Here is a 60,948-nt window from a genome sequence, read left to right as displayed (position 1 = left end):
TTCAATCCTTTCTGCTGCAAAGCTCTGCAGTCCTCTGAGGGGCTCTACAGGATAGTCAACCCCTCTTCCTGATACCTGAAACCCATTCCTCACCTCCCTCTGTGCTTCCTTCTCTGGCTCAGGAGGAGAGGGAATGTGTGGGTGGGGGCCTTGGGAAAATGGCCATGTTAAAAATAGGAGCCCCCAGCTGCACCCCGCAGTGGACCCTTATTTATCACCTTCCAAACCTCACTCTCAAAGAAGCATTAATATTCCTAATTCCTGAAGGCCACCCTGGACTCATAAATTTAACTGGGGAGGTGGGCAAGGGGAGGAGTGAGGTACATGGGATGGGGAGCTTACTGCAGCCTTGAGGAAGCAGAGTATCTCCTGGGGGAGGCGCCTGACTGTCTGTCCCCTTGCAGACGCCAATGGGTCTTCATAGGGGAGGAGGAGGAGTCTTTCTGTCAATATTTCCTTTGGGGAGTAGTCTTCTCTCACTGCACCTTTCCTCCCTCCCCTAAAAACAAACAAAAAACCAAAAACCCACCTTCCTCCTGGTCTTCCCCATTAGTTCTCTGTCGCTCTCCCTCCCTCTTTTCTTTGCTATTACTTTCCAGTTGTCCTTTCCTGCTTCTCTCTCTCTCTCACCTCCCTATTGCGCCTTTCTCTGTCTTTGCTTCTCTAATGCTTTTCCTTTTCAGAGCCATTGTGTGAAAAGGAAATTTCCGTCTCTTATTCAGCCTGGATAGTGAGGTTTGAAAAGTCCCTCTCTCGGTGCCCGGATCTCGCTGCTTCAGCCCGTGTGGCCCCTCAAATGCGTCCTTTCTCTTCATCTCTCCTTCTTTCTTCTCGGATCTTGGACAAATTACCCAACCCCTCATTTATCTCCTTAACCCTCTCTCTCTTCTCCTGCCTTCCTTCTCTCCTCAGCCTTCCTTTCTGTCATCCTTTTGCCCCCTCAGTTTCCCCTTCGGTCCTCAGCTCGGAATCCTCTCTCCCTGTTCAGTCTCCTCTGCTCTCCCTGTCGGCCCCCACCCGCACCCCTCAAACTCGACTTCTCCGCCCATGTGGTACCCTCAGACCCCATCATCCCTTCAGTTCCCATCACCACCACACCCCAGTTTCCCCTCCCAGTGGACGAAAGAGAAGGGAGGAGGGGGCCTGAGGAACAGGTAGAGGGAGCGCCATTCCTTGAGGGGAGGGAAAGAGGAGAAAAAGCAGGGGAGAGGAAGACGGACGCGGCGGGGAGGGGAGGGGAGGGGAGGGGAGGGGCATCCTCACTCCCCAGCCGCTGCACCCCCCTCCCCGCGGCTGCTGAGCCATAAATCAGGGCCAAGGCGGTTTGGCCAATGGTAGGGTGACTCGTAAATCGGCCTGTCAAGCTCAGCCAATGAGAGGCGGCGTTAAATCAAGTTCTGTCAGCGCTTGGCCAATGAAAGGCCCTGGGCTGACCATAAATCTGCCTGTAAGAGACAGCGAAAGAGAGAGAGCGTGCGAACGAGCAAGAACAGCCAGGGCGGGCGACTGGGGAGGGGGCGGGGGGAGCGCGCGAGCGGGGAATGGAGAGACGAGCTTAGGAGAAAAAAAGGGCGATAACAGAGGTACAGGAGATGAAGACAGCCTACAGGAGAGACGGACAGATGGAAAGAGACAAAGAGAGGCAGTGAGAGATAGCGTCAGAAAGTCAGCGATAGAGCTCGGACTCGGGCGGGAGACTGATAAGAGATAAAGAGACAAAGAGAGACAGACGGTGACTCACACTCGTGAGCATACAGGGCCTCCAAACACACACACTTCCCGAGACACGCATGAGCAACGCACCACGAGGGACCCAGTGCATGGGCTCACGCGCCAAGCACAACCGCAAGAGAGAGAACGCCTCAAGAAAGCCTGGCTTTTCTTCAGTTTCTTTCCCCTCATTCAGCCCTTATTGAAATTAGGGGCGGGGGTGGCTGTGTGGGCCGTGGCGGGTGGCTGCTTTCTTGCTAAGATCTGCCCTCTATGGTTCTTAGACCCCAGGATTTCTTTCTGTGTCTCCTTTTTTTTTTTTTCCCAGCGACTGATAATTGGGAAGTCCTTTCTGAGGTCTAACCTCAATCCCTATTGCTTCACCTTTCTACTTGACACTGTTGTGATTTGCCTTCTAAGAACATGTAAAGTCAATCCTTTTACAACCCTTCGGAGAGTTGTCAACTTTCAGAATCTTAGAAGGTCTGAATAGGAAGGACTCTTAGGGATCATCTGGGCACTCGATCCTAGTTTTAGAAAGGCGGATTTGAGACTCTGCCCTCAAATCACGGTCTTACAACGTATATAGTCATTCGGCCTTGGACAAATTACTTAACCTATTTGTGCTTCAGTTTTCACATTTGTAAGAAAGAAATTATAATAGATACTTCATGGTAATTTTGTGAGGATTACATGAAATAATATATGTACAGGGAACTGCATGGGGCACATGTTAAGAGTGTACCCCGCACCCCGCTTTGTACAGATGATAAAATCTGAGCCCCAGAGTGGTCCCGAGATGTGCTCAAGTTCCCAGAGCTAACTATCAGAGAACCTTGACTGAAACCTTTGTCTCTACACCCATAAACTGTTGTTCTTCATTGGTCCAACAGTTCACCTGTCTGGACCCCTGCCTTAGTAGTCCCAGCTTGATTTGGTTTAGGCTCCTGTGACTTTCGTGGAAGGAGGACACCGGAAAGTGCATGTTCCATATTAGGAGTCAGGATTCCTGGACCCTAGGAGTGTGTTTCATGTGAGGGTATCAATCTGTCCACCCCAACTGTGGTTCTTTCTGCCCTTAATATCTTCAGATTTTACTTTGTTCTCTCAAACCATGGACTTGGGGTAGGGAGGGGACAACATGCAGCCAGAGCATTAACGTCAGCATGACTCACATTCCATCCCCAGTGCCACCCCAGTGCCCACACTGCTACTCCCCCCAGCCCCACCCCAGGTAGACAGTAATATCTCATGAATAATAAATGTCTCATTCTTCACTTTTCTTCCTAATCTTTGGGGGAAAGGGAGGGTGAAGATCCCTGGGTCTCTACTCCCTGGTCAGGGGTCTCTGGATTCCCAGCCCTGCCTTCTGTCCTCAACTGGGAAGCCAGAAAGGAAACGCAGAGAACCAGCGTCACCTGGTGGCCACAGGTGCTTTAAGGATGTGTGTATGCACATTGTGACAGGATTTGGTCGTTCTGGAGGGAAGGAATGGTATGGTTTCCTAGCCTGGCCCCTGAGCCCTTTTAACTAGAGTCTTTGTTTTCCTGCTTTCTTTCTTTTTTTTTTTTTCTTTTTTTTTTTTTGTTTGAGACAGAGTCTCGCTCAGCCACCCAGGCCGGAGTGCAGTGGCGTGATCTCGGCTCACTGCAACCACCGTCTCCTGGGTTCAAGTGATTCTCCCGTCTCAGCCTCCCAAGTAGCTGGGATTACAGGCACCCGTTATCATGCCCGGTAAATTTTTGTATTTTATTTTATTTATTTATTATTATTATTTTGAGGCAGAGTTTCACTCTTGTTGCCCAGGCTGGAGTGCAATGGTGTGATCTCGGCTCACTGCACCCTCCACCTCCTGGGTTCAAGCAATTCTCCTGCCTCAGCCTTCTGAGTAGCTGGGATTACAGGCATGCGCCACCATGCCGGGCTAATTTTTGTATTTTTAGTAGAGATGGGGTTTCTCCGTGCTGATCAGGCTGGTCTCGAACTCCTGACCTTAGGTGATCCACCCACCTCTGCCTCCCAAAGTGCTGGGATTACAGGCGTGAGCCACCGTGCCCAGCCCATAATTTTTGTATTTTAGTAGAGACGGGGTTTCACCATGTTGGCCAGGCTGGTCTTGAACTCCTGACCTTAGGTGATCTGCCCGCCTCAACCTCCCAAAGTGCTAGGATTACAGGTGTGAGCCACCCCACCAGGCCTGTTCTCTTGCTTTCGTAAGTCCGGATGACAAATGCAAGGCAACTGAGGGCCTGGGACTCAGGTGAATTAGCCCCATGGGCAAGACCCTGCCAGGGCAGCTGGAACCTTTTTCTGCCTTTGCCTCAGCTAAGCTCAGTTCCATTTCTGCAAACCAAGGAGTCCTCCTCCATGACCGTTCCCTTCGCACAGAGCAAGGGCTGGGGGGCTGGATCCACTGGAGTAGATATCAAAGCTGGATTATAAAATTTTTTTAAGCTGAATAAACTTGTTTATAAGGATGGCAGGTCCTGGCAGCAGTGGTTAGGGGCAGAGGCCATTTCCGGGAAGTTAAACAAAAAGGCGGGCTAATCCTCTTAAATCACCTCACATGTTTTATTACCTAGAAACCCCTCTTCTAAAGACTATGTCCCAGGCCAGCTGCTTCCTGCTCCTGCTTTGACCTAGGTACCCCTGAATCCTTAGGTATTAGGTTCCAGCTCCTGGTGGCCACAGGTGCTTTAGGGATATGTGTGAGCATGCACGTGGTGACAGGATTTGGTCATGCAGGAGGGATGGAATAGTATGGTCTCCTCCTAGCCTGGCCCCTGAGCCTAACCGTGACCTGTTTCCTTCTTCCCCAGAGACCGCACCTGAGCATTAAAAGCACAGAATTCATTTATTAATAATTAATAATACTCCTTGGGCAGTCTAGGGCTGAAACATTGATCAAGTGATGGAGAGACTTGATTTGGGAGGCTGGGGAAAGGTTGTTGTGAAAATGCCCACACGTGTTATTTCACCTATTCTCCTATCACCTGGCCACTTTGGTCCTGGAGGAGACAGTCCTAAATTCTGGTGACTAGGGTCACAGTTCTAATGGAGCCTACGGAAACTCCGGGGCCCTCTTTTTAAAACGGAGCCATATGCTTGGCGGAATTGGCGGTTCATGGCTGCATAGAGCACAGGGTTGATGCAACCATTGAGCCAGGTGAGGTTGGCAGCAAGCATGTGGACCACCCGGGGAGCCTGGACTCTGGCATCCAGAATGTTGAGCAGCAAGAAGGGGATGTAGCTCAGGGCAAAGCAGAGGAACACAGCAAAACACATTCGAGTCACCTTCCCAAATTCCGATGAAGAATCCGGAGCTCTTCTGGCTCCTTTAATTGGCTGGGCTTTGGCAGATGCTTCTGGAGGGCTTTTCTCTGCCATCTGCTTAGCTCTTTTGCTGTTGATCTGGTCTCCCACTTCTGATGAGTCCCCTTCCAGGGTCTGGGTGGTGGCAGCACTGACTGGCTCAGATGAAATCCCCTCACTGGGTCCTCCTGATGCTAACTTGCTGTCCAGCTCCTGGAAACGACCAGGCATGGCCTCATCAGTCCCGGCCACTTGGTTGGAGTGGATGCTTGCCTGTCGCAACTTGTATTGGTCCAGTGCCTGTGCTGCTCGTTTGACCTGGCGATGGATGAGGCAATAGAAGATGCCAACACTGCTGAGCCCAAGCACAAAGTAGATGCCCATGAGGATGGTGGTGTAAGGCCGGCCTCGGATGCGGTCAAAGCTGCAGGTGCAGACTACAGGTACCAGGATATAAATAGGCCAGAGGGGAGCAAAGCTGGCTACGCCCACAACCCAGGTGCTCACCAGTGCCAGCACTATCCCCTTGGCACTGAAAACTTGGGGAAAAAGCTTAGGGTGGGCAATGAGGAGGTAGCGTCCCAGTGCGATGAGGCAGAGGGTCAGGATGGAGACAGAATTGGAGGCAAAAAGGAGGAGCCCAAATACCCTGCAGAAGGTGGCACCAGTGCGCCAGTGCAGGTGGAGGTAGGTGTCCACAGAGAAGGGCTGCAGGAGCGTGCAGTAGAGGAGATCAGCCAGTGTGAGGTTGGCTATGAGCAAGTTGAATCGGGTACGGAGCTTGGGCTGGATGGCCAAGGCCAGCAGGGTGAGCACATTGCCCACGGTGCCTGTCACAGCCACCACCACCCCCCAGCTAACTGCAACATAACGATAGCCCAGCACAGACTCATGATAGCAGGAGAAGTTGGCGTCAGAGGTGTTCCACATGATAGAGGCTAAAGAGGCAGAGAGGGGAAGAGGAAGAGGGAATCAGAACCTAGCATTCAACTTAGATCTCTTGAACAGTTCTGGGACCCTGGACATCTGAACTGCTCCTGGACGTCCCCTTAATTCACTATCCTCCAGAACCATTCCCAGGCCTCTTCATCTCAAGATCCATAACTCTCTCCTTAGGTTCTCTTAGTCCTTTCCCATTCTCAAATATTTCCCAAAGTTTTTATCTAAATATCTCTTGCCTAAATATCTTAGTCTTATTCTGCTCCAAACCTCAGTCTTCTTCTATATCCATCCCGCTGCTCTCAGTAAACCCAGTGCCCTCCAACTTTTCTAATTCCTTCCCCATCCCCAAAGACCCCCAGGAGTCCCCTCTCTCTATTCAGCATCCTGTATTCAGGATCCTCTCTGTATTCAGTTCCCTCTGCTCCTTTCCACTACACACATATATAGGCTTTAGTCATTTCTGTTTGTTACCACCTGGGAGATGAGAAGACCAAGAAAGCAAAAGTATACCCACGACAAAAGTACTTACCTGAGTTTCTCAGCCTTCAATTCTTTCTCTGATGGAAGAAGTTCAACTCACCCAAAGAGCAGTCCTTTCTGGTGGACAGTCAGGCTTCAAGCAGGAGACATCCTGCTCTTATGTATCCTATTATAGTCCACTGAAAGAATAAGAAACTCCCCCATTACCCAATCCCAGCCACTTCCTTCACCACCTCCGGTCCTACTCATTTTGCTTTGGCTGTGAAATCTAGGCTTCTCTGTTGAAATTCCCCTGCTACTTACTTCAGAGTGTTTTCACTCTTCCTTTCTCCTTCCTGAAACCCAAACTCTCTTTTCTTCCCCTCTCTGCATGGCAGAACTCATCTGTAAGATCATTGCCGAGAATTGCTAGGGCACGGAGTCAGAGCATCAGAACATTTGGGCCACTCCTCAAAGGGCCAAAAGATAAGACCAAGTTCCAGGAGCAACTTTAGGTACCCCCAAAAGCCTTGGGTTTTTTTCGGAGGAGCACTACCTTTCTTCTCTCCACGGCTTAGACATGGTTCAAGTCAGAGGGACCCATGTGACACCCTAGCACATCTGAGAAACCGAGTCAGATGAAGAAAAGTGGGAAATGAGGCATCCAGGACTCTGGTTTCATTCTCCTCAAGGGATCAGGGTCCTGTTCAATCATTCATTTATCCCTTCACCCAACAACTTTGTATTGAGTGCCTACTATACACCAGACTCTGATCTAGACACTGGGGATACAAGAACGTCTGATACATGGCCTTGTGCATAGTCTACTAGGGGAGACAGATACATAAATATGCAAATGCTTAATCAATTCTCCAGAGCAAGGGTGAGTAAACTTCGCCCTATGGGCCAAAACTAGTCTGCTATCTGTTTTTGTATAGCCTGTGACCCAAGAATGTTTTTTTTTTCCATTTAAAAATGGTTATATTTTAGGCCAGGTGCAGTGGCTCACGCCCATTATCCCAACATTTTGGGAGGCCAAGGAGGGCAGATCACTTGAGGTCAGGAGTTTGAGACCAGCCTGGCCAACATGGTAAAACCCCGTCTCTACTAAAAATACAAAAATTAGCCAGGCGTGGTGGGTGTGCCTGTAATCCCAGCTACTAGGGAGGCTGAGGCAAGAGAATTGCTTGAACCCAGGAGGTGGAGGTTGCTTGCAGTTAGCCGAGATCAGATTGCACCACTGCACTCCAGCCTGGATGACAGAGCAAGACTCCATCTCAAAAAAATAAAATAATAAATAAATAAGTAAAATAAAAATGGTTATATTTTAAATTGTTATATAAGTACCTATGTAATATCCTCAGTTGTATCTCTTGATCAACATAGTTTAAAATATTTATAATCAGGCCCTTTGAGAAAAAGTTTGCTGAGGCTTGCTTTAAAATACTATATAGGCCTGGCTTGGAGGCGCATGCCTGTAATCTCAATACTTTGGGAGGCTAAGCTGGGAGGATGGCTTCAGGTCAGGAGTTTAAGACCAGCCTGGGCAACATAGTGAGACCCTGTCTTTACGATAAATAAATTTTAAAAAAATAGCCAGATGTAGTGATGTGCATCTGTAGTCCCAGCTACTGGGGAGGCTGAGGTGAGAGGATCATTTGAGTCTGGGAGGTCAAGACTGCAGTGAGCTAAGATTGTGCCACTATACTCCAGCCTGGGTGACACAGCAGGACGTTGTCTCTGAGAAATTAGAAAAACAAACTAACAGGCTGGGCGCAGTGGCTCACGCCTGTAATCCCAGCACTTTGGGAGGCCCAGGCAGGTGGATCATGAGGTCAGGCGTTCGAGACGAGCCTGGCCAACATAGTGAAACCCCGTCTCTACTAAAAATACAAAAAATTAGCTGGGCATGGTGGCAGGCGCCTGTAATCCTAGTTACTTGGGAGGCTGAGGCAGGAGAATTGCTTGAACCTAGGAGGTGGAGGTTGCAGTGGGCCGAGATCGTGCCACTGCACTTCAGCCCGGGCGACAGTGTGAGACTCCGTCTGAAAAACAAACAAACAAACAATACATGGCTGGGTGCAGTGGCTAACACCTGTAATCCCAGCACTTTGGCAGGCCAAGGCGGGCAGATCACTTGAGGTCAAGAGTTCAAGACCAGCCTGGCCAATATGATGAAACCCCATCTCTACTAAAAATACAAAAAATTAGCTGGGCATGGTGGCAGGCACCTGTAATGCCAGCTACTTGGGAGGCTGAGGCAGGAGAATCGCTTGAACCTAGGAGGTGGAGGTTGCAGTGAGCCAAGATCGTGCCACTGCACTTCAGCCCAGGTGACAGTGCAAAACTCCATCTCAAAAACAAACAAAAAACAAACAACAAACAAAAAACAAACAAACAAAAAACAAACAAAAAAACAAACAAAAAATACATGGCTGGGTGCACTGGCTCACACCTGTAATCCCAGCACTTTGGGAGACTAAGGCGGGCAGATCACTTGAGGTCAAGAGTTTGAGACCAGCCTGGCCAATATGATGAAACCCCATCTCTACTAAAAATACAAAAATTAGCCAGGCGTGGTGGTGCGCGCCTGTAATCCCAGCTACTTGGGAGGCTGAGACAGGAGAATCGCTTGAACCCAGGAGGCGGAGGTTGCAGTAAGCCAAGATTGCACCACTGCACCCCAGCCTGGGCAACAGAGCAAAAACTCTTTCTCAAAAAACAAAACAAAACAACCCAGAACTATACATCAGAGGCTTAGAGAAAAGGAGCATACTATTAAGGAGGAGGTGAGGAAAGGGTTCACAGAGAGGTAACTGAGCTGCATTTTGAATGATGAACAGGAGAGTTTTTGGGAGATAAGTAGAGGGACATTCTAGACAAAGAGAACAGCATGTGTAGAGGTGCAGAGGTTCAGGTAGAAGCCAACAAAGGGCATGAGGTAGAGAACAACAGAGAAGAGCTTGGAGAGTTGAGCAGGCAGGGTCAATGGGGACCTTGTGTATCATGCTAAGGAGCTGGTTTCATGCTGAAGGAGTTGGTGAGATTTGCACTTAGATTGCTGTGAGTAAGGAATGAAGGCATGCAGCCTGGGAGTGAGCCTGGGTAAAGAGGCACTAGTTCAGACGAGAGATAGAATGGGCCTAAGTTAGGGCCAGACCACCTGTACAACTGCATAGGGCCTTGCAGTTTGAAGGGCCTGGTGCTTGGTTCAATGCTCGTCAATCACTGTTTTTAAATTCTTTTTTTTTTTTTTTTTGAGATGGAGTCTCGCTCTGTCACCCAGGCTGGAGTGCTGGAGTGCAGTGGCGCGATCTCAGCTCACTGCAAGCTCTGCCTCCCGGGTTCACGCCATTCTCCTGCCTCAGCCTCTCTGAGTAGCTGGGATTACAGGCGCCCGCCACCACGCCTGGCTAAGTTTTTATATTTTTAGTAGAGATGGGGTTTCACCGTGGTCTCGATCTCCTGACCTTGTGATCCGCCCGCCTCGGCCTCCCAAAGTGCTGGGATTACAAGCGTGAGCCACCGCGCCCAGCCTTTTAAATTCTTAATACTATACTTTTTGAATAAGGGGCTCTGCTTTTTCATTTTGTACTGGGTCCCACAAATTATGGAGCCAGTCCTGGTTAGGGCAGTGGTTGTGGGAATGGAGGAATGATAAGGATCCATAGGTTGTTAGAAAGTCAAATAGGACTTATTTAGTGATTCATTGGATGAAGAGTTAGGAAGAAGGAGGAACTAGGATAACTTTCTGTTTTCCAGAGGGATGGTGGTGCTCTTAATAAGATAGGAAATGTGGGAGGAGGAGCAGGCTTAGGGAAAGGGGTAAGTAATGAATTCAGTTTTAAACTAGCAGACTTGAGGTACTTGTGGGGTATGCTAGTATCCTAGACTCTCTAACTTCAATTTCTTCCAGTCCCTAGCTCCTTCCCCACGTGTGACCCAGCCCCTGCTTTCCTCTACCCAGTCTTCTATAGGGCCTCTCTTCTCCTCATCCTTCTAAATCCTCCCACCCCTTTTAAGGCTAGATTCACCTGAAAACAAACTTGCAAACAAACACCAAAACACTCCTTATTGGGTTCCGATTCTGAACCCACAGTGAACACCCACCTTTCAACTTCACAGTTGACAAACCCAGGAGTCCCCCATTCCCCTCTCCTTCCTGTTTAACAGACATCATCCCAACTTCCCTCTTCCTTTCTTCTGCAAGACTGGGAAGTGGGTAGAGAGGGGGAAGTGAGCAGAGATGAAAGTCAGGAGGACCTCACATAGATTCTGGGGTTTTTTTTGGGGCTTTTTTGTTTGAACTTCCTGCCACTCAGTAGGGATAGAGGGGGTCAGGATTGCTGGCTGCTCTTGGGAGTGTATGGTTGAACCAAATTTTGGAGATAACGGAGAGACCATTTTCCTCACATACCATGTGAGAGACAGCTGAACAGTGTTTCCCTGTCCCACAGACCATTTAGGGGCCAGTTGAGAAGGTATTCTAGTATATCTGTAAATGGCACAGTCTCAGTTCTTCAGTCTTGGATACAGGAGATCTTAATGAACCTTTAAAAGACTCAAGTCTCATTTTGAACTGTGACACTGAGGTCCAGAGAGGGCAAGGACTGACTCAAGGTCACTATTTATGTGGGGCCAGAGCCTAGAGCTCAGATCCCCAGTCTCTGCCCCCCGTTTCTTCCTGTGCCTTGAGTCTCGCTGGCGTGGGTTTCCCACCAGACACACAAAAGCCTGGATTCTTTTCTTTGTCTGAGACTGTCCAGACCCATCTGCGTGGAATCTCGAAACACATCACAGGAGCGGCTTAGCCTCGGGCTTAGACTCCTTTTCCGGGTCGTTGGCGCCGCCTTGTGGAGTTGTGGCAAATTCTCAACAGCTGCAGCTGCAGTCCCAGACTTGGACTAGAAATGATCTCCCAGGCCAAATTTACAAGAGCTGGACGAGAGTGGGGGTGGGTGGAACGGGGAGCCTCTGCTCACTTTGCACAAGCCTCATATTTTGCCTCCCCTACCCTCGATTTCCGTTTCCCTCCTCCCTCTCGCTCCCTTTCCTCTCTCTGTGCCGGTCCCATACAGATACATTTAAGGATAGAATTGCTCCCAAAACAGCGGGCAAAGACAGAGTCTGAGTCTAGGGGCGGAGGGCAGAACAAATTCAGACTTTATTGTCAGGGAGAGGAAAAAGGGGAGGACCGTGGGTGGGAGGCCGGGGTTGCTACATTGTCAAGCAGAAAGAGTTGATGGGAAGGGGAAGACCAGTGTAGGCCGGACCCCTCCCGGGTCGGCGGCTGAAGGGTTGACGATACGGAAACCACGGAGTCGGGGGCGGGGGAGAGGTGTCACACCCCCGCCCGAGTTGTGCAGTGGAGGTGACTGGTGGGAGGGGACAGCCATGAGGTCTAGGAACTCGGATCGGGGAGGCTACAGACTCGGCGAATCCTGCGAAGGGGAGGGGCGGGGGCGAGGCTTCTATTGCTTTTTGCTCACAGTTTTGCGGAAGGCGAGGCGGGGGTGGGCTTGGACTGGACACCCCTTGCCCCCCTCGGTACCCCTTGGGCGATGGGTGCTGGTGAAAAGAATGGAACCCGGACTAGGGAGGAAGAAGGCGAGGGAAAGGTCTACGGTGGCATCTCCTTGGTCCCACCCAAGTGCCGGAGATGCCCCCAAGTGCTGCCCTCTGCGATGGGCCCAGCTAGACCTGGGGCTGGGGCGTGGTGCGGGGCGGGCACAGTGAGGTTGCAGGCGGTAAAACCAAAGTGCTTATGAGGGACCCAGGATCCCGCCTGCTCCCCTCCCCCTACGGAGGACTGGGGTGTTCACGGAAGCGCTTCAGTTTGGGGTAGGGGGCCGGAGTCCCAGAGTCCGCTTATTGCCAAGAAAATCCATTTCTGTCCCCCCGGACCCCCACCATGGCTTGTGAACCCCGTTTTGTGCTAGGTTTGGGGGGGAAGGGCTGGATGGACATGGCTTTTGGGAGGGGGGGTGTCTCCAAGGGGGCTCGGGGGTGAGACGGCCCCCCCTTTTCTAGGGGAGAGGGAAAGGCAGGGGGCGGGGTTCCCTGAGATCTGGGGTGTTCCCCCCCTTCTGAAGCCCCCCTCCCCCGCTACCCCTCCCCTTTCCTGGAACCCCGTATCTCGGGGTGGGGGGGGAAGGAGAGATCATTTAGGGAGTGCCGGGAGGAGGGGCGGGCTGGGAGCCCGGACGCCTGGGTCCCGGCTGGAGGTGGGGAGTTGAATGGGAGGGGTTCAGGGTTGAGGTCAGTACGGGGAGAAGAGGATGGGTCCGTGAGCAGTTCGGATGGGTCCGGGGGCCGGGTGAAGCAGAGGGTGAGTGATCGGCGGTCCCTGGAGAAGAGGTGCGGCTGGAGCCGGGCGCAGGGACAGCGGCGAGCCTGCTGCCGCTGCCATCACTGCAGCCACCGCCAGGGGGCTGGGGAGCAGGCCGCCCGCCAGGGACTTGGGCAGCTCCTTGGAGAAAGTCAGCGTGCCCTGAAGCGGGCGAAAGGCGGAGGAAGAGAAGTCACCCGGCGGTCCTGCAAACCCCACCTCTCCCTGGGCAAAGCCCGCGTCCCTCTCTCCTCCCCGCCCGCGCCCTCCCATTGCCGAATTCTCCAGCATCCAGGCCTCACCGCCAGCTCCCCGGCGCCCCTAGACTTCTTGTGACGGCTCAGTAGTGGGTTGGGCTTCCCGGCCACGCCGTCTCGGTGCCGCCGGCTGGAGATGTGCTGCGGGGGCCAGTGGATAGGGGGCTGTGAGCTCCCGGAAAGGGGCAACAGCGAGGGGTTATAATCAAGCTCCAAGCACCAGCCCCCTCCCATCTGGCCCCCTGGGGAAAACCCTGAAGAAGGGCCTTTACTCAAGCTCCTTGCTCTCCTTCCCCACTTAGCCCGTGGAGCGTCCCAGAATTCCTGGGAAGGGCCTTAGACCCACCTGTTTCAGTTGGACCTCCGAGTTGACCTTGACATTGCAGATCTCACAGTGGAAAGTTCGGTCCTGGGCAGGAGCCTCTGGTTCCCCTGGGGTGGGAGGCCCCAGCCGAGGGTAAGCTTTGATGGGCCCCAGCCCACTTCGGGCCTCCAGAATTGTCTTGTGCTTAGTACCTGGAGCCCAGAGAGGGCAGGAGGTAAGGGGTGGAAGAAAAATTATCCAGGCCTACTGGGCCTCAAAATGCACATTCCCAGTTACAATATGAGGGGGAAGAGGGTGGGCACAGTGTGGGTTCTTTCTAAGCTCCTTGGGACCCTCCCAAACAGGTGGATCAGGAGACAGTCATAGGTAAAGGAGTAAAGTGGAGGGAGGAGCTGAGGAAGTAAAGGGCTAAGGCACAGGGGAGATGGCTGGAGAAGGAGATAGGCAGATAGGCTGATAGGTCTTAGATGGTCTAGGGATGGTGGAAGCCAGGGGCATTAGGATGTAGAGGCAGGGGTGGCCTGAGGACAGGAGAGTCTGGGTGGGGGCAGGGGAGTCCATACCTTTGTTATGTGCCTCAAGCTGGGACAGGGAGTTCACAGCCACCTTGCACAGAGCACAGTAGAGCAGCCGCTTGGCTTTCTCCTCCTCTTCCTTGCTACCCCCAGGCAAGGAAGCTGGGGCTGGAGTCCCCCCTTCACCCTTGGTTACACCCTGACCAGTCTCCGGAATGCTGGGAGGGGATGGGGAGCCAGGCTGTTTCTCTGGGGATCCTGGGGCTGGCCCCAGTCCATTCTCCATGGAAACTGTTGTTGGGGGAGAAACATGGGGATCACCCTAGATGGCTCTTGGAGAAGACTCTTCATGTGAAAGAGACCCCCCCATTTCCTGGAGGGCAAGGGACCAGGAGTCCCCACCCTGTTACAACATGCATGCTCTCATGCCCTGGTCCAGAGCCAGATGTGGTCCAGCTGCCGCAGGCTGGGTGTGAAACTCCAATGCTTGGCTCATTCTCCATTAGCTGGGAATGGCCAAGGGGTCCAGCCTTACCAGCCTACCTTCAGGGTGAAGCTGGCAGCCAGCCCAGCCAGGGGGAGAGGCATGCAACAAGGATATACCCCTCAGTGGCCTGCCAGCCAGTCTGGGCTTCCTGCCAGGACAGCCCCTTCCCGGAGTCTTGCCCAGCCCCCAGGAAGTACACGAAAGAGCCCTAGGAAGGGGCAGAGGCAGGGTGAGGAAAGGTCTGGAGAGATAAACACAGGCATGGCAAAAGGGAAATAGAAACATCAGAACCAGAGAGGGAAGAAACAGGGATGCAGGCTGCTCTATAATTCATGGCTTGATGAAAGATGCACAGGCCCTGGGCCTCAGTGCTGGGTTCTGGCCTCTGTACCGGGGAAACTCTAGCGCTCCCATTCTTGCTGCAGCAGCTGATCCACTTTCCGGGTCATGGCGAGGCTGGCAGTGGGGGTGGGGAGCTTGTGGGAGGGGAACTCCTCACCCCTCCAGGTAGCCATTTGCTTGTTCATCCTATGTCCTTCCCCTTATTTCTCTTACTTTTTTCTGACATTCTTCACCTCCATCCCAATCCAGACAGCACATCCACATCTCAGTCTGGACAGGACTTCAGGGTTTATAAAGCAGGGCAGGTATAGTTATCCTGCCTATATCCTCAGAGATACTGTAGGAATTAAATGAGGTAATATGTGTAAAGTGCTGTTCAAGAAATGTTAGCTATCATCACCATCATCATCATTCTCTTCCTCTCCATCTTACAGAGATGTTAACAAACTAAGATGCTCAGGCTAAGAAGCAGCCAAAGTACAATTAGAACTCAGCTTCCCATGGCCGGGGATGGTGGCTCATGCCTGTGATCCCAGCACTTTGGGAGGCTGAGGTGGGCGGATCACTTGAGGTCAGGAGTTTGAGACCAGCCTGGGCAACATGGTGAAACCCTTTCTATACTAAAAATACAAAAATTACCCGGGTGTGGTGGCAGGTGCCTGTAATCCAGCTACTCAGGAGGCTGAGGCAGGAGAATCGCTTGAACCTGGGAGGTGGAGGTTGCAGTGAGCTGAGAGTGAGCTGAGATTGTGCCACTGCACTCTAGCCTGGGCGACAGAGTGAGACTCCGTCTCAAAAAACAAACAAACAAAAAACAGAACTCAGTTGCCCCACCTGCCCGCCTGCCCAATCACTCTGTCTGTGCATCCCTGAGGGGGTTCTGTGTGTGTGTGTTTGTGTGTGTGTGGGTGTGTATTGAGAATGGGGGCCTGGTTTCCAAGCTGGTAGTACAGATGTTTGTTTCTCATTCTTCTTAGGGCGGGGCAGGAAGGACAGGCAAGGATAAGGATGGAGATGTTAGGTCTCTCTGGAATTGGCCATGATTGACATCTGATGTGGTAATCCCAGGATGGGGGTGGCTCATCATATCTTCCTGTCTCAATGTTCCTGCTTTCCAGTTTCTTGGCTGGAAGTATGGCTGAGGATGGTCACCAGCCATGAGGGAAAAGGAATCTTGTAAACTTGGAAAAGACCTTAAAGATCTTAGTCTCACTCCTCTATTTCCCAGAAAACAAACAAACAAACAAAAAAAACCTCTGACTAGGGAGGTCAAAAGGTCTACTACCCAAGATCATCCAGGGAGTTTCCTGGGTTTCTTGCACTCTCTGTCTTCCCTGAGGGGAGCCCCAGTAGGGCAGGAACTCAGATATTCTGATTCCCTTCCCTGCCCCTCTCCCTAAGATGAAAAGACCTCTCTCTGGATTTGGTGGTTCTCTTTTTCTTGGGGATGTTTGCCAGGTGGCCTCACCCTAGCCCCTCTCTGAGTCACTGGGCTGTGGGGAGGGCAGACAGTGGGGACTCTGTTGAGAGGAGCTGTGGGAGGGGGTAGGGGTGACAGGATGGAAATTTTACATCACTGTGCTTGGCTCCAGGACTCACCTTGGGTGGGGGTCGGGGTATAGGGACTGAGGAAGACAGAGATGGAAGCAGAGGAGAGTTCCAGGAAAGGGGGAGAGAATAGAGAAGACAGAGATTAGCTGAAGAATATGGGGGGATTCAGACACACCTGGACGGGGTGCTACACCGTCCCCATTTGTTGGGGTGCTGCCTGGGGGGGCTGGGTCTCCGGGTTCTCGGACGCCAGGCTCCCTGCCTCTTGTCTTGGCGGCCTCAATGCCTTTGACTCGTCGGGCGTGGCGATTACCCTTGTAGTGCGCCTCAGCCTGGCTCTTTAGGGATGGAGGAAGAAAATGGAATCTGAGATCACCTTTCATCTGACCGATCTCCCTACAGAGCTCCCTCAAGTCCTGGGGTGATCTCAGGAGGCTGCAGTGAATTTTTCTGTACACCAGTGAGATGTAAAGCCCCATGCCAATAAGTCCTGGTTATTCCTGGGGCTCAGACTAGCTTCTCAAGCTTGAGTCCCTGGGAACCTAGGTCCCCACCTAGTTCAGACTCCACCCTACCACCACACCCAGGGCCTGGCTGCTGACTCAGACCCCCCATCTAGTCCTGGTAGAGACAGGGGGACAACAAACCTATGGAAGAGTTCTAAATTGGGAGAGGCCTAGCAATCCAGTCAGTCAGCATCCTCTTAGACCCCAAGGCTATGTGCCCAAGTCCTCTGCCCCTAGGATCCAGCATTTGCTGCTTTCACCCTGAGGCTGGAAGTCCCAGGATTCCTGATGCCTGGGCTCTGTCCTGACTACTTCTCCTTGGGTCTCATTTTCCCTGAAGTCTCTGTGGACACGCTGGGGGACCCTGGCCCCAAGCCCAGCTCTGGGGACAGACACAGCAGTGGAGACAGCTGTCAAAACAGAACCATTTGATGGGGGAGGGTAGGGTAGGGCAAAAAGTGGGAAGGGCTATCTGCTGTTGGCTCCCTGCCCCTCTAGTCTTCCACCATCCACCAGTGAGTGGAGCCAGGGTTGATAGACAGGATGCCTGGGGTCCAGCTAAAGGAGAGGCCTAATGCTGGGTTAGTCCTGTCTTCCCTTCCCCACACTGCTCCACTCCCATGTATACCCCCGCTAAGAATGTACAATCCTGGAGGCACAGGGTCACCCAGACAAGGGCAGAAATAAAAGGTGTGGATAGGCAGGAAAAGAAGATTGACAGCCCAGGGGTAAGGTAGCGGTGTGCAGAGCCCAGCAGTATGGAGTGTGTGTGTGTGTGTGTGTGTGTGTGTGTGTGTGTCTCTGTGTACTGGGTAGAGAAACAGAACATGCTTTTATTTTCCCCTACTCAGCAGAACGAGGCTCTGCTGTTTTTCTCCAAAAGCTCTCAGGGCCTGCACCCCACAAAGTCCCCTCTAGACCCACACACACTCCACAGAGTCCCAGTGGAGCCTTAGAGGGAGGAAATCTGGGAGGCTGGACATCTGGGTTTTGGGTTTGGGGTAGCGTCTCCCCAGGGGAAAGCCCCATGGGATAAGAGTAGGGGCCAGGCCTTGTGTGTGATTTGGAGGGAGGAGAGTGGAAATGGGGTGGAGAGAGAAGGAAGCCAGAAAGTTAGAGGGAAGTGGGTGGGCCAGGGAGGAGTATAGCAGAGGCCAAAGAGGACAGAGGCTCTGTGGGGGAGCCAATGACCTAACTGTCCCGTGCCCAAGAACCAGTGGGCCACAGGCCACACTCCTGCTCAGACACTGATGGCCACCTATGTTCCAAGAAGCTCTGAACCAGGGATGCCCAAGTCTCAAGGGAGGGAGGGGTCAACTTTAGAGGACTGATCTACTTCATGTCAAAATACACAGCAACTTCTTGTGCCTCTCCAGTGCCTTCCACAAGACCCTGCCCCTCCTGTGGTATCCCCATTCCCTGCTCTTTGCCTAGTATCCCCTTAATCCCTGCCCCTCACCCAGAGTAAGTGTTCTCACCCAGCCTCTGCCCTCCCTCAAGGTCCCCTGCCCCACCCATTGGGTAGATGAGCAGCTTGGCTTCTTACCTGAGAATTGAAGCGGATTTGACAGACATTACAGGAAATGACGGGCCGCTTGGTCTTGAGCAAGGGTCCCCCAAAAGTGTGGGAGAGCACAGCCTTCTGCACAGGGTCCATCTGTGGAGGCAGGCTGGGGTGAGCCGGGAACCCTAGCGCAACTCATGTCCAGCATTCCCCCAACACAGATATCTGTGTTGAACCAAGGTCCCCAGACCCCTTCTATCCCTTAATATGCCTGAGGGCTCTGAGCCTCAGTCTTCTGATTCTCTCTTAGCCCAATCTTCAAAGCACTGAAAGGGACCTGATTGATAACTGGCCCAATGCTCCCATTTTACAGAACATAGAAGTGGTTTGCCCAACATCACACCATGAGTTAATAGCAGATCTGGTATCTGAACCTGGACTCCTGCCTTGGTCCATCATACCATGAACATCCAACTCTGTCACCTTGACTTATGTCCTACAGTGAAGCCAATCCACCAGAGGCCTCTGACATGAAGTCCCAAAGCACCCTAGATCCTAGGGCCTTCAGCTGAAGCCTCTGAACCCTTTGGGCCTCCACTCTGGGGTAAGACTATCACCAAGCCCAGCCTCTAGTCCCAGGAGACAGATGTTCCCAGCCTCCCAACTCTGGACCTCTGGTCGCCCTAACACACACACTCTCTGGACCTCTTAAAGGCAGCAACTTCTAGAGGGAGTAAAAGAACTCAGGAGAGAGTAGGAGTAAAAGAACTCAGGAGAGAGTAGGAGCTCTAGTGAATCATGGGGACTAAGTGGGGGGACCTAAGCAGCTGGGCTGGCCCGAGGCAGCCCAGGGATCTTCTGAACCTTCTCTCCCTGATCATCAGTTTCTAGGGCAGAGCTGTGGGGCTGGGCGGGATTAGGAACCATCCCTGTCCCCACCCTGGGTCAGCAGATGTCTTTGCAGTCTCCTGCCAAGAGTTCACATGAGGAAGGGAGAGGACGGGAGTTTCTCTGAGGCTTTCTGCTATCAGGGGATGAAAACCAGGGGCTCAGAGGCGTGAAAACTGCCTCTCTCAACAGTTCTCCTCCCTTTTGGCCTCTAGGCAGCCAGGGAGAGGAAAGCCTGGAATGCAGCTGAGACTGAAGATTGGGGGATGGCTGGGCTCTCTCATAAGAATGAGACTGAATTAGGACTGAAACCTTATCTTCTAGGTGGAGGGATCAAGTGAAAAATAGTTGCTGGGGACTTGGGGTCCTTATCTCCTCAGCCGAGCCCGTCTCTGTGACAGGTCTTTAGGGTTTCCAGTGAGACACTGGTGAGAGAACAAGAAGTGGGGGAAAGTGGTAAGAGTCTGGAAAGCCCTGTCCTCTGGACTCTCCTTTGCCTCTCACCAGTAGTTTCATTGGCTGGATGGGGTTAATGTCAGGAAATGGGCTTTAGTATCCCTGTGAAATAGACAGTAGCCTCATCCACTCTGCTCCATTTGGGTAGTGCTGAAGGCAGGGACCAGGACTGGGTTCAGACAACTGGTCTGACTGATGAGTGTCAATCTCTTGGCCTACTCTTGGTTGGAAAGAAGCCTCTCTAAGGGCTCACTTTTTTTTTACCTCAGCTTCCCAGAAGCCCCAGTCACATCCAAGGAAAAGCCAAACAGGAGAATGGGTGTGTCTATGTGTGTCAGGCAGGCTGTGATCAATCTGTGCATGGGTGGAGTGTGAATAAGTGTCATGTACTGTGCGTACATCATTTATATATCAACATTTCTGTGTCGGGGGCTTTGGTGACACCATGAATGGTCAGGTGGTGTAATCTTCAGCTGTGTGTTTATCTGTGTAAATGTATGATGTGTTTGGCAGAAAGAAAGACAGACCAAGTTGGAGACAGGCTTTAATCAGCAAGGGGAGACAGACTGCTGCTCTCAGTTCCCAGTCTCCAGGCCTTAATCCTTCCTATTTAGAGACCCCCAAGTCTGTTCCAGAGTTCTCCTCAGCCCTGGGCTTCCTCACATGCTGGGTGGGGAATGGGAATTCAAACAGAAACTCAAGTTGGGCCAGGAAACCCAAGTTGGATGAAAACAGTAGGGAGAGAGGAGTGGGATGGAAGGGGAGAGCAGAGTCTCCTAGTTCTGTCTATGCTGTGCCCCGTCACCCCAGCCTGCTCTCCAGAGGGGCTGAGGACACAGTACCCTGAGGATGACTTGTGGACTGGCCATCCCAACATCCATACCATGAGAATGGTTCCTGCCCTACCTGGGTCCTTCCTCCAGGGTGAGAACCTTAGCTCTTGCACAACCCCCTCCCCTGGTTTAAGTCCATAAACACCAACTACAAGTGGGAGTGGGGAGTGGGGAAGAGGGCAGCAGTGGAGTCAGGTGGGTGCTTCCCACCCTTCTCCAGGAACTAAGGAGACACCAGGATGAAGGTGAGGACTCCTGGGCCCAATCCCTGTGCAGGTGGAATGTGAGCCACTGAAGTGCTGCTCCAGGCCAAGGTCAGGAGGCCCCGGTGACCTAGATGAGGGCTCCCTGGGGAGGGGTGAAGGCCAGCACCTCCCAGAGCCCATCTCACTCCAGAGCCTCTTCCCTGGGATGCTGGCTTGGACATGGCCTCGAAAGGTCCATAAAACAGTCCCCTCCCACCTGCCCTCCAACAGTAGACATGAAGGGGAACCGCTCCCTGAAGCTGGGGCAAAATGAATCAGGAAGGGCAAGGAGAGGGAAGGCGGAAACCAGATCAGGAACACGAGGGGTGCTATGATTATATTTCCTTCCATTGCCCTTTATCTGATGGAACTGCTGCTCCTTGTGTGAGCATCCCACTTCCCCACCCACCAAAATTAAGACGAAAAGGGAAAGGTGGTGGAATCTCAGGAATGGGAAGACCTGAGGCAGGACTGAGATAGGAAAGAGAGGGAGCTAGGGGGTATCTAGACAGCAGGTGCAAGCTGGTGGGGGAGGGATGCTGGGAAGGGGCTGGGGCTGGAGAGGAGGGATCTGATCAGTGTGGTCATTGGTGGGCAGGTGTAGGACCTGACAGGAAGTCTGAAGATTTGGGGGACTCCAAGAATGTGGGAAGCAGGGGTCAGGGTATCCAGTGTGGTGGCAGTAGTCTGGGGGCATGAGCTGGGATCCGAGATTGGTTAGGGCCGCGCCGGTGTGGGGGATGGGCCGGACAACCCGAGGACTAGGCAGAGGGAGAGGTAGCCAGCCCCGCAGGGGCGGGCGGGGACGGGGTGGGGGTGCGCTGCGGCAGCCGCGGGAGTCAGGGAGAGAGGAGGGGCCGGGTGGCTTACCCTGCGAGACCCCGGGGGCCGCGGCTCCATGGCCCGGGGTGGCGGACCCGGGCTGGGGGGCCGAGCCTGGCCGGGCCAGGCAGGCCAGGGACGCGGCGCTCGTTGCCCGGGCGGCTCGGGGCTGTGCGGCCCGGCCGGCAGGGAGAAGGGGAGGCGGCGCTGGCCCGGGCCAGAGCCCGCCCCGGAGGCGGGGCCGAGGACGGGGGCGGGGACAGGGACAGGGACAGGGAGCTCTGAGGAATGAAGGGGGGCTAGGGCGAAAAGAGGGGGATGTCCATTATCCAGACACTCCTAGGAAAGAGCTGGTTCTGAAGAGAAGGAGCCACTTGGCCCCGCGGCAGGGGCATTGACCAGATGACCTCGTTGCCTCCACTGGGGCTCCTTCTTGGGTCCAGGGTCCTCACCAACTCAGACATTTCTCCTTTCTTTCACCCCTTTTGCCCCACCTTCCCTAGATCCCCTGCTGATAGTCTGTCTTCAGAGTCCCCAGACGACCCTTCCCCAGCTTCCTCTGCAAACGGCGGCCCCTATGCTGCTACCTTTTTACAAGTCACTTCCTTCCCTAGGGATGGGAAACTGAGCTCGGGTACCCAGGTGTCAGGCACTGCTCTCTCAGAGACTCCTCCAAATTGTGGAGCTGAGGGCACCCAGGGCAAAAGCGACCTCACGCTGGGGATGTCGTTCCTAACTTCTTCCCACCTCCTACCCGCGCCCGCCACCTGCCGGAGAACCAGGCTCCCTGAAAGCCCACGCTTCGTGCACCTGCTGCCCTCTGGCGGTTCACTGGGGGCAGCACTGGGGGACCAGAGGCTGTAGGGCCCAGCAGCCCACTCCCCCAGACACCTCGTTCTGTCTAGACAGGTCCCGGGATTCCCAGTCTTTCATCTCTAGGTCTCATCTTCTCCCATTCCACCTAAGGCAGAGACATTAGTGAAGCAGGGGACTGGATCTATAGAGAGGGCGGCTTTGGGAAACAGTGAGGGACGTCCAAGGGCAGAGGGAAGCAGTGGAGTGAGTGGGAGGAGAATGAGGGGAGACAGTACTTCCAGAAGAGGTCTAAGGAGTAGGAACTGCCCAAGTAGGAGAGAGCGCTGGAGGCGCCAGTCCACTGGGAAAGAGAGACTCTGTCATGAATAATAATATCACCACCACCACCTAATGTTGATTGAGCCCTTGCAATGTGCCAGCTTCTGTACTGAGCTCTTTGCATGGATTATCTAATTTAATCTTCACAACCACTATTTGAAGTAAGTACTATTATTATCTTCATTTTATAGATGAGGGAACTGAGCTTTAGAGAGGTTAAATAATTTGCCCAAGGTCATAAGCTAGTAAGTGGCTGAACTGGGATTTGAATTTAAACCTGGGCAGTCTGACTCCAAAGCCACGTACTTAAGTGCTGCACAGTACTTCCAAAGGCCTGTCTGCAGCTTTTCTGCAGTCCTCATTCCCCTGCAGAATTTGACAGTATTGATGCAGCCCGCCACACTCTCTCCCTTGGCTTTTCCAACTCTACAGGAACGTATTGCCCTCCCCACCCCCTCCAGTGGCTTTTCCATTCCCTTTGCTGATGCCTCTTCCTGTTCCCACTGCCTAGTTCTGCATGTTCCCGAAGGCTAAGGCCTTGACCATCCTATGTTTCTCTCTCTACTCCTCTCTTAAATAAAAACAATAGCAATAGCATAATAATCACACTGCCAACACTGATTGAGCACTTAGTTTGTGCTAGGCATTATGATTATGTAATATGATCTCACAACCTTGTGAGTTGGTGTTAATACTATCCCATTCTCAGCCTGGGCAACATGGCGAAACTCTGTCTCTACTAAAAATACCAAAATTGGCTGGGTGTGGTGGCTCATGCCTGTAATCCCAGCACTTTGGGAGGCCAAGGTGGGCGGATCACAAGGTCAAGAGATCAAGACCATCCCGGCCAACATGGTGAAGCCCTGTCTCTACTAAAAATACAAAAATTAGCTGGGCATGGTGGTGTGCACCTGTAGCCACAACTACTCGGGAGGCTGAGGCAGGAGAATTACTTGAGCCCAGGAGGCTGAGGTTGCAGTGAGCGGGCCACTGCACTCCAGCCTGGGGGACAGAGTAAGACTCTGTCTCAAAAAAAAGAAAAAAAAAAAAAAAACTATCCCATTCTACAGTTGGTAAAACTGAGGTTCAGAATAGTTAAATAACTTGCCTAAGATTACACAGCCAGTACTTTGGAACATCAATTTAAATCCTGCCAATCAGATGCAGGATGCAGTGCAACACCCTGCTGAACTCTTCAAGCTTATCCATGCTCATCGCTTTAAATACCTCTGCTGGAGGCAGTGGAGCCATGAACTCTGCAGGAGTCAAAACCCTGGATTATCCAATCAACTAAGTAGCTTTGTGACCTTGGACAATTCACTTAACCTCTCTGCGTCTGTGTTTCCTCATCTATACAATGGGGACAATGATGGGGTTGCTAAGATCTGAGGTCAAGTGTAAGTCAGGTGTTTAGATGGGGGGAAGTTTTCTCCCCATCTTATGACCTAGTCACATCCAACCTTGCACTTTCTCAAATGCTCCTTTCTAGCTCTTATTCATGCTGCTTACTTCAGTCTGGAATGTTCTCTAAGACTACTTAAAAAATCTTGCCAATAATTCTTCAAAACCCAAATTATATGTCACCTGCTCCAGGTTAAATCCCTTTTTCCTCTGCTCTCTGTTTTTCTGCCTAACTCTGGTTGGTCCCTTAGGCCCTACCACATCCAGGAAGGTCTTTCTTGACACTTGGGCTTCCATGCAAGCGAAATGCCTCTGACACAGCTCTTTTCACACTGTATAGGGTAACTGTTAACTTGCTATCCTTCCTACTAAACTATGAGCTCCCCAAGTGTGGTAACTGAGTCCCGTGTCCCTGACACCAGGCACAGTACCCAGCACATAGTAGGTGCTCAAAAAAATTTTTTTTGTTGTTAAATTAATTTTTTTTTTTTTTTTGAGATGGAGTTTCGCTCTGTCACCCAGGCTGGAGTCCAGTGGTGCAATCTCGGCTCACTGCAACCTCTGCCTCCCGGGTTCACACCATTCTCCTGCCTCAGTCTCCAGAGTAGCTGGGACTATAGGCGCCCACCACCACACCCGGCTAATTTTTTGTTGTTGTTGTTTTTTTTAGTGGAGATGGGGTTTCACCGTGTTAACCAGGATGGTCTCAATCTACTGACCTTGTGATCCACCCGCCTTGGCCTCCCAAAGAGCTGGGATTACAGGCATGAGCCACCGCGCCCGGCCCAGTCTGAAAACTTAAAAGTGCAATGCAAATGTGTGTCTGGGTTCTTCGGGAGGAGTCTGGGGGGAGCAGCTGTGGTATAACGGTAAGTCTGCTTGGAGTCAGATGCAATGGGTTCAAATCATACCTTAGGCACATACTGTGTCAACTTATATAAATTACAAAACCCTTCTGAGCCTTAGTTTTTGCTTTTTCATTTGTTAAATGGAATAATAATGTCTACCTTGTTGGGTTGTTGTGAAGGTGAAATGAGATTGCAGATAGAAACATCTGCTACAGTGCCTGGCGTGTAGTCGATGCTCAATACATGTTTATGGCTAAATATGGTTTGATGTGGATTATTTAAGTTGAACAAGGCTGACTTTCCCCAAACCTTTAGCTCTAGCCCACCTTCCAGGCTTTAAATTCTGACTATCTGTAGGACATTTTGGGGTCGATGTCCTACTGGTATGCCAAATCACTGTATCCTTTTTTTTTTTTTAATATTTATTATTATTTTTTAAAACAAAACAAATAGGCCGGGCATGGTGGCTCAAGCCTGTAATCCCAGCACTTTGGGAGGCTGAGGCAGGCAGATCACGAGGTCAGGAGTTCGAGACCAGCCTGGCCAAGATGGTGAAACCACGTCTCTACTAAAAATACAAAAATTAACTGAGCATGGTGGTACGTGCCTGTAATTCCAGCTACTGGGGAGGGTGAGGCAGGAGAATGGCTTGAACCCAGGAGGCGGAGGTTGCAGTGAGTCAAGATCATAATGCCACTGTACTCCAGCCTGAGAGACAGAGCAAGACTCCATCTCCAAAACAAAACAAAACAAAACAAAACAAAAAACAAATAAAGCTTTAGCTTTAGCACCACATGCTAAAGCATCACCCTCACTGGAGACCAGCTTCCTCTTCCAACCCTCTGCCTCTGTCAATAGTGACTTCCATCCAGTCACAAAGGCCTGAATGCTGGAGTCATCCTTGACTCATGCCTTCTCTTCTCCCCCACCCCCAAACACCAGTTGGTCACCATGACCTGTCAATATTTCCTTGAAATTACCTCCCCCATTCTCCCTTTCTCTCCACTCATACTGCCACTGCCACCAGCCCAGTCTGGCTTTTGAGGCTTCCCTTGGGCCTGCATTGCTAGGACAGTCTCCTAACTGGTCACCTTCCTCCTGCCTCTGTTCCCTTTCATCCAGTTGCCCCACTCACCTTCCTCAAACACTGCTCTTACCAAGTCACTCTCCTGCTCAAGAATAGACAGTGGCGGCCGGGCGTGGTGGCTCATGCCTGTAATCCCAGCACTTTGGGAGGCTGAGGCAGGTGGATCGCCTGAGGTCAGGAGTTTGAGACCAGCCTGGCCAACATGGAGAAACCCCATCTCTACTAAAAACCCCATCTGTACTAAAAATACAAAAATTAGCCCGGTGTTGTGGCACACGCCTGTAATCCCAGCTACTTGAGAGGCCAAGGCAGGAGAATCGGTGAACTGGGGAGGTGGAGGCTGCAGTGAGCCAAGATCGTGCCACTGCACACCAGATTGGGCAACAGAGTGAGACTCTGTCTCATGAAAACAAACAAACAAACAAACAAACACACGAACAGACAGCACTTCCCTATTTCACATTGTATTAAATCTAGACCACCTTGCCAGTCCTCCAAGCCTTATCCCATTGATGCGACCCACCGAGCCGTGGACCCCAGAGAGGTGAAACTTACAAACAGGCATGCTTATTTTCCTGCTCATTCTCTCTTTCTGGATTCAGCACTTACACCCCTCCTACCTCCCTACTGTTACTACCACCAATTTAAGTCTCATTACTTCTCTAGATGGTAGGGCGATTCACTGTAGGACTAAATGATATAATTCATATAAAACACTTAGCACAGTGTCTGGTCCGTAGCAAGACCTCAGCAAATATTAGCTATTATTATTGTTGTTAACACTATACCAGATGGCCCACAATACTCAAAATTAACTAGAATTAAGGAAGATGGGGTCATAAGAGGAGATACGGAATTAGAAACAGGAAAAGAGGGCAGAGGTGGGTCTGAGAGAGAAAGGTCGAGTCACAAGAGGATGGAGAAGGCAGGCAGGCTGCTACTTACGGTGCTGTAGTTGCTGAAGAGGCCAAGGGTAGGGGCCGGCTCGAGTGGGAAGGGCAGGATCTGCTTGAGGTCCAGTGGGGGCTGCATGATGGGGGGCTGCCGTAGCAGAGGCAGGGGCCCTGCCCGGCTCAGGCTGCCTGAAGGGCAGAGAAAACATTCTGTGGGGTAGGAAGATTAAAGCTTGGGAACCCCACCCAAGCCTGCCAGTCCCACTCCCTAGCCAGGGCCCCCACACTCAGAAGTGTCACCCTCAGTGCACATAGTGTACACACTTCCCCTGCTGGCTCCAGAGCAATGGAGCACAGTGCCCTGTGGGCCTGGGGGAGGGTGTAGACCGGTCCTTCCCTTCTGGGTGGTTTTCACTTCCCCCTTTTCCAGCCTCTGTCCCCCAAACTCTTTAGGCACATTACAGACCCAGTGAGAGCTCATACCTTTTCTGCAGGCTGCCTGCCAAACCAGCAGGACTCCCAGCCTCAAGCCCCTGGCCACCCTCTTCTTCTGGTTTTGCTTTCCCCCAGGGGATCCTAAAGCTTGGTATCGCCCCAGGAAGAAGAGAGTCAAGTGGGTGATTCATCCCACTGACCAGAGGGGGATATTGAGACTTAGATTTGGAGGGGGCTGCTGAATCTCTCAGATGCCCTAGAATTAGATTTTGCTCTAATTATAATTCTTAATTAACTATTGACATCTGTGGGGGTAGGTAGCGGGTTGGGTGGCTTTTGCTCTGGGAGGTGAACTACCTAGGTCATTCTCAGAGCCCCTTCTCCCAACCTTCCTCAGTCTTCCCCCATGCCCTTTTGTCTCACCAGGAATGCTCAGCTACAGGTCCAGTTCTGCAGGAGGAACCTCAACCTGGCCTCTGGGCGGGGAATGCCTGGGTCTGACCCCAAGGGGAAATGAAAGTCCAGGCCAACCATTCAACTACCCTTCTCTGAAACCTTCTCCTCCTCCTCTCAGAGTCACGGGAGGAACTCCAGCAGACTCCAAAGGGGCAGCCCAAAGGTCCTCAGAGCCCTTCTGGGCTTCCACTGGCCCAGCTCCCTTCTGCGACCCTGCTGTGCACCAGTTGGGGAGCTCTGGCAGCCCTTCACTGCTCCAGTAACCCCCTGACAGCAACAGGGGTTCCCAGGAACAAAGGCAAACCGAGGAGGCTGTGTGCTTGGGCCGTCCTCCCTTGACCTTACTAGGGCAGAAGGTCCCCAGGATCCCTTCCTGTTCCCTCCAGAGACCACCCCGTTTCATACCTTTAGTTTCTGGTGCCTGCTGCCCCCAGGCAGTGGCCTGGCCCTGGCCCCCCAGGGGCCTGGGCCTGACAGCGTCCCCTTCCCTTGGTTCTGCCCTCTGCCCCCTCCCTTGCCAGCCCCCTCCCCCTCAGCCCAGTCAGTAGAATCAGCCAATCAGAATCCTGGAAAAGTGGGGCAGAGGGGAGGGCAGGGGAGCAGGGATTAGGGGAATCTGAGGCGACAGGGAGGGGGTGGGGAGGGCTCAGGCACAGCTGGGGGCTGGGAGCTGGTCCAGAGAGGTCTGGAGGGGTCTGTCTCTTTCACCCCATGCCAGGATGGGTGGTCAGGGTGACTGAGACAGAGCAGGGGGCCAAGGCTACTGGGAGTTTGGGCTTCAGAATTCTCAGGGCTAAAGGAGAGGGTAAGATCCTTGGCTGTGACCCTTAAGTAGCTGGGGGTCTGTATGCTTTGTGTCTGTTCCCTCCTCTGTCACCTTCAAGGTTGGGATGGGGTGGAGAGAGGACACACACACACACACACACACACACACACACACGAGATGGACAGATGAAAGTGAGTGAGAGGATGGGAGAGTGGTAGCAGCAGGAATAGGTGACTGAGGAATCTGACAGTGACACTGAGAGAGAAAAGGACAGAGAACAATGGAGAGATGTCAGAGAGCGAAATCAGACTACAAACAGAGAGACACTGCCGAAAAGCTGGACACAGAACTAGAGACCAGGGCAGACAGACCGAAAGACAGAGAACAGAGACAGAGAGAAAGATAAAAGAGAAGTGAGAGGGACAGACAGACGGATGGGGCAGCTTGACCATCTCCCCTTCCTGGTCTGTCCCCTCATGGCATCTCCCCTCTGTGCCCCACCCTCCCTTACTGCCTGTTACCCAAGGCCAGGGCAGCCTTAATGAGCCCCAGGCGGCATCAGGAATGGTGAGAGAAACCTGAGTGCTCCCAGAGTCCCCTGCACCCAGCATCCACCCCCAGCAGCTGGTTTTGGGCTGGCACTTGCCCTGCCCCAGAGCACCAGAGGCTGAAGCTTGGCTTGACCCTTTCCCTGGTCCTAGATTTCTCTAGGCTCCCACTCCTCAAAGCCATCTTAAGAGGAGACAGCAGAGTTCCAGAAAAAGCCACAGAAAAAAATTTGAGGCTACTATGTGCCAGGTAATGAATTCCAAGTATTATCACATTTAACCTCTGCAGTAGCTCAATGAAGTAGCCATGATTCAATGAAGTAGCTGATAATATTTTTCTACTTGACTTATGAGGAAATGGAGACTCAGAGAAGTTAACAAACTTGGCTGATGTCACACGGCCTGTAAATATCAGAGCTGAGATATAGATCAAGATCTGTTGGACTCTATAGCAAATTCTTTCTCTGCTACCTTACTCCCAAAGGGCTTGAATTTAACTGAAGCAGAGATCTGAGCACAGGCTTCCATCTTGTTCAAGGAGAGGAAGGGGAGAGCAGGTTCCATGCACTTCCTCAGGTTGGAGTCTTCATTTTTCCTCCAGAGGAGGGATAGAGGAAAACAGGTAGCAGCCACTCGGTTATCTATGGCTAGCAACTCATCTTTTCCACAGATATGAGCCCTGGGTGAGCGGGGGAGGGGAGGGGAGTGGGAGAGAGGGGTCAAATGAGGGTACAGTGAGGGAAGGAAGCAGGGCGGGCAACTGGAGACAAACTATCTCCTTCCCGGATTCCTGGGTCCACTCCATTCTGAGGTGGCGAGAGAGGCAGATGGCAGCTTTTGGGCCGGGTGGGCAGAAACAGGACTCTTGGTTTCAGGTAGCCCAGGCCTCAGGCCCCTCCCTCTCTTTTTCTGAGGCTAACAATAGTTGCCGCTTTTTGAGGCTTTACTTACTATAGGCCAGGCACTTTACATACACAATCTCCCAGTAGGTGGTCCCAGCACTCACTAGCTGGGTGAGCAGCTAGGTTCTCTGACTCTCAGTCTCATTTCTCATCTGTCAAATGAAAACAACACTACTTGCCTCACCAAGTTGTTGAGAGGATTGAACAAATCCATGTAAAATGCTGGCATGTCACAGTGAGAACTCAATAAATATTTGCTGAATAAATGAATCTCATCTTATAGATGATGACAATTGGCTCAGAAGGGGAGTTATTTGGCCAAGGTCACACAGTTAGTGAGTGATGTGAACCTGTCTGTCTGGTTCCAGAGACAGGGCTTTCAAGCACTACGCTTTTCTGGGTAGATCTGGAAAGGGAGGAGGGGAAAAGGCAGGAATATAGGAATGGCTGGGGAGGCAGGAACTGAGTAGGAAATGTAGGGCTTTTGACTTCTGGCTAGGTAAAATCTCCAGGCAGGTTTGGCAGAAGAGGTGGAGAGCAAATTGAAGTGTGTGTAAGTGTGTGTGTGTGTGTGTGTGTGTGTGTGTGTGTGTGTGTGGCACCCATGTCAGGCAAGGCAGGGAGGAGCTGAGGCCTGGCTGGGGCAGGCCACTCTTGAGGGAAGCTCATTAGAGTAATTACCTCCAGCAGATAGAGCCCCACCCAGCTTCCTCGGGAATTGCTAAATGCTTTATTAAAGAAAGCTCCCAATATGATTTAGAGGGGGTGAATTCCAGACTCTTGGATGGGTGTCCATCTGTCCATTTTCACATCCTACTTAGCCCTGGGCACTTTGATCCTGCTCAAGTTGCCCTGTCAGCACTAACCCTCAACCAGGCCACATCTGGCTTCCTCTATTGGTCTTTTCCTTTCCCTCTTCCCCAGAAATTCGGGCCTGGTCTGGAGCCCCAGCCCTTTGGCTATTTTAGGTGGGGCCCCATGCCTCATGCCCTGTTGTTAAAGAATGCTTAGGGAGTGGCTGCCTCTGAGTAGGAATAGGAGCCAGGAAAGGTGTTAGTATAGGGCTGTGGGTTAGTGTTGGTTGGAAGACTGGGCCAGAATGGGATTAAGATCAGAGAGAGAGATTGGGGTTAAGGTTGCAAGTGGTTAGGGCCCAAGGTGGTAAAAAGCACAGGGCCAGTGCTGGGTTCAAATGGGAATTAGACTTGGGCCAAAGGAGAAATTGAGATCTCTTCTCTAATTAATCTCTTTTACCCTTCAGGCCCATTGGCCTTGTCTCCCTCCCCAGAAGTTCCTAAAATTGAGGGCAGGGGTGGGAGGAAAGCTTTGAACCCCTGGGTCTTTTTTACCAAGTTCCGTGTATATGTCCCCTTCTGCCTGAATTCCCCCATCTTGGCAGGAGTCAGGCTGAGGACTGGAAAGGCTTTGAAGTCCAAGATGAAAGAGACAAGGGGGATGATTATGAACAACTACTCAAAACACCATGCCTAATAACCCCAGGGTGGATGTGGGCGGGGACTGGGCCTAGAGGGAGGAGTTGACTGGGAAGGGGAGAGCAGGGAGGCCCCCGGGAAATCTTTCCCAACTTGATTGGAAAGGGCCTCCTTCAATGTGTCACTACCCTTACTGCACCAGGGACTTAGTTGGAAAGGATGGTATAGAAAGGCTTAGAACAGGGAACCTGAGCCCAGAACTGCCGTCTTAAACCTGGGGCCCAGACTCTAGATCTTGAGCAGGCTGGCTGGGTGTCACATGCTAGGCAGGGAGGTTTTAGGGTCCCTCCAGGGCTACCATGCACACGGATTCAGAGGACCTAAGTGTTCAGAACTGAAACCTTTGTAGGGTCCCTGGGGGTCCCTGGGGGTGGGGCCTGAGCACTGGCTGGCAGCTTCCTCCCTCTCTCCTTCCTTCCTCATAGAGGGCTAATGTATGTGGGCTTTGCCAGACTTCCCGCCCTCCGTGGGCTTGGCATAAGGAGGGAATTAATTACAGTGTCCTCCAGGGGTATGTGAGGGTACCACTTGTGGCTGTGGTCCAGTTTCAGAAAATGTGGACCCAGGAATTATTCCTGTGGCTGGGGTCTTGGTCAGGCTCCAGCAAGCAGGTCCATGATGTCCTTTTCAGGGCCTGCTGACCAGGGAAAGCATGGCTTATGCCAGCCTATTCTGGGCAAGCACGATGCTGCCTCTCGGGCTGTGCCCAGGGTGGAGCCAGGGTGCAGCCAGGGTGCAGGGATCACACAGGTTGGAGGAATGTGGATCCTGTGCTCTGGGGGACTGAGTGCAATGTGCACTGGTGGGGGTCACTCTAGCGTCAGGGTGGTATTCATAGAAGGGTGGGTAATACCTTCCCCTGCTGGAGAGGCTCTTGAGAAGGAGGCACGCAACCAGCCATTCATGCCTTCGTTCAGTCATCCATTCAATAGATATGTGGAGTGCCAGGTGGAGGGGGTGAGACATACAGCAGAGAGAGACCGAGGGCACACAGGAGGAGGAGAGAAAAAGAGATGGAGGAAGGGCAGAAGGACAATAGGTAGTCAACAGGGATAGGCGGTGAAATGAAAGAAGGTAAGAAAGGAAGACAAATAGCAGAGGGACTCAGGAGAGGGATGAGTGCAGGAGCCAGTCAAGCCCTCCAGGTACCAGCATGGAGCCAGGTGTCCTCAGTTGGGGGCAGGGAGACCACAGGTGTCTGGGCCTGGTTGGGGGGCTCCCACCATAAACAGATCCCAGAAACTGGCCTAGCCAGGGTGGAGGGCAGAGGTCAGAGCAGGCCTGTGGACTATTGTAAAGGCAGGGTGGAGGGCAGGGGCATGCAGCCGGCGCTGATGCAGAGTCCAGAGCACAGCTAGGCCCTTTCCTCCCCCACCCCTGGGGCTCCCTTCCTGATGTAGGTCATGAGGATGGGGTGGCTGTGGCTGACGGGCTGTCAGAGCCCGGCGGGAGTTCCCATCCCCCATCCTTACCCTCTCCATTGCCCCTCCCTCTCCTGGTGCCCCCGGCCCAAGGCAGGGGTGGAGGGGAGGGGCAGGTCTCGGCGTGTTGGGGCAGGATGGCTGTGGAGACAGGCTCTGAGCCGCAGGAGCCCTGGATGGACAGTTTCCCACCCCCTATTTTCCCCACCCGCTCTTCTCCCAAGCCCCTCTTCTCCCCAGCCCTCTTATCTCCGGCCCTCAGGTTCCCACCTCCCACCACACTCACCTCGAAGCTACACCCACCATCTTCTCCTTTCACCCCCCACTTCCTCCTTTCCCTCTTATCCTGGGCCCAGAAGGATGTCGGAGTGTCTAAGCTAAGGGTTGGGGAAGACGCTGGGGCGGGAGACGGGTCAGAACCTTTCCCCCAACTCCACCAGGCCAGGACCAGCCCCCTCCCCCAGCCTCTCGTAGACTGGAATATAATATTCATGAGCCTCATGAATACGCAATGTTCTAATTATGGGGCGGGGGTCTCACTCCGCTCTGCCTCCCGCTTTACCACTCCTTAGATTACCCGGAGCAGCGGCAGCCTGGGGAAGAGGGGAAGAGGGGACCCCAGATATGGAGCCAGATGAAGGGGGAGGGGGAACCGGTCGCTGACGGGCGGCCGCAGTCACCGCGGTGCCGGGAGATGGTTGGGGGGGGCGGTGGGTGACCCACAGAGAGGAACCCAGGAGCCGGGAGCCTGGAGTCGCAGAGACCACTCACCGAGGATCATGCTGGGGACCCAGGCGCCCGGGGTTCCGCGTCGCTCTGTCCCGGGGGCCGTTCTGGCCGGGCTGGGGGTACGGGGGGAGGAGCCGGGGAGGAGCAGAGGCCGGCCGAGGCGGAGCGGGGGCGGGGCCCTCAGCAGGTGAAGACGGGAGGAGGGGACCCGGGCACTCAGGGCTCCGCGAGGGGGCGTCCTGGCCCCTCCCGCTTCCTCCCGCTCTTCTTCTTGCTGCCTGCTGGCCTCTCGGGTTTACGGTGTCACTGCGGCCAGGGCTGGGGGAACAGGACGTCTAGAAGACGGTGTGAGGTGATGGACGAAGCTGGAAACTAGGATGCCTGGGTTCCCGGGAAGGGCTGAGTCTGAGGGCGGGAAGTCTGGTTCTGGGCTGATATGGGGTGGGCAGGGGAGTGGGGGGAGGGGGGCGGGGGTGCCTAGGTACTCTGGGAGGCGATGGGCCTTGGGTTGGGTAGGATATATAAGTTCCCTTCAGAGTGATGGACTGAGTGCAGCAGAAATTGTTTGGGTCCTTGTTCGTTGTTCTGGCTTTGGAGCAGGATGCCTGGGGGCTGGGCCTCTGAGGTGAAATGGGATGTTGAAGATGGATCCCAGGTTGAGTTCTGGCTGGGGTCTGAATGCCTGGGTCCTTAGGGAAGGTCTCAGCGAAGAGACTGCAATCAATGGACCTGAGGAGTTGGAAATAGAAGCTTGTAACCGAGATCATTAGGGCAACTGGAAGATGACAGAAAATTCAGAACTGAGGCACCTTGTAGAGATGACCTGGATTGGGGTGCGGTGGCGTAGGGGAGCATCTATCCAGGGCCTAAATCCGCGGCATTCCCCACTAAGGCAAGCTTCCATTGAGGAGGACTGGTGGGGGGCATTTCGTGAGGTGGAGGGGAAGATGGAGGGTAGGACAAAATGTATGAGCTGGGGAGAATGTCAGGAGGGAGAGGAAGTACAGGCCACTCAGAGGTATTCTTTTCTTTTTTTTCTTTTTTCTTTTTTTTTGAGACCCAAGTCTCGCTGTGTCTCCCAGGCTGGAGTGCAGTGGCACGATCTCAGCTCATTGCAACCTCTGCCTCCCGGGTTCAAGCACTCTCCTGCCTCAGCCTCCCGAGTAGCTGGGATTACAGGTGCCCGCCACCACGCCTGGCTAATTTTTGTAGTTTTAGTAGAGACAGGGTTTCACTATGTTGGCCAGGCTGGTCTCGAACTCCTGACCTCAGGTCATCCACCTGCCTCGGCCTCTCTAAGTGCTGGGATTACTGGCGTGAGCCACCGCACCCAGCCCACTCAGAGGTATTCTTAAGGGACCCCAGTACAAGGTTGGAGTCTGGGAGACTGCAGATGTCTGGGGTAGATGGAGCCTGGACCTGTCTGTACTTGTCTCAAGAGGGAGGGTGGCAAGCAGATTTCCCAGAATGCCACACAGCCAGCTTCAGGCCAACCCCAATCAGAGGAAAGGTGGGTGGGAACTGGAACGTTTGAGGTTTAGGGAGGTAGAAGCTGAGGGGAAGAAGTTGGCGAAAGGGTGGTGGGACTGAAGTTTTGGAACGGTTTAGGAAGGGGAAAGAGACTGACATTCCTGGGTTCTGGAGGGAAATTGGGACTGGATGGTCAATTAAGGTGCAGGAAGTTTGAGTTTCTGTTTCTGGGTCCCAGCAATCTCTTGCCCTCACCCCAGTAATCTGGTTTTAAGAAAAGACCTGTTTCTGTACCTGCCAAGACACTCCAGCTCAAGGGCAAGAGAATGCTGGGAGTGCCAATGCCTTAGTCTCGTTCTGATTCAGTGGGGCAGAGATCTCAGGGGATTGGCCTTGCTGCCCAAGTCTGGCCTTGGGAGAGGATATGGGGTTTCTGGGTCCATCAGAGGAGGTCCTCCTGCTCTGGGTCTGACCTACCACCATGCTGGTCCACTCCAGTATGAAAAACCCTTGCTTCACCTTAGACCCTGCCCCTCCTTTCCTCTTCCCATTCTTTCTCCTTCTGCGTGGACTCAGAGACTAAACAAGAACCATCATCAGGCATGGTCGATTGGTTTTAGAGACCCCTTTGCCCTCAGCTGTTGTCCACACTGCCATACTGCCCCAGGGACTCTGGGTTAGAAAGATCTCAGAAGAGGGGTTGCTTAAGCTTACCAAGGGGAAGCAGCTGGCTAGAGGACGGGGTGACCTTGCAGGCAGCTGGGGTGGGGGAAGGTGTGTGGGGTGAATTCATTATTGATGAGCCCTGCACCCCGGGCTACTAATGAGCCCAGGCTGGCTGCTCTAATTGATGTTAAGAAACTTGAGACCCCCAGATCAGCTTCCCGCCTGCCAGCTGCCTCTCCTGAGCCACCTCCCCCTCCCTGCACCCCCAGCTGCTCTGTTCACTTCCTAAGGCCTCCTTTCTTTCTCCTTTTAATCTCCACCAACACAGACAAGGATAGGGCTCAGGCCTTCTAGCCCCCCTACACTTAAGTTTGTCTGGATTATTCAAGTCTCAAGGTGGGAGTCACACTCCCTTCGGAGGGTTGGGAGATTTGGGAGAAGAAACTTAGACCAGCAGTCTGAGAATTAGAGCTCAGGGAAAGAGGGGCTCATGCTAGATTACATCTGTGGCATTTCTGAGCTCAAGGAATTTCTTCCTTATTTTGTGCATACATGGGTAAGAACTTGTCACTCTCTCAAAAGTACAGGCCCTACACAGTGACACACCCATGACACCGGCCCAATTTTCACAGCCCACTTCCCTTCCTTATTTCCTCCTCACAACAGTGGAAGACATTTTAGGTCTGGCCCCTGGAGTTTGGCTGCTTCTACCCCCACCTCTCTCCTAAGAAGGGGACTCCTCTTAATGTATCAAGCATGGGATTTCCTCCCTCTAGAATTTCTGGTGCCTTGTTATGCCATGGCTGCCATTCTTAGAAATGCTAGGAGGTTCTTTGTCTCATCCTGTCTCTTCTACCCCATCAGCCCCTTTTCATTTATGGGTTCTGTGAAGACATTCCTGACTCAGAGCATTCTAAGAAGTCACAGACTGGAGTGTGGTCCAGGGTTGGTCTCCCAGGAGGGATATTTTTAGGTGATGCAGGCCCTGCTATGCAGGAGCCTGAGTTAATGAGAATAGTCCTGGTGATGGGGGAAGAGGGTGAGGTGGACCTCATACCCTACCTTCCCAAATTTCCCATAAATTTGTGGCTATGCTGCCCTCTGGTGGCTGAATTTTAGTCTATCCTGACAGGGACATCTTTGTCTCCAACAACCCCAATTGCTCTCCCTCTTGCTGCACGTTAGGACAGGCCTTGAGGAGAAAAAAGGACCCTGAGGGTCCCTCACTTTGTGTGATTTATCTTCAAAGATCTGAACCCTGTGGCGTGTTGGTTAAGAATTCGGGCTTCCCAGCCATATAAGGCTGAGTTTCACTCTGTTCTGCCACTCACTGTGTGACTTTGCACAAGTTATGTAAACTCTCTAGGCCTCAGTTTCTCTTTGTGTAAATGGGATAAATAGTACCAACCTCACAGAATCCTGTGAGAAATTAAATGTGATAATGTATGCAAACTAACACCCCCTACCAGCACACAGTAGCAATGAAAACAAAGCAGTACAAAAACCTAACTGGGCTTTCTTCTAATTTAGTTCCGTGGCTTTTTCCTCTCAACTCATTTCATTATTCTGATTTAGGGAAGCCTGGTAAATTTTCTTTTCTTTTTTTTTTTGTAACGGAATCTCGCTCTGTCGCCCAGGCTGGAGTGCAGTGGCGCAATCTTGGCTCACTGCAAGCTCCGCCTCCCGGGTTCACGCCATCCTCCTGCCTCAGCCGCTCCGAGTAGCTGGGACTACAGGCGCCCGCCACCACGCCCGGCTAATTTTTTTGTATTTTTAGTAGAGACGGGGTTTCACTGTGGTCTCGATCTCCTGACCTCGTGATCCGCCCGCCTCGGCCTCCCAAAGTGCTGGGATTACAAGCGTGAGCCACCGCGCCCGGCCAGCCTGGTAAATTTTCTGAACCATCCTCCCCCACCTCCACCTTGGACCTCCCCCTTTGCATTCTGCTCTAATCCTCAAACCCAGAGAGAAGAGGCTCCTTTCCCTTCTCCCTGGGGAGTGTGGGGCCGGGTCTGATGGTGGAGGAGGGAGGCGTGAGGAGTCAAGCCCTGCTTTCTCTCCTTCCATCACCTCTTTCACCTAGGAAGGGAACCTAGAACTAGTTGCACAGTTTCTGGGGGGTCATACTTCTGGCTCCCAGTGGAAAGAAGCCATGAGAGAAATAGGCATCTGCTTTCCACCAAGCCGCTTGGTTCCAGGATGGGTTTGGAAAGAGTGACATATGAGATCACAGATTCTAGTTCTGGTCAGTGGGGGCACTGGGTCAGATTTATTGCACTTGCAACAGAGTTTAAATAAGTCCTGGGTGTCTGGTGCCAAGGTGAGGGAAGGGTTGGGCAGAGAGAGGAGGGGCAGCATCAGTGCAGCTGGCAGGCAGAACCCAAATTCTGCAGGCCCAGGACAGTGGGCTCCCCCTTCTCTGGGGAACAGGGAGGGCCTGTGTCTGGCCAGGCTGAGGTTCCAGATCTGTTGCCATCATGGCCCCTTCAGGGTCCTGGGAAATTCCTGGCTTCTCCTAAATCAGGGTGAACTGGGCCTCCAGGATCAGGTCTGGAGCAGGCCCAAATACAGTCCTGGATCTGCCTGGATTAGGTGCCAATGTCTGAGTCTGGGTTCCAGATCAACTCCAGACCCCAGGCTGGATCTGGCCCCATTTGAGTTCTGATTCCCCTTGGAGCTGGGCTCTGGGCCAGCATCTATCCTTGTGTGGCATCTGTCCTGAGCTGGTCCTGGGGCACCATCCATAGTTAGTGTTCCTTGTTGGCCCACCAGGGTGGGGCTGTCCAGAGCTGCGAGTTCTTACTCCCCAAGTTCCAGGTTCTTAGCTGGGGGCTTCTTTTGGATCTCTGGTAAGGCTGAGGACAGATCTTTGCAGGTTGGAGCTGGACAGGAAGTCCTTGTGGCATGTCTGGCCCAAAGAACTGTGAATGGATTTCCTAGTTATCTTTCCAAGTTGTTTCAGGAAACTCTCCAAAATGCAAAGGCTTCAGGAAGGCTGGGGCCTCTGTCCCTGGATCTGAGTTCCCCCATCCATGAAGAGGGTATGTGTAAACAAGGGTCCTTCACAGTGCGTGGGGGGGAGGGATCCCCAGCTCCCCACCTCCCTGGCTCTGGCCCTTCAAGTATGTCTCTGGGCTGGGGAGAGGAGTTTCTCCCTGGCCGTCAGCACCTTCAGGAAGTACCCAGACCCCTCACTTTCAGTAGAATGAGGGTGGGGGGACTGGTTCTTCAGGATTGGGAGTCTGAAATTGGGAGGACTCAGGCATCAGAGGTGGCTGGAGGCTTGAGCTGAGCTTTTTCCATGGCAGTGCCATATGGGAGGGAGCGCTTGAAGAATCCGAGCTGATAAAAGGGGAAAAAGGGAGAGTTTAGGTACCATGGCTGCCATTTCTCCACAGCTCTTATTCCAAGAAGTAATAAGGAGGACTCTAGTGCCTCCAACCTCTACATCCTGCAAAAGTGGCCTCTGAATTCAGGCTAGGACTACCCCTCTAAGTTGTGCAATTGACCCAGGAGGACTAAACTTGGGGGTGATTTTGTATGGGGGTATCTTTTACCAGTGCCTTTAAAATTCCCCAGTTAAGCCAGAAATGGCAGATAGATTTGAACTCAAATGCCAAGTTGATTGCTTAGTAGTGGCTGCTTTTGTTTGTTTGTTTTTGAGACAGGGTCTCACTCTATTGACCAGCCTGGAGTGTAGTGGCATGATCATGGCTCACTGTAGCCTCAAACTCCTGGGCTCAAGCGATCCTCCCACCTCAGCCTCCAGAGTAGCTGGGACTGTAGGCACGCACCACCAAACCTGGCTAATCTTTGTGTTTTTTTTGTAGAGACAAGGTCTTAGTGTGTTACCCAGGCTGGTCTTGAATTCCTGGGCTCAAGCTGTCTTCCCACCTTGGCCTCCCAAAATGTTGGGATTACAGGTGTGAGCCATCACACCTGGCCATGGCTGCCTTTTGAGAGAGATTCTGAAGCCACTTCTAGGAGATGATCAGTAGCCATTTCTAGGTTAGTGATGGCTGCCATGGATTTTTGGAGAAACTGACAGCACAAATGCCATGTATTTGTCATCTTTGGGTTCCAGTGATTTTGCAAGTATAGGCAAACTTATCATCTTGAGTCAAGAGGACCCTTTCTAAGCTAGTGGCTATAGAATGAAGGGAGAGATCCTATAGGAAGGGTTAGGATGGGATGCATGTAGCCAGGACAGAGGTGGGGGCACATGGCTGGTGAACTGGTCTAGAGGTAGATACTTGGGACTGTGCCAGGCCAAGGGCAGAGCCTGATGAGAGGGTGGCCAAGTCACAAGCAGGATGTGGCTGACCTTGTAGAGGATGTAGATGAGTAGACCTAGGAGCAGGAGGCCAAATAGGATGGCTAGGATGATGATCCACAGTGGGACGCCGTAGCTGCCTTCTGCCTTGGTCCATTGCACAGCTGTGGCCACCTGGGGAGCAAGTTGGGTGAAGTCAATGAAAGCTCAGAAGTTCTTTCTACCCTATACTTGGCCCCCACTTGTCATTGGATCTAGACCCACTTCCCACCTCTTATTTTGAACCAACAGCATTCTGAACTTAAAAATTTAAGTTCCTAAAATGTACAATATTGTCTCTCTTACTTTCGGGCTGTCATATCATATCCGTTGTTTTTTTTTTTTTTGACAGAGTCTCACTCTGTCACCCAGGCTGGAGTGCAGTGGTGCGATCTCAGCTTACTACAGCCTCTGCCTCCTGGTCTCAAGTGATCCTCCTGCCTCAGCCTCCCGAGTAGCTGGGACCACAGATGTGCGCCACTACATCTGGCTAATTTTTGTATTTTTTGTAGCGATAGGGTCTCACTATGTTCTGAGCTCAAGCAATCTGCTTGTCTTGGCCTTCCAAAGTGCTGGGATTACAGGTGTGAGCCACTGCGCTCGGCCTCATATCTGTTATTCACCTCTCCCCAGGATATCCCTTTCCTGAATGGCTAGCCTGGTTAGTTCCTATTTATTCTTCAGGTCTCAGATTGAACATCACTTCTTCCAGGAAGCCTTCCCTGACCCAGTTAGACTGGTTTCAGGTGTTCCTATCATGTGTTTTCATAAATATCACCACACCTGGAACACTGTGTTGTTCCACGAGACTGTGAACACCAGGAGCAAAGATACCATGTTGATCTTGCCTACCACTCTGTCTCTGGCATCTGCACAGTGCTTGACACATAGTACATTCTCAACAGTTGTTAAGAATACCAAGGCCGGCCCTCACCCATGTCCCAGCCCTAGTTCCAGCACTCTGAGCCCTGTATTCCCTCGTCCAGTCCTCTGGCCCTAGACTCACCTGACGCTCCTTTTGGGGCAGCTGCCGAGGCAGGATTCGGTAGGGCATCTTCAGTGCTTTGTACACAGCCTCACACTGCAGGCTAAATGGCTGGTGCTCTCGCTGTGGGTAGGGGCAAGTTGGTCAGCACATCCTCTCTTGGGATCCAGAGGACATAGGGTTCCCCGTGGTCTGGTTGGGGTTGTGATCTTTCCCTATTTTGGACTCATTCTCCCTGAGTCTCTCTCTCTTTTTTTCGAGACAAGGTCTCACTCTGTCCCCCAGGCTGGAGTGCAGTGGTGTGGGCTTAGGTCACTGGAACCTCCACCTCCTGGGCTCAAGCAATCCTCCTGCCTCAGCCTCCCAAGTAGCTGGGACTACAGGCATGTGCCATCATGCCCAGCTAACTTTTGTTTGGTTTTGTTTTTGTAGAAGTAGAGTTTTGCCATGTTGCCCAGGCTGGTCTCAAACCTCTGGGCTCAAGGGATCTGCCAACCTCGGCCTCCCAAAGTGCTGGGATTACTGGTGTGAGCCACTGTGCCTGGCCCCTGAGCTTCTCTTGATGTTCCTTATATGAGATAATAAATGTGTAACTGAATAATTGTAACTGGATAATATATAATTAGATGACTACATGTTCAATAAAAAAAATTTTTCTGAATTATTAATGTGCTTTGACACCAGAACAGTGCCTGGCCTGCAGTGTGTGCTCAAGAAGTGACTGCTCTTTACTATTCCTACATGTGCTTACCTATTCACTATGGATTCATCTTCCATCTTACTGTTTTTCTATCATTCTTTGCACACTGGTCTCCCTCCAGCCCTCCCTCCTCTGAATGGGCCGGGAAAGGGAAGCTGCTGCTCCCACTGTGGCCACTAGATGACGCCAAGGACATACAGCCTGGTCTAGACAAGGGCAAGGAAGGGGAGCTGGAGTGCTGGGTCCCATTCACCAAAGGAGAGGTGGCTACTGCAGTGGAGAAAGGGGTGGGTCAGTCTAAGCAGGCCCAAAGGTCAGGGGTCAGGGCTGAGGTAAGGCTCCCTCACCTGCAAGAAAGTTTTGGCCCAGACTCGGAAATGCAACTGCAGACTTTGGCTCTCTTGTTGGTGCAGGGGCCCGAGCTCACAGCGCAGCCTGAAACACTCAGCCTCCGGGCATTTCTAGGAAGAAAGAAGCTTGAACCTGGTGTTCTGCCCTTGTGATGGCTCTGAGAACCCAAACAAGTACTCAACACTTTGGTCCACACCTCATTCCCCGCCTGACTTACCAGGATCTGAGGTCCCGAGGAAGCAGAGCTGCGGCTTGGAGCTTCCCGTTTTTGCCGGTGGTGCAGGGCACCCTCGGGATCCAACTATAAGAGAAAGAGAGTGTTGGGCCCCTTTCCCATCTCATTATAGCTTCTAAGTCAGCCTGCACCTGGGTTCCAGGGCAGCTTCAACCTATTCTTTCATCTGTCTCTTTATTGATCCATCCAACTGTCCACCTCGTATGTGCAAGGCACCGAGCTCAGGGTTAAAATACGGAAATGAAGAAAAACTCCTCGCACTGGAGGAGATGCTTAAATAAATAATTAGGTCCGTGTTCCTGTGTTTGCACTGGCTGTTCCCTCGGTTTGGAATGCTCATCCCTGAGTCTTATAGATAGGTTCAACCTTATCTTTCAGGCCTCAGTTCAGCTGTGGCGTCTTTAAGAGGTTTTCCGATGATCCAATTTAAATAGTGTCCCTACAGCTTATTAACACTTCACTTCATCACCTTTCAATCCCTGTTAATTTTTCTCCTTCTCTTTTTATTTTCTATGTCTATCACCCTTCACTAGAATGTAAGTTCCATGAACGTGGAGACCTTGTCAGTTTTGTTTGGTGCAATATTTCCTGGGCTTAACAGTGTTCAGTACAGGCACTTATTTAATTAAATGTTAATGAGTAAATGAACTATAAAACAGGCATTGGGGCCCAGAGGAAAAGGTTTGAAGAAGGCTTCCTAGAGGAGGTGGCGCATAACTGGGCCCTAGGGGTATGCCAGGAAACAAAGAAGGGATAGTTCAGGCAGAAAGAAACACAGTGGATCAAAGTCCTTTTTCCTCCAGAGGCTTTTGAGGTAACGTTGGGCCTTGTGGCCCTCAGCCCTAGCTATAGGCACATCCACATTGCCTCTTGCAGGCCCCCAGCAACCTTCCCCAACCCCTCAGCCTTGGTCCTCTGAATCTACTCCTCTTCCCCATGCCAGTGTTCAGGCTCTCACCTCCAGGCCCTTTGGGTTAATGGGGTGATTGGTGGTGCAGTTGAGTCCCGTAACTCTGGTCACATATAGGAGCTGCTGACCTTCCAGAGCCTGGGGACAGCTGAGCTCCAGCACGCCCTGGCTAATGGAGCTGGGGCCTTGGTTGATGAGCTGAGGAGGGAAGAGCACAATCATCATGAGAAGGAAGGGAATGCTTCTGCCCCCTTGAGAGCCTGGATCACCATGGCTCCACTATACCCTGCCGTCAGGCTCCTATCTCAGAGACGAAGCAGGGAAGCAATGGGCAGAGCTGAAATCCTCTCTAGCCAACACTTTTGGAGGGGGCTCCATCTTTCTTTCCAAGCCACTCAATTGGCCTGTCTCTCCTCTGGCTGTTTCTCACAGGACTCTGCCTCATGCCTTTGCATATCACTTACCCCTCCCTCCTCTCTTTCTCTCAGTCTCTCATGTGGGTTCCAGACATCTGTCACTCATATTAGCTCCTCCTTTCCCATCATTCATTCTGGCCCTGCCCCTTCCCCAGTTACCTCATAGACATGGTGGACAGCAGGTCCCAGGTCCTCCTCCTTCTGAGGCTGGTCTCGGGGATGCCAGTCGCTTACTGGGAATAGCACTGCCTCAGGCTTGGAGACACTAAGGAGGAGGGTGGTTTAGAGGAGGGTGGAAGAAACCCCATATGCATCTTCCCTAGAAGTCTGTCTCCCCTCTCAGAAAGACCCCATTCTGCCTGGCACTGACCCGTTCAGGGTGACCTGGGCCTGAGCCTCCACGGAGAGCCGGAAGGAAACCACGTCGCTTTGCGAGTTGTTGAGATTCTTGCTGTGGGATGGAGGCAAGTCTGAGGTGCTGGAGTGCAGCCAGCGAGAATGGTGCCCAGCCCTCCCTTCTGTCCCCAGCTCAGCCCCAGCCTAGGCACAGTCACTCCCTACCTGAGGATCTGGAAGTCAAACTGGATGGTTTTCTTAGTGTCCCGGAGATGAGGGACTGTAAACCGAAGGCCACCCCACAGCTGGGGACAGAAAAAGAGGAAAAGAGGGCAGTTAGACTGTGTATTTCACCCTCTCTCCCCATCTCACAGCTGTGCTCTCTGCTGGCTGGTTACCACCCTCAGGTCTGCTCTCCCTCTGTCCCATCCTCTTTCATCCCAAACTTACACTGGCTCCTGCCTTCATGGGGTTGCCCAGGTCACACACCAGCAGGCGGCTCTGGTTCACGGCAAAGTAGTCACAGCTCAGGCTGGAGAAGTTCTGGAGGTGGGGTGGGCACTGGTCAGGTTTTGGTGTCCCCTCTGGAGGGGTATCCTCCCAACTCCCACTCGAGAGTCTCATCTCACCCCTGGGTGTCTGACGAGTCCTGAGTACTCAGCCTCTGGAGGGGCGGTGACCCGAAGCTCAGCCTCATAGGCGCCACCCTCACCCACATTCTGGGCATGGAAAGTGAGGTTCAGGGCATTCTTGTCACCCAGGTACACATGGTTCTGCTCCCTGGAAGGGACACAGAGGGTAAGGGACATTGGGGAATTAATCCTTAAACCAGGACAAAGGACCATTATAAGAGTAATAATACGAGACCGGGTGCAGTGGCTCACACCTGTAATCCCAGCACTTTGGGAGGCCAAGGCGGGTGGATCACGAGGTCAGGAGTTCAAGACAAGCCTGGCCAAGATGGTGAAACCCTGTCTCTACTAAAAATAATAATATTAAAAAAATTAGCCGGGCATGGTGGCAGGCACCTGTAATCCCAGCTACTTGGGACGCTGAGGCAGAGAATCGCTTGAACCTGGGAGGCGGAGGTTGCAGTGAGCCGAGATTGCGCCACTGCACTCCAGCTTGGGTGACAAGGGCATGACTCCGTCTCAAAAAAAAAAAAAAAAAGAGTAATAATAAAGTAATAATAGACACTGTTTACTGAGTTCTAACTCTATGGCAGGCACTAGGCTAGATTTTTTATGTAGATTATTTCATTTAACCTTTCCAAAAAGTCTGAGAAATAAATGCTACTATTCCCACTATGCAGACAAAGGAGTTAAAGCTCAGAGCAGCTCAGCAACTTCCCAAGGCGACACAGCTAGTATGTCCCTAGCTGACTTTTTCAGGTGCCAGGTGCACCTGGAACTCCCTACTTACCCAAACACTTCCAGCTGCAGGTCAGGCACACAGATGTTGTCTTCTCCACAGTCCAGCAAGATCTGAGCCTGGGGAGCAGGGCAGCCTTGAGAGGGGAAGTTTAGACCCATTCCTGGGCTGTAGGCTCTTCTCTTTCCAGGGCCCTGCCCCCCCAGTACCCAGGCCTCTGTCCTCCTAGGTCCCTTCTCCCTGCCCTGTCCTCACCTTGTCCTCTATCCGGCTCTTACTCTGGTAATGTAGGGCTGGCCTGAGGCCGTGGCTGTCCACTGGGGCTTGGGGGTCCAAGGAGAAGTTGAGAGCGATGTGAATCGGGGAGAGTTTGTCTCGAAATTCTGACTCGTTCTGGGGCCAGAGGAGAGAGTTCATGGAGTCAGGGGACTCTGGAGACTTAGTGGCCCTGCTCCTTAGCCTCTCTCATCTCCCTTTGTCTGCTTAGGGCCCACTTCTGACCATCCTCATTGTTTCAGAGGCCCTGGCAGCCTGCTTCCCAGCTCCTCTGACAGAAGGTCTCCCTTTCTCAGTCCCCACAAGAGTCCCAAGCCCTTCACTGGAATCCCCCAATCTTTTTCCCTTCAGGAGGTGCCCTCAGTTCTATGTGGCCACCCTGCCTGGCCAGTCCACACCCCGCCCTCTGGGCCATACCCTGAGGTAGATCTTCATCTCTCTGCAATCCTCTCGAGCCCCATTCTGGATGAGCAGGGTCTGGGTCAGGGTTGCCTGCCTGGAGGCCAGGAACAGTGCCCGCCGTACCCCTCCCTTCTGCTTCTGCCAGTCCAGCTGAAGTTCCACTGTGAAGCCTGCAGCCAGGGACATATAAGGGGAAACTGCTTGTCTTTCCTCATCTTTTCAGAGAGAAGAAATGTCCCCAGGTCCCCAGTCCCTTCGTTCCCTGTCCTAGGGCCTGAGAGATCCAGGCAGTCTCTCTCACCAATGGAGTCAGCAACGTGTTTTCCAGAAGCATTGAGGCAGAAGCTAAGGTTGATGCTGGAGAAAGACCAAGAAGAAAGCTGGTGAATCCAACTGGAACAGACATCCTATCCTCTACCTATCTCCCAGCCAGACCCAGACTAGGACACCACCATTTTCCCCTTCTTAAGGCAGACTTGGTGCCCCTGCCCACTCCCAGGCTCAGGTCTCTGCAATTTCCGGGGCACCAGCTCACCAGGCCACAGGGTTCCCCTCTAAGCTGCAGCTGCGCTCCTCTGGGTTGAACATGGCAGGGAAGATGGTGAGGGAGGCACTGGCGGACACGATGGGGCGGCCCCTGCCAAGAGTGAATGTAGGGTCAATAGAATTAGGACTCTTCTGTAACCTGGACACAGGAAACTGATGCCCAAGCCCCGGAATGTGTGTCCTCTGCATTGATTTTCCCAACCTCAGCTCTGTTGAGAAATTTCCAGTTCCAGTCTACCCAGGTTGTCCCCTCAACTCCCCTTGGAGCTCATACCTGTATACCACAGCCTTGTCCACACCAAAGGACCCCACAATCAGATCTGTAAGAAGTCAAGAAATCACCTCTTACAGCAAGCCCCACATCAGGATCCTTTCTCCTAACCCCTCCTGGTTTCAATGCTTAGGGAGGCTGAAGTGAGAAGACAGCGCCCTCTGTTGGAATTTGCTAGAACTGCACTCAGGAACTTCAGGAAAGGTGCAGAAGAGAGGATAGGGGTCAGTGACCAGGGAATTTTAAGGTGAAAAGGGGCCTCAGGCACAACTCACCAGGGTATCCGTTGCCATCCAGGTCTCGGCCTCCTCGAAGGGCAGAGCCAAAGAAGTCTGGGGTGTGGCTGGCTGCCCACAGGGGCTGCAGAACCTGGGAAGGTTTAGAGCCCAGCCCTCCTGGGCCCCCAGGGAATACAAACACTACTCCCTGCTGGGTCTCCCCACCAAAGGGGGCCCCGATGGCCACATCTGGAAGACACAGAACACACACTAGTCAGCAGGCCAGGAATCCATAGGCTCAAATCTCTACTACCAGACCCCAGGACCCAGGATCCTATTTTTTCCCATCTGTCAGTCCCTATATTCTAATCTCTTCAAATCCCAAGACCCAGACAGTGGGATTTTAACCCCTCGGGAAGTCATGGAGGCCTGGGTATCTTAGCTGACAGATGCCCTCTCCTCAAATCCCTTCTGACTTGGGCCCCTGCCTCCTCTTTCACTCTCTGAGCCCATGGTACTCACCATTGTAGCCATCCTGGTCCAGGTCCCCCAGGGGGGTCAAGGAGCTGCCAAATCGGCCAAACTCATCTTGGCCAGTGAGGGTAAGGGTGGGCGTGGGCTCTATGCCAGCTGGGTGCTGCAGGTAGATGTAGACCCTGCCCACCTCCTGAGGCCGCCCGTCAGGGGTCCGATCCATGAGCAGGGGTGCCCCCACCAGCAAGTCATCCAGCCTGAGGGGAAAGGCAAACCCAGGCATCTCGATACCCTGTCTTGCCACCCCACCCCAATCCTAGTGCTAGAAATCCCGGGCACTCTGAATTCCATCAAGTCAGAAGACCTGAGGTCTCTGATCATCAGCGTTCAGCTCTTTCCTTGTCCCTGAGCAAGGGGAATGCAGGTATGAGCGAGAGTCTAGAGAAAAAGCTCCGGAGACACTCTCCTTGCATTTTCTGTCCCATTCCCACTCTTCCCTCTTGGATCTGGGAGGGTATCACAGTGCGCTCATTTCCCACCACTCACCCGTCCCCATTGATGTCTGTGGCAGCCACTGCATAGCCGAAGTAGGAGGCCATCTGGGGAGGACAAAGGGGCAGCACTGGGTCAGAACTAGAAGGTTCAATCCACAGGATCAAGAGGGCCTAGGAAGTTGGGCTGACATTATTAGGTCAGGGCTGGGGCTTCGTTGGCAGAGGGCCAAGCTGGGGTGGGGTTAAGGGGTATCCTTACCTGTTCCCCTGAGAAGTTGTAGAGGGATCGGATGTCTGAGCCATTAAGGATGGTGACCTGGGAGATGAAGAGATAGGCCCATTGGTCCTGGACTCCCAGAATATCCCATGGTTAAAGAATAGATGTGTACAGGACACCCAGGGGCAGGCGTTCCTTAGAGACGCAGACCACTGTCCCTAGCTCCCTTCTCAGCTTTGCCCTCATATTCCCACCTCTATGCCAGGTAGTTCCACCCTATGTCTGCTTCACTATTTTTCTCCATGTCAATCACCAACTACTGACGATTGTGTATTTATCTGTTCGTTGTCCCTTTTTACCCACTAGAATGTAAGATCAATAGGGGCAGGAACTTGATTTTGTTCTTTGCTTTCTCCTCAGAGCCTAAAGTCATGCTTGATGAGTAGTAGGCACTCAATAATAATTATGACTGAATGTGTGCTGGTGCCTCAAACCCATCACGTTCAAAACCTAAGTCATCCTCATCCTCCAGTCCCCCGAACCACAAACACCATTTCTCCCCTCTATTCCCTTAGTGACTGGCCCCACCAGGCCTCTTGAATCCTGGTGTGAGCCCTTTCCCAGGACTGCTGGACAGATATCTTGACAATGTCCCTGCCTCCAGCTCTCCCAGCAGATCTAGGGGGCTACCTCTGGCTTGGAAATCCAGTGGCTCCCTGCAGTCACTGCCCAAAATCTTACCTTCTTGGCTGGTCCTCCGAAGCTCTGGAGAACCTGGCCCTAACCTGTCTGTTTTTGTTCAACCTTTCCATATTCTACTCATCCTCAATCAGCTCATGAGTCTGCTAAGCTGGGCTGAAATTTTTCCTTTTCTTCCACCTTGTTCATGCGCCTGCACAGGGTGCCCTCCTGCCTCGTCTCTGCTGAACCTTCATAGAACCTTCTCTCATCTGTCCTCTTCCTTTTTAAAAACTTAAAATTTTTATTTCCTGACTCCCCAAACTTGTTACGATCCTTTTCCTAGAAAGGAGATTATTCCTTCCCCTAAACTGCTATGTCACTGTATCCACTTTGCTGAAGTTTATCCAAATGCAGAAAGAATGCTGATTTTGGATTAAGAGGGACTTGATTTTAAACCTACTTACTAACTGGGTGATCTTAAGCAACTTACTTAGTCTCTTAGAACCTCAGTGTTCTCATAAGCAAAATACAGATGATAATATCTACCCCATAGGCTTGTTGTGAAGAATAGAAATCATGAATAGATAGTGCCTGATGCACCGAGTAGAGAAGAGAATGAATAGTTGCTCCACTTTAGATCACAATTGTTTGTATGTGTGTCTTATCTATCATACTTGATTAGAAGCATCTTATAAGATGGGGTATGATACCTTATTCATCTTATCTCTTACCTTGCCTTAATAAATGTTGTTAATTGAATGAACTCCGATGGCACTCTTACCTGTATCTTTTAAAAAGCACTTGTCCTGGTCTAATAATAACATCTGCCAGTTGTACATTGCCTAACAATTCACTGAGTACTTTCACATGCATTTTCTCATCTCATCCTTGCCAGAGCCTTGCGAGGTCAGAACGATTCCCAGTATACAGAGAAGAAGGAGGCTCAGAGAGGTTCAGCAGGAAGCAGAGTATGAATAAAGAGCAGAATGATTCCGCCAGAGTAAGTGCCAGAACTTGAATGGCAGTCTGCCTCCAGAGCCCGTGTTCTAATCCACCTTTTTGAGCCCTTGCACGGTTCTTTGTGATTAGGCAGGGGAGGAGAAGAAGTGAGGGGTCAGGCTGGGTCTTACATAGCCGTAAGTGAGGTTCCCTTTGGGCACACCAGCAACAAAGTCTGCAAAGAGAAGAGAAAATTGTGACCTAAGGGTGGGGAAAGGGAAGTAGATAATGGTAAGTGGCCAAGCTCATGGGCTTTCTGGCCCTGAGCCTCTAACCACCCCCCTCCCTTGGCCCCAGCCTGGGGACACACTCACCTTCTGTGTCATCACCACTGAATTCACCCACAGCCACAGAGTATCCTGGGGGACAGGATGGGTGGATGTTAGGATTCCTGCTTTGGGGACCCCTCTGGTCTGGCCTATCCCCCAATCCCTTCCCCATCCCTAGGGGCCTTCATAGTCAGCAGGCACATGACATGTGTGGCAGGGGTGCTGGGGATGCCTGAGTAGGAGAGGGGAGGCAAGGGGGTGAGTGGGGACAGGAGCACTTGAGGTTCTCCCTCTGCCATCCCTTCCCCACCTGCTTGCTCACCTAGGTAGCTGTCATCATAGATGGAACTGGCCTGGCGAGTCTGTAGCTGCCCCTGAACCAGGTTGATCAGGTACTCGGGGTAATAAGATTCTGCAATCTGCTCCTGAGTGGCAGACAGGATCTGGCCTGGAGAGAGGATGAAGAGGGAGTAGATGGAGGGGAGGTGGCAGAGGGGGCTTGGGACTTTGGGGGGCTGACTGGGTAGTATTTCAGAAGTCTGGTTCAAGAAAGGGAAACATGGGGAGGGTGGTGGCATGTAAGCTTCAGGAAAGGAAGAGGAGAACTGGGAGTAGGGTGACAGGCTATGTGCCAGGGGACTTAAAGAATGGCAGAAACAGGCAGGGCGCGGCGGCTCATGCCTATAATCCCAGCACTTTGGGAGGCCAAGGCGGGTCGATCACAAGGTCAGGAGTCCAAGACCAGCCTGGCCAAGATGGTGAAACCCCTTCTCTACTAAAACTACAAAAATTAGCCAGGCGCGGTGGCAGGCGCCTGTAATCCCAGCTACTTGGGAGGCTGAGGCAGGAGAATCGCTTGAACCTGGGCAGCAGAGGTTGCGCCACTGCACTCCAGCCTGGGTGACAGAGTGAGACTTCGTCTCAAAGAAAAAAAAAAAAAAAAAGAATGGCAGAGACAGGACTTACCTTGCCAGAAATAGCTTCCTGGTCCACCTAAAACCACACGGCCAGTCTGTGGGTGAAAGGAGGGGAGTCCAACATCTGGCCCGATCCCCCCATGTCCACCACCCACGGCCCTTCTCTCCCAGATCACTCTCTCACCTTGGTGAACTCGGCACTGAAGCCTCCTTGGCAGTAACCCTGTCCTGCTGCCCAGCTGAAATCTGTGAGGGGACAAGGTGGTGAAAATGAGCCCTGCACAGATGGGTCATCCAGGAAAGAAGAGAGGGCATAGGGAAGGAGGTGGGAGAGAGAACCAGAGAAAGGGCTTTCCTGGACCAGACAGTAAGAATAAAGGCTAACGAACTGGGTTAGCCTTTATCTTAAGCAACTTAGAACCTCATGGGGGCACGTGGTGGGTGCGAGTCAGCCCTAAGTATATGAGACACTCCAAGTATATGAGAAGGCAGACACGGGGCATAGGCCCCCTCTTGCCCCTACCTGAGCGGCAAGGTGCATACTCCAGAATTCGGGTGAAGTTATCTGTGGAGAGGTAGCAGGTGCCCACGGGGTCACTCAGTGGCTCCTTCTCTGTGCGCCAGCTGTACAGTGGAGCACATGCCTGGGAGGGCCCAGGAGAAGGGGCCTTCAGATTCAGTCCAGTAAGGCTCTTCCTCCCTCCCTCCAGGCCCGGCCTTACCCAACCACTGCCCATCCCCTGGCCACCACACCACTGAGCTTGCTGGCCCCTCACCAAGATGGAGGAGCCATGGGCTCGAACTGTTGCCCCGAACCACTGCAAGGACTTGTACTCCACAGGCTCCTCTCCCTCTGAGCTGGACAGTGAGGACTCCAGGAGCCGAGAGCCTTGTGGAAGTGAGAAGGGGGAGTCTTGCTGAGCCACGGACACTTGAGCTCTAGGGCAGCCCCTACCCTCAGCCTGGGGATACCCAACAAACGCTTCCAAGCCCTGAGACTCCATGACTCACTGGGAGTGTGGAGTTGGTAAGGAGCTTAATTCTGCTTTGTGTAGCCTGTTTGTGTAGCCTGACTCGTCTCTCCACTACACACATACACATACACACACACACACACACATACACAAGCATGCACAAGCACACAGAACCTGGGCTTTCTTTTTTTTTTTGAGACGGAGTCTCACTCTGTCGCCCAGGCTGGAGTGCACTAGTGCCATCTCGGCTCACTGCAGCCTCTGCCTCCCTGGTTCAAGGGATTCTCCTGTCTCAGCCTCCTCAGTAGCTGGGATTACAGGCACGCATCACCACGCCTGGCTAATTTTTGTATTTTTAGTGGAGATGGGGTTTCATCATGTTGGTCAGGCTGATCTCAAACTCCTGACCTCGTGATCCGCCCGCCTCGGCCTCCCAAAGTGCTGGATTACAAGCGTGAGCCACCGCGCCCGGCCTAGAACCTGGGCTTTCTAGAGTTGCCTCCCCACGGTTCCTGCTTTCTCACGCAACTGAGACAAGGATGCCTGCTGTGGAGCAGGGGCAGGAGGATGGTGGGGAACAGTGGCTATTTCCCAAGAGAGTAACCCTTTAGCTGTACTTCTTTGTCTATACTTGGACTGTGTCTCTAACAGCATCTTGTGCCACCTCCTTTTTTTTTTTTTTTTTTGAGATAGGGTCTCACTCTGTTGCCCAGGCTGGAGTGCAGTGGTGTGATTATGGCTCACTGCAACCTTGACCTCCCGGGTGCAAGTGATCCTCCCACCTCAGCCCCCCAAGGGGGTGGAAACTATACCCAGCTAATTTTTGTGTTTTTTGTACAGATGGGGTTTTGCCATGTTGCCCAGGTTTTTTTTAAATTTTTTTTTTTAAACAGGGTCTTGCTCTGTCACTGAGGCTACAGGGCAGTGGGGCAAGTACCACTCATTGCAGCCTTGGCCTCCCCACTCATGTGATTCTCCCACCTCAACCTCCAGAGTAGCTGTGACTACAAGTACTCACCACTACGCCTGGCTAATTTTTTTTTTTTTTTTTTTTTTTTGAGACAGAGTCTTTCTCTGTAGCCCATGCTGGAGTGCAGTGACGTGATTTCAGCTCACTGCAATCTCTGCCTCCTGGGTTCAAGCAATTCTTGTGCCTCAGCTTCCCAAGTAGCTGGGATTACAGGCAAGTGCCAACATTCCCGGCTAATTTTTGTATTTTTAGTAGAGATGGGGTTTTGCCATGATGGCCAGTCTGGTCTCAAACTCCTGGCCTCAAGTGATCCACCTGCCTTGGCCTCCCAAAGTGCTGGGATTACAAGCATGAGCCACCGCGCCCAGCCCTGTCTAATGTTTTTGGTAGAGACAGGGTCTCACCATGTTGGCCAGGATGGTCTTGAACTACTGGGACCAAGTGATCCTCCTGCCTCGGCCTCCCAAAGTGCTAGGATTACAGATGCGTGCCACTGTGCCCGGCCTCTCCAGTTTTTATTTCTGGAGACAGATGGCCCTAGTTCATATCCTCGCTCCAGTGTTTGCTAGCTGTATAACCTTGGATAAGCTACTTAACCTCTGTCTCCTCACTTAGAAAATGGGGATAATAATACCTTATACAGTTGCTGAAAGGATTAAGTGAACTAATATATGTAAAGTGTTCACAACTGGGCCTGGCACCGGGCAACTGATAGCTGTTAGTCTCTATCTTCCTCCCATCCATCTGTGTCTACTCAGACCTTGAGCTCCTCGAGGGCAGTGGCTTAGTCATCTTTCAATCCCTGCAGCACCAGCACAGTGCCTGTCATGCACTGTCACTTAGTCAGTACTTAGTTAAAGGAACTGATTAGTTTGTGCAACATTCCCTGTCTTTGTCTGTGTTACGGCCCTGGCCTCCCAGAGTTGTGGGTGATTCAGGGGAAATGAGAGCCACATGTTTCTGAATCATGCCCGTCCTCCTTGGGCTGGGCTGGACAGGAGAGTGGAGTGAGTGCCATGGGGATCCACTGTAAGCAGTTGGAGCATCAGAGCTGGTGCTGAGAGGTCACGTGGCCGGGGTTCCAGCAGGCTCCACCCCTCACCCCAGGCCCCACCCAGGCCTTGTCCCCAGGCTGCAGTCCCACCCCCCAGTCCCTTCCTGAATTTCACTGGCCTACCTTTGCTGTCAAATTCAATGGGGGTGCACTGTGTGGGGCTGGCACCCCAAGGACAGAGGTAGACAGCACCACCCTGCAGCACTCCTGGCTGGCTGGTGTTAGCCTTGGGTGCTCCCACCAGCACACTGACCCTGTGGAGGGGAAAAGAGAGGCAGTTCAGGATGGCTCTTAGCTCTGCATTGGTGTCTGGAGGCAGGAAGGACCCAGGCCTCTAGGCTGGGGCTGGCTGGGGGTGGAGTAGATGCCCCCTGGGTTGTATTTATATCTCAGAAGATGCCACAGATGCCAGAGGCACAGGCTGGAGTCAGGCGGTCCCCATGTGCCGCTGTCACTAACACAACCCTCCCCTCCTCCCGCCATTCTCTGTCGTCTCCTACCTTATCCTGTTCATAAAGAGAGGAGGAACCAGAGTCAATTTCTAGAAGGGGAAGAGGGGCCAGAGCCTGTACCCCTGGCTTCTCCCTCTCCTTTATGTACCTGCTGAGATTAGATGTGCAGCCTCTGGAACCCCAAGGTCCTGTGGAGCCTCAAGTTCTCTCATCTAGCCTATATACTCTCCTCCCAAGCCAAATCCCCTCCCTGGGCCAAGACCCAGGCATCCGGCTGCCCAGCCACCCAGCCTTGGGGCGTGTAGGAGGAAAATGTGAGTCTTGGAAATCAGGCAGCAGGAGTGGAGAGAGGAGCTGGAGGACAGTGAAAACAGATTGTTCCACTGGGCCTGGGCCTGCCCTCACCCTGGCCCTGGTGTGGACCTCCCCTTCCTGGCTGGGCCTCTGTTTCAGCCCTTGAACCCCTTTCCCATAGACCACCCCCAGCTGACTGAATTCAGAGTCTGCTCTACCGGGGTCCTAGTTCTGGACACAGTGCCTCTGTTCCCCTGAGACGAGGAGAAGTTTGCCCTATGTAATGGGGTGGTCTTAGCTAAGGGCCTGGGCAGTCCTCCTGCCGTCAGCTCTGCCTCATTCATCCCTAGGTCCCTTGCCTCCAAGACCTCCACACAGCTCTTGGCTCTCTTGGTTTCCCCTAAGGGTCTCCTGCCAGGACTCGTATCTGGCAGCCTGGGCAACTCGACCCGGCCTCTAGACCAGTGGTCCTGCCAGCCTTGGCCTCTGCTCTGCTCTGTGTCTGCCTCTGGCACTGCTTCTCAATCTCTCTGTCCCTCTGCCCCATGACTGCTTGCTCTCTTGGTTTTGGTTTTTGGATCCTATCTCTCTATCTCAGATTTTGCATTTCTCCATCTCTATTGGTTTCTGTCCACTTTCAGCTTTCAACCCGCCCAATACCTACACCTTCCCTGATATTTGAATACCTTCCTCAGCTTTCTCACTAGGCAAGAAGGCCCAAAGTGAGGGATTATGGTACAGGTCACAAGAGCGGGGGGTATTTTCCAAGAAGACCAGGTATACTGAGGCGGGGAGGAGTGGCCCAGGAGGTCCAGGGGATGGAAGCAGCAGAGAGGACAGGTTTGAGGGGACGGAAGAGGAGAGTGAGGAGGGGTCTGTGAGGGCCAGTGGTGAGAATGGAGGGCAGAGAAGGCAGGGTCCAGAGGAATAGGAGATGGGTAGGCTGAAGAGGGAGAGCTCCTGAAGTTAGGGGGGGTGGGGAGGGGAGGTGCCAGTCTCCGTTACTCTGGGGACAGGAAATGTTTACTGCCTGTGGCTTCCTGTCTGTTTCCAACCTCTCACTTCTCCGTTTGTCTCCCACACCCCCACCTCCCTGCCAGGCCCCACCTTTCTCACTTAGGCATGACATCCATCTGTGGGGTCTGGCTGCACCGCCCTAGGGCTGGGTGAGGTGAGAGGAGTAGACCCCCCTCTCAGCAGGGGCAGCCCCCAGAGAACTTGGTTGCTGCCTTCAGGCTCTAGAAAGCAGAAAGGGCCACCAACCTGAACTAGACCAGAACAGCAGAGGTACAGGAAGCAGTGAAAGGAGCACTGGACCAGGAGCCAAGAGTTCTGGTTCAGGCGCTAACTGTGGACTTGGGCAATACCCTCTCCCTCTTCCTCTGGGTGAAGAAGAGTTTCTCTCAGAGTTTCCTGGAGCACAGGGCTAAGGCCAAGGGACCCTATTCCTGCTCCCAATTTCTCCAACACCCACTGCTCTTGGAGAGGAGCTGAGCCTGACACTCCTGGGGTGGCCTGAGGAAGTAGCCTGGAATTTAGCAGGGTTGCAAGACAGAGAGTTTACAGAGCTTGTAAAGCCCATAAGCCAAGGGCATATCCATTCTGGCTGTGCGATGGTTCAGGATACCTGGCATGCAGGCAAGTGACACAGACCCAGGCCTCCTTTCCTCCTGACACACTACCCGTGGCTTATTCCTGGAGAGGCAGTGGCCCTTCCATCCCAGCAACCTTAAGTCAATCCAATAAATAGTGCCTCCCCTGCCAACATGCCAAGTGAGGTGACTGGTGCCAGGGATGGCATGCAAGCTAGTTTGTCCTTATTTTCCCACATCTTGTTCCTGCTTCCTAAATCCTGCAGCAGTTGGGCACTTTTAGGGGTCCAAGAAGGTAACAATGGAGGGTCTGTGGGCTATTTTCAATATTTCAGAAAGCCTAACGGAAATCATGCATTTACCAGATAAGGTGGCCTAGGCTAATTAAAACCTCAAGTGTATTTGCTTTTGGCTGGAATTATATCAACTTATGTGGGAACCTGGTTATCTCGTGCTGGTCAGAAACTCTGATTGGCAGCTATAGATGTTTTTGGTTAATAAAAAATGAGAAAAGTGCCGGGTGCGGTGGCTCACGCCTATAATCCCAGCACTTTGGGAGGCCGAGACAGGAGGATCACGAGGTCAGGAGATCGAGACCATCCTGGCTAACACAGTGAAACTCCGTCTCTCCTAAAAATACAAAAAAATTATCCAGGCGTGGTGGCGGGCGCTTGTAGTCCCACCTACTAGGGAGGCTGAGGCAGGAGAATGGCATGAACCTGGGAGGCAGAGCTTGCAGGGAGCCGAGATCTCGCCACTGCACTCCAGCGCGGGGATAGAGCGAGACTCCGTCTCAAAACAAACAAACAAACAACAACAACAACAACGGCCGGCCTGGCGTGGTGGCTCACGCTTGTAATCCCAGCACTTTGGGAGGCCGAGATGGGCAGATCACCTGAGGTCGGGAGTTTGAGACCAGCTTGACCAACACGGCGAAACCCCGTCTCTACTAAAAATACAAAATTAGCTGGGCGTGGTGGCGCATGCCTGTAATTCCAGCTACTCAGGAGGCTGAGGCAGGAGAATCGCTTGAACCGGGGAGGTGGGGGTTGCGGTGAGACGAGATTGCGCCATTGCATCCCAGACTGGGCAACAAGAGTGAAACTCCGTTTCAAAAAAATAAAAAATAAAAAAATGAGAAAAGGAATTCATTATTTCTTACTAAATGCAGTTTGGCAGGTACACTTTTCTGAAATAGAGTCTGAGAGAAGAAATAATTGCCGTAATTTATTCTGAAGCCTCAGAAATGGAAGGGTTGGTCCTTGGAGACACAGACTACCACAGCTAGAAGGCACTGTAGAGAGCACCCACCAGTTTTAAGACTTTACTGTAGGTGCCTGAGGCCACAGGGCATAAAGGCAGGCTGGCCTCGTTCTGACACTCCTTAAGAAAAAGTTCAGGCTGGGCGTGGTGGCTCATGCCTGTAATCTCAGCACTTTGGGAGGCCGAGGCAGGCGGATCACAAGGTCAGGATTTCGAGACCAGCACGGCCAATATGGTGAAACTCCGTCTCTACTAAAAAAAAATACAAAATTAGCCGGGTGTGGTGGTGTATGCCTGTAGTCCCAGCTGCTCGGGAGGCTGAGGCAGGAGAATCGCTTGAACCTGGGAGGCGGAGGTTGCAGTGAGCTGAGATCATGCCACTGCACTCCAGACTGGGTGACAGAGCGAGCCTCTGTCTCAAAAAAAAAAAAAAAAAAGAAAGAAAAAGTTCAAAGCTGCTCACCTCGTCCCACGTTCTCATTCTGTAGATGGGAAAACTATCTCAGAGGAGTTAAGTAATGTGCTTAGGTCACTCAGACTCCCTCCCAGAATATGAAGCAGAAATCAGGAATCCTGATTTCTACGACAGCATTCTGGTCTACCCCATTACCAACTTATTCCCTCCTCTCATATCTGCTATCTCCCCAGCTTTTGATTAACCAAGTCCCAGTTCAATACTGGGTTACTGTTTGACTGTTGGCCTGACAAGGTCAGGGGTGGAGAGCAGCAAGTGGACCAGCACCCAGCTCCTACAGGTCCTACAGCAGCATGGGCCAGGCCAGAGGAGGACACCTGGTTTGGGGTCCCCCAGTGCATTCACAAGGGATATGTATGATTGGCTGGGGAAGAACAGCTGTCTCCACTTGTGGCAGTTGCAGAAGGGAACAAGGAGCTGAGCTGAGACTGGCCTGCCTCTCAAGCTTTCAAGTGTCCTGGGCCAAGTCACTGCCTCTCTTCAAGCTTTGGATTCTCTGGCATAAAATGATGGATTTCCCTTGAATGTTTCCTAAACTAACTTCTGGTTCAAAATTTCTGACTCCTGAAGCCTCAGTTGTTTTTATTTTTTTGTTTGTTTGTTTGTTGTTTTTTTGAGATGGAGTCTCACTCTGTCGCCAAGTCTGGAGTACAGTGGTGTGATCTCAACTCACTGCAATCTCTGCCTCCCAGGTTCAAGCGATTCTCCTGCCTCAGCTTCCCGAGTAGCTGGGATTACAGGTGTGTGCCAGCACACTTGGCTAATTTTTTTATTTTTAGTAGAGATGGGGTTTCACCATGTTGGCCAGGCTGGTCTCGAACTCCTGACCTCAGGTGATCCACCCGCCTCAGCCTCCCAAAGTGCTGGCATTACAGGCGTGAGCCACTGCACCTAGCCAGCCTCAGTTTTTATATATCTAAAAATGGGGCAATAATGCTTCCTTTGCTTTAACACAAGGATTTTTGTTACAATCCAATGGAAAAATCGATATGAAAGTGCTAAAGGAATATGACAGACTATTGTTACTATCACTAGTATAAGCAAATACTCAAAGCAAGTAAGAAATGGGGGAGAACTTAAAGAACTAGGCGGTAGCCAGGAAGGAGAGAACCAGAAACAGAAACAGCCGCCCATGTATTGATCACTCTTTGTGGACCAGGTCCCTTTTGTATATGTTTTCTCATTTAGTCCTCAGAACTCCGTTAGTCAGGTGTCTGATTTTCATGGGAAGACCAGGCTCCAAGACCTTAAATACCTCACCCTAGGTACTAGGGTACCACACAAAAAACTAGTAAGTAGTGGGGACTCACACCTACCTCTCTCTGACTGAAAGCTTTGCCCTTTCCTACCATCTAACTGCTTTGGTGCTCGCCCTGTCCTTTAATGCTATTTTGGTGTTCACCACAAGAGGTGATGCAGGAAGAGCTAGAACACTAAGGCTCTCCCTCTTTGGCAATGGCTGTAGGCGAGGGGCTATGTTTGTCTTGTGTTGTGGGGAAGGGGGTGAAGGCCTAGCTGTGGTGGGAGGAGGTCACTGGGGAGGTAGAATGTTCCACTCTAAGAGGGTATTGTAAATAGAAAATGAGAGGGAAAGAGTGTAAGCTGGACACCTGGGTTCTCTTGAGAGGGGAGATGAGCAGAAGGGGAGGGGGAAGGGATGAGAGAGCTAGGTCCTGTTTTAGAAGAGGACTTTAGGGACTATAGGATCAGGCCAGGGGCCAGACAGACACCTAGGGGACCAGGAATGTGTGAAGTCCAGATGTTTTAGAGGAGTGTTTTAAAGGGAAATTTAGGGGAGGGGGGAGTAAAGAGAAGGTTAAATGCCAGACAACTAGGTACGCTGATCTGCGGGAGGAGACCTCATCCCCTTCCTCCCTCCCTCTTTTCTACTCCATTAGGGCTGTGATAAGAAGTTTGAGGGAACCTGGGGGAGACCAGGCCTGGCAGAGGCTCCAGGCCAGGGTGATGCAATGGGGTTTGGGCAAAAGGCCAGGGGGGTGGGGTGGGGGTTGGGTGGGGACCTTGAATGGCCCAGAACAACAGCCGGGGCCTAATCATTTTTCTTTTCTCCCATCCCCAAGTCCTCCAGACAAAGGAGAATTTGCCTTTCTCCCCAGTTGTATTAGCTAGATTAACCCCTTTTCTCCAAAAACTATAGGGACTGAGTAGAGATCAGTTAACTGTCTCATGTGTAAAAACAGGTCACTTCTGACAGAATTCCCCTCAAACCCTGAGATCCTGGGGTTGAGGTGGGAGTGAGCAGTAGGAAGCTCCCAGCTCAGAGATGTAGAAGAAAAAGGATTACACCAGTCATTGTGGAGGACCAGGAATCTGGCATCTACGGCCTAGCCCAGGAGCAACCACCTACCTCTCTTGCTTCCCAATCTCCCCGCCATCCCACATTTAAACAGACACCCTTGGTTTTAATGTTGCTTCCACTCTGACTCCTGTTTCCCAAGCCTGTCAGTACCCCATTTTCTAGGCACTCGGGGTCCGGGTCTGCTTATCACTCTGCTGAGTTGGGAATAAGGATCCTCCTTTGAGATTTCCAGGGTCCTGAGTCCTTCATTCTGACGTTCTTGGCCCCAGGGAGCCCGCGTTTCCCCGGCTTCCGACCCCAGCCCCAGAAGTCCCGGTCTCAGCACAGCTCCAGCCGACCAGCTACAGGAAACCAGCTTTTCTCTTCCTCCCAAGAGCTAGAGGAAGAGGGAAACCGCCCACCCCCCTTCACGCGCGCACACACCCCTCCCGACACATCCCAGC

General features: G+C 52.3%; 3 protein-coding genes across 6 annotated transcripts in view; all 3 read right to left on the bottom strand.

Annotated features, from left to right (window-relative positions):
* Nucleotides 1–4,545: 4,545 nt before the first annotated feature.
* On the bottom strand, nucleotides 4,546–6,587 carry GPR84 (G protein-coupled receptor 84). The gene is made up of 2 exons (XM_032173498.1): nucleotides 6,494–6,587; nucleotides 4,546–5,960 (listed from the first exon to the last, which is right to left on the bottom strand). The coding sequence occupies exon 2, from the start codon at nucleotides 5,950–5,952 to the stop codon at nucleotides 4,762–4,764; it is 1,191 nt and encodes a 396-aa protein (XP_032029389.1). The 5' UTR covers nucleotides 5,953–5,960; nucleotides 6,494–6,587; the 3' UTR covers nucleotides 4,546–4,761.
* A 5,314-nt stretch (nucleotides 6,588–11,901) lies between these two features.
* Nucleotides 11,902–33,732, bottom strand: ZNF385A (zinc finger protein 385A). 4 transcript variants are annotated; one of them, XM_032173499.2, is made up of 8 exons: nucleotides 33,638–33,732; nucleotides 26,898–27,034; nucleotides 18,281–18,391; nucleotides 16,404–16,566; nucleotides 13,897–14,139; nucleotides 13,355–13,524; nucleotides 13,054–13,149; nucleotides 11,902–12,913 (listed from the first exon to the last, which is right to left on the bottom strand). In XM_032173499.2, exons 1-8 carry the CDS (start codon nucleotides 33,645–33,647, stop codon nucleotides 12,683–12,685), a joined length of 1,161 nt encoding a protein of 386 aa, XP_032029390.1. In that variant the 5' UTR covers nucleotides 33,648–33,732; the 3' UTR covers nucleotides 11,902–12,682. The 4 variants fall into 4 exon arrangements, with proteins under 4 accessions (XP_032029390.1, XP_032029392.1, XP_032029391.1 ...); XM_032173501.2 differs by having other exon boundaries at nucleotides 26,898–27,030; nucleotides 33,638–33,702; XM_032173500.2 differs by lacking the exon at nucleotides 33,638–33,732 and adding an exon at nucleotides 28,142–28,234.
* Nucleotides 33,733–37,965: 4,233 nt separating this feature from the next.
* The window catches only part of ITGA5 (integrin subunit alpha 5), a 23,997-nt gene continuing 1,014 nt past the window's right edge, over nucleotides 37,966–60,948 (bottom strand). The window contains exons 2-30 of the mRNA XM_032173497.2: nucleotides 54,233–54,363; nucleotides 51,888–52,000; nucleotides 51,635–51,755; nucleotides 51,296–51,357; nucleotides 51,161–51,206; nucleotides 50,517–50,642; nucleotides 50,240–50,284; nucleotides 50,057–50,100; nucleotides 48,288–48,344; nucleotides 48,081–48,133; nucleotides 47,583–47,791; nucleotides 47,118–47,309; nucleotides 46,846–46,891; nucleotides 46,561–46,662; nucleotides 46,327–46,382; nucleotides 46,041–46,195; nucleotides 45,603–45,740; nucleotides 45,399–45,466; nucleotides 44,606–44,756; nucleotides 44,427–44,519; nucleotides 44,202–44,281; nucleotides 44,011–44,091; nucleotides 43,800–43,905; nucleotides 43,273–43,422; nucleotides 42,297–42,380; nucleotides 42,076–42,189; nucleotides 41,050–41,151; nucleotides 40,056–40,178; nucleotides 37,966–39,073 (exon numbers count right to left, since the gene is read on the bottom strand). Of these exons, the coding sequence (XP_032029388.1) occupies nucleotides 38,990–39,073; nucleotides 40,056–40,178; nucleotides 41,050–41,151; nucleotides 42,076–42,189; nucleotides 42,297–42,380; nucleotides 43,273–43,422; nucleotides 43,800–43,905; nucleotides 44,011–44,091; nucleotides 44,202–44,281; nucleotides 44,427–44,519; nucleotides 44,606–44,756; nucleotides 45,399–45,466; nucleotides 45,603–45,740; nucleotides 46,041–46,195; nucleotides 46,327–46,382; nucleotides 46,561–46,662; nucleotides 46,846–46,891; nucleotides 47,118–47,309; nucleotides 47,583–47,791; nucleotides 48,081–48,133; nucleotides 48,288–48,344; nucleotides 50,057–50,100; nucleotides 50,240–50,284; nucleotides 50,517–50,642; nucleotides 51,161–51,206; nucleotides 51,296–51,357; nucleotides 51,635–51,755; nucleotides 51,888–52,000; nucleotides 54,233–54,363 (2,932 nt within the window). The 3' untranslated portion in view covers nucleotides 37,966–38,989. The remainder of the gene's footprint in view (nucleotides 39,074–40,055; nucleotides 40,179–41,049; nucleotides 41,152–42,075; nucleotides 42,190–42,296; nucleotides 42,381–43,272; nucleotides 43,423–43,799; nucleotides 43,906–44,010; nucleotides 44,092–44,201; nucleotides 44,282–44,426; nucleotides 44,520–44,605; nucleotides 44,757–45,398; nucleotides 45,467–45,602; nucleotides 45,741–46,040; nucleotides 46,196–46,326; nucleotides 46,383–46,560; nucleotides 46,663–46,845; nucleotides 46,892–47,117; nucleotides 47,310–47,582; nucleotides 47,792–48,080; nucleotides 48,134–48,287; nucleotides 48,345–50,056; nucleotides 50,101–50,239; nucleotides 50,285–50,516; nucleotides 50,643–51,160; nucleotides 51,207–51,295; nucleotides 51,358–51,634; nucleotides 51,756–51,887; nucleotides 52,001–54,232; nucleotides 54,364–60,948) is intronic.

The sequence above is a fragment of the Hylobates moloch genome, unplaced genomic scaffold (genome assembly GCF_009828535.3).
Source record: "Hylobates moloch isolate HMO894 unplaced genomic scaffold, HMol_V3 SCAFFOLD_13, whole genome shotgun sequence".
NCBI lineage: Eukaryota > Metazoa > Chordata > Mammalia > Primates > Hylobatidae > Hylobates > Hylobates moloch.
Note: the sequence above shows the minus strand (reverse complement) of the source record. Positions and strands in the feature narration are given on the sequence as shown.

What these genes read in the sequence shown, in the direction of transcription:
- ZNF385A (XM_032173499.2), bottom strand. An exon ending in CGGTGTAGCACCCCGTCCAG is followed by an intron (nt 14,140 to 16,403) that starts GTGTGTCTGAAT and finishes CCCCAACAACAG; the next exon opens with TTTCCATGGAGAATGGACTG. An exon ending in CGGAGGTCCAACTGAAACAG is followed by an intron (nt 13,150 to 13,354) that starts GTGGGTCTAAGG and finishes TGGCCCCCGCAG; the next exon opens with CACATCTCCAGCCGGCGGCA.
- GPR84 (XM_032173498.1), bottom strand. Translation starts at nt 5,952, where the DNA reads ATGTGGAACACCTCTGACGCCAACTTCTCCTGCTATCATGAGTCTGTG.